Source organism: Salvia splendens, chromosome 12 (genome assembly GCF_004379255.2).
Source record: "Salvia splendens isolate huo1 chromosome 12, SspV2, whole genome shotgun sequence".
Classification (NCBI taxonomy): domain Eukaryota; kingdom Viridiplantae; phylum Streptophyta; class Magnoliopsida; order Lamiales; family Lamiaceae; genus Salvia; species Salvia splendens.
In genome coordinates, this window is record NC_056043.1 from 18,085,520 (window position 1) to 18,157,608 (window position 72,089).

The 72,089-nt window shown below is 38.5% G+C and overlaps 4 protein-coding genes, 2 long non-coding RNA genes and 1 pseudogene across 8 annotated transcripts; 5 read left to right on the top strand and 2 right to left on the bottom strand.

Moving 5' to 3' along the window:
* Nucleotides 1-4,381: 4,381 nt before the first annotated feature.
* On the bottom strand, nt 4,382-5,030 carry LOC121757940. Its single transcript, XR_006041264.1, has 2 exons — nt 4,535-5,030; nt 4,382-4,452 (listed from the first exon to the last, which is right to left on the bottom strand). It is a non-coding gene; the product is annotated as an uncharacterized LOC121757940 (long non-coding RNA).
* Nucleotides 5,031-17,059: 12,029 nt separating this feature from the next.
* Nucleotides 17,060-20,659, top strand: LOC121758434 (annotated as a pseudogene).
* A 177-nt stretch (nt 20,660-20,836) lies between these two features.
* On the top strand, nt 20,837-21,601 carry LOC121757649 (probable F-box protein At4g22030; the record flags this gene model as incomplete). Its single annotated transcript, XM_042153163.1, has 1 exon — nt 20,837-21,601. A coding segment is annotated over one exon (759 nt), but the record flags the coding sequence as incomplete, so codon positions are not given.
* A 2,529-nt stretch (nt 21,602-24,130) lies between these two features.
* LOC121758435 lies at nt 24,131-25,769 on the top strand. 2 transcript variants are annotated; one of them, XR_006041455.1, is made up of 5 exons: nt 24,131-24,326; nt 24,545-24,727; nt 24,800-24,984; nt 25,297-25,374; nt 25,600-25,769. It is a non-coding gene; the product is annotated as an uncharacterized LOC121758435 (long non-coding RNA). The 2 variants fall into 2 exon arrangements; XR_006041454.1 differs by lacking the exon at nt 25,600-25,769 and having other exon boundaries at nt 24,138-24,326; nt 25,297-25,554.
* A 123-nt stretch (nt 25,770-25,892) lies between these two features.
* On the bottom strand, nt 25,893-30,736 carry LOC121758432 (leucine-rich repeat receptor protein kinase HPCA1-like). Of its 2 annotated transcripts, none has more exons than XM_042153835.1 (19): nt 30,711-30,736; nt 30,539-30,637; nt 29,957-30,214; nt 29,810-29,884; nt 29,666-29,737; nt 29,431-29,592; nt 29,257-29,331; nt 29,117-29,188; nt 28,948-29,019; nt 28,804-28,872; nt 28,656-28,730; nt 28,506-28,577; nt 28,288-28,425; nt 27,716-28,197; nt 27,487-27,648; nt 27,094-27,230; nt 26,803-27,022; nt 26,492-26,733; nt 25,893-26,416 (listed from the first exon to the last, which is right to left on the bottom strand). In XM_042153835.1, exons 3-19 carry the CDS (start codon nt 30,049-30,051, stop codon nt 25,961-25,963), a joined length of 2,676 nt encoding a protein of 891 aa, XP_042009769.1. In that variant the 5' UTR covers nt 30,052-30,214; nt 30,539-30,637; nt 30,711-30,736; the 3' UTR covers nt 25,893-25,960. The 2 variants fall into 2 exon arrangements, with proteins under 2 accessions (XP_042009769.1, XP_042009768.1); XM_042153834.1 differs by having other exon boundaries at nt 29,957-30,028; nt 30,094-30,214; nt 30,539-30,728.
* A 2,411-nt stretch (nt 30,737-33,147) lies between these two features.
* On the top strand, nt 33,148-34,139 carry LOC121757650. The gene is made up of 2 exons (XM_042153164.1): nt 33,148-33,326; nt 33,911-34,139. The coding sequence occupies exons 1-2, from the start codon at nt 33,148-33,150 to the stop codon at nt 34,137-34,139; spliced, it is 408 nt and encodes a 135-aa protein (XP_042009098.1).
* A 63-nt stretch (nt 34,140-34,202) lies between these two features.
* On the top strand, nt 34,203-34,646 carry LOC121757651. The gene has a single exon (XM_042153165.1). The coding sequence runs from the start codon at nt 34,203-34,205 to the stop codon at nt 34,644-34,646; it is 444 nt and encodes a 147-aa protein (XP_042009099.1).
* The last annotated feature ends 37,443 nt before the right edge of the window (nt 34,647-72,089 follow it).

The window sequence follows — 72,089 nt, forward strand, 5'->3', positions numbered from 1 at the left end:
TGTGAGCTCTTGGTTCTTTCGAGTTTGCCACAGCACCAGAATTGCCACAATAAATGGTGATGCTCTTGGGCAGATTCGAAACCACACCTAAATCCATAAGGAAGTTCTTGAACCATACAACCTCTTTTGCAGCCTCCGAAGCGGCCACATACTCGGCTTTCATGGTAGAGTCCGCGATGCATTTCTGCTTCACACTCTTCCAAATTACGGCTCCACCTCCTAAGGTGAACACATATCCTGAAGTAGATTTTCTCGAGTCCTGATCAACTTGAAAGTCTGAGTCAGTATATCCCAAAGGGCAGAGCTCGGCTGCATTGTAAACTAGAGCATAGTCCTTAGTCCGTTTAAGGTACTTGAGTATGTTCTTTACGGCAGTCCAATGTCCTTGGCCCGGATTCGACTGATATCTTGCCACCATGCCAACAGCAAAGCAAATATCAGGTCTAGTACAAAGCATAGCATGCATGAGACTTCCAACTGTCGAAGCATATGGAATCCTTCTCATTGCTTGTATCTCAGACGGCATTTTATGGCACATCTCTTGAGATAAATGGATGCCGTGTCTAAAAGGTAAGAAACATTTCTTGGCGTCCTGCATGCTAAAACGACTAAGTATTGTGTTGATGTAAGGTTCTTGAGATAAGCACAACATTTTCTTTTCTCGATTCCGAATAACCTTGATCCCGAGGATGTGTCCCGCGTCTCCCATATCCTTCATCTCGAACTGGTTCGACAACCATGTGCGTACTGATGACAACATCTTTTTATTGTTTCCAATTAGAAGAATGTCATCTACATATAAAACTAAGAACACCACATTCCCCTTATCAACTTTCTTATACACGCAGCTTTCACTTGGGCACTTTTCGAATCCAAACTTGCGAACAGTTTGATCGAAACATTGGTTCCACGATCTAGATGCTTGCTTGAGGCCATAAATGGCATTCTTAAGCTTCCAAAGCATGTGTTCTTTACCCTTTATGGCATATCCTTCGGGTTGTTCCATGTAGATGGTCTACTCAAGACCGCCGTTTAGAAACGCAGTCTTAACGTCCATCTTACATACATCCCAATCCATATAAGCTGCAATAGACAATAGTATCCGGATCGATTTGAGCATGGCCACTGGGGAGAAGGTCTTCTCGTCATAATCGACGCCTTCCTTTTGGGTATACCCCTTGGCCACTAGTCTTGCCTTAAAGACTTTAACTCGTCCATCGGGTCTACGTTTACGTTTATATATCCACTTGCTCCCAATGGCAGTACAGCCTTCGGGTAGGATGGACAAATCGTAGACGTCTTTGTCTATCATAGATTGTAGTTCCAAATCCATTGCTTTTACCCATTCGCAATGGTCGACATCTGCTTGCGCCTCCGCAAAGTTCCAAGGATCTAATACATTGCTGTCCGAGGAGTGATCCATAGATTCTCCAAAACCAATGTATCTGTCGGGCTCATGCGAGACCCTCCCACTGAGGCGCGGCACTACAATATTTTGAGTAGAAGTTGAAGTTTCGGGAATTGTTTGTACACTTGGTACTCGTTCTTGGTTAATGGAACTTGTGACAGAAGTTAGCTCATTAAGAGCCACTTCACTGTTGGGTTTATGATTCATTACATAGTCTTCCTCTAAGAATGTCGCGTGAGTACTCACAATGACTTTCTTGTCTCGAAGACTAAAGAATTCATAGCCTTTCGTCCCTTTGGGGTATCCTATAAACAAACATACCTCCGTCCTTGATCCTAGCTTAGTTGGATCCTTTTCCAATACATGAGCCGGGCAACCCCAAATAAAGAAGGGAGCTACGTCTGAGTTAAACTTGGAGATGGGATGTGCTAGATTGGGCTTGCGCCCTGTCCACAACTCATACGGAGTAGTAGGTACGGATTTTGCGGCCCTACTCTGACCCGAATTCGTTTCACACATAGCCATATAGCCTAACGGAGCAAGCTCAAACGAACTAGGCATCAGACAACAATCTCAACATCAAAACAATCATGGCATGACATAACACTTTAAACCACCCTTATAACTCCAATATCATAATTTTGAAACGTAAAAGAGTTTAGTAAAAGAAAGTTCACCTCGCTTGCTTATACACAAATCACAACTTTAAGGCAATCCTTGCTCTCTGGACCCACGTACGCACAACAACCCTTGTCAACACCATCAGTCTTTCCATCAACATATTCATCATGCATGTCCTATCGTTCCTTTCATCGTTTTTCTCATATTGCCCATCCCAAACGTTCACCAACATATCGAAACGAACACTCTAGCATACAACGACATGCCACACATAACCACCTCATAGGATACGTTCCTTAATTACACATGTATCATGTAATTCACTCACAACTTAACATCCAAGGTTATTTCAACAAAATCAGAATCTGACAAAACATCGCAGTCTTTTTGTAAAAATCATTACAAATTCATCCGGCCTCCTATGAAGCTAAAATTTGGTCACCACACAGAAGACACATCAAGGCTCATCCAGTTAAAATTTAGCACCAAAATCATGTCTTTTGGTCAGTCAAAACAAAAACGAAACTCACTGGTCGGAACACAAAAATTCTGGAGGACTGCGCAGTCCAATTGAAAAATTCGTTATAAATTCATCTGATATCAAACGAGGCTGAAACTTTGACACACCACAGAAGACATCTCAAACTTCATCCAGTTGAAAATTCACGTCAAACTAAGATCATTTGATCGGTCAAAAGCTCGTCGGAACCTACTGCCCGAACACAGCAGTTCTCACGTTCAACATTCACAAACTATGGTTTGTCTATCATTCATCCACACATACCTATTCATACTTCCAACACATATTCATGCTTCAAAAACAACCTCGCAACCATGATCTCATATTTACACATAGCATTCACCAATGAATCATCCACAAACTCACACACACATACATAAACGCATATACACATACTTTCTCATGCAAACATCCTTCCCAACCGATTAATTTTTAGATCTACGATTTCTACACTCACTATATGCATGAGGGGATCAAGAAACATGGATTCAATGGTAAGAATGAGAAAGATGATTCAAGAATACCTTTCTCTTGCAAAAACAATCGGTAGGAATGACGAATGATGCAATTCTACGATGAATCTTGAGTTTCCAACTCCAAAATGATGCAAGAACAAGGAATTGGTGAAGGATTTGTGGAGAGGGAGAGAGAGACGTGTGGTATGGAGAGGGGAGGGAGGCGAAAAAATGAGGGCTAGGGTTAGGGTTCTTTTAATTTATAGTCTAGGATAAATCTCACGATTAAATAAAACAATTAAAATTGTGGAAGAATAAAATAGAGGTCAATGAATAAATCCCACAATTAAAAGGAAAATAGGCGTGTAGTATGTGGGAGAGTAATTTTTGAAAATTGCTATTTAATTAGCATATGTATTTATTTGGTATTTACTTGGAGAGAAAAATACTCACAAAATAGGTAAAAAGATATTGAGTATCCCATAATTAAGGTAACAAGATAAATCAAGAATTTCTCCAAGTATGGAAGGGGGAGGCGTGTAATCATAGGGATTAGGCAAAGGAAATATTTAAATCCTCAAATTAAATGGGAATAGGATCTAAATTTGGTAATTCCTTGTGGAAAAGACTCTCATAAAATAGGTAACAATTAAATTAATCCCACAACGTAATTGAAAGCAATAGGGGCGAAAATCTTGAGGTCTCCAAGAAGGAAAGAGTCAAATCCTAATTAAAATAGGATATGGAGAGATTTAATTGGAATTTAAAATCAATGAAGGAAATAAATAAGGTATCAATTAAATCTTCAAAATAATTTATTCTCCCAATTAATGGAAGATTTCGAAAATGCCAAGAAATGGGCAAGGGTCGAAATTTCTATGTAAAATAACATAGGGATAATTTGGTGTGGATTTGATTTCGATAAATATCCCAAAACAATTAATTAAATCCAAGAAAGGTAATAATATTTCAAATAATTAGGAATGGCCGAAAATTCCAATGAATTGACTAAAAAAAATATGCATGATCCTATTTAATTAAATTCTCACATTGGAAAACATATCATATTATTCCCCATAATTCTCAACCATAAATTTCACATCGTTAACTCAATCACATAGAAGTCAAATTCCACAATTGCATTTCCCCAAACAACATTCACATTAATAAGACGAATTAAGTCGAAATTTTTCGGGGTGCTACAGCTTTCGTTCCCCTCCCCACTTTTCGGACACCCAAGTTTCACATTATATCATAGGAAGAGAGCAGCAAGGGGGAGGAGCAAGGAGAGGAGTTGGCAGCAAGAAAACAACAAAGAATTTCCAACCGAGAGATAATCCCCCCAACACCCTCTTTGCATCATATAGAACAAATAGATAGCTCCAGAACTTAGAATTTCCAATAGGATCCTCACACCAATTATGGAACAGTAGCGAACCATCAAAATCCTTCCATAGAAATCATGTATAAGAGTAAGGAATCACTACAGTGAGCTAAATGCTCCTAAAGGAAAAGTCAGAACTTTAATACCATAGCCAAAGACCAATTCCAGTGAATAATACCACAATTGAGCCTATGCTAAATCGACAGCAGCAGCGCCGGCGGGAGCGTTGCTACCTCGTCGAGCGGCGGGAGACGGAAACGGCGACACAAGCAGCGAGCGGCGTGGTCGGCGACGGAGAACTCGTCGGAGGAAGCCGTAGATAACACAGGCAGCAGCGCTGCTTGCTGGAGGGAGAGCTCAGCAGAAGGCTCAACGGAGAAGATGGAGGCGCTGCCTTCTTCTGTAACAGTAGGGTTCTTCAATTAGGGGAAGATGAGACGAATAGAGAAGGGAGAGAGACGCCAGAGGAGGGCGTGAACGGCGGTGACTGATTCTCGGCGGAGTTGGCGACGAAATGAGGAAGAAGGAAGGGGAAATGCTGTTGTACGTTTCAATTAGGGATTCAGAAGAAAGAATAAAGAAAATGAAATTGGGGATTGGCAGTAGAGAGAGAAACCGATGGGTTTGGTGATGAGGAGTGTAGGCTTTATGCCTTTCTAATTAGTTTGAATTGGACCACTAAAATATTGAATTCATTTTAGTTTTTGGGCCAAGGAAATTCATCGAATGGGTCGATTCATGGAGTATAAGGATTATACTAATTTAATTGTTTTGGGGCGAGATTTAATTATATGAAGTTAGAATTAATTTAAGGAATTCAGCTTTGAGCTTAATTAATTAATTCTCAGATAAAATGTTAAATTTCCAAAGATGAAATATATTGAAGTTGGAGAAGTAAGGGCTGATCGGCGTCGCCCCGCGACGCCATGGGCGGCCTTAAGAATAATTCAAAGAAATGAAATAGAAGGGATATTCCAAGAATCCATATTTTATTAAATAAGAGCACAAATAATTGTGTTAGAGAAAATAGAATTTTCCGGAATTAGTAAAGAGAATAATTAAACTCTGCAGAGCAGTGAAGCTCGAGGTAGGATTAAGAAAAATCCTATAACCCGAGACTAAGATATAGGTGCTATCCTTTAGGATGCATGCATTCATTTCTCAGGAAAAATAGTTCAAGTACTAATTAGCGTGCTACACTATTTATTTTTAAAGGATAAATTATTCAAGGGCAAGTGAGGCCAGACGGGAGTTGTTATTTGGAGATAAGCGTATCAGGTGGGCTTTCTTTTAATATCCAGCACATTAGTGTGGATATAAATCACGTACTTGCGAAATTATGAAATATCATCTTTTCTCAAAATGAAGCTGTGATTATTTTTCAAGTTGTTGTCATGCCCTAAAATGTTTGTTTTTTAGGCCTATCTGTTGGGGCTATATGCCGAGGGTTTTGGCGATGCCAAAGCTATGTAACGAATTCGGTTCCCAATAGGACCGCAAATCCTATTCGGAATATTGTGCACAAGGGCCGTGAGCCATCCAAGAGGGTTGGTCGGCTATGGTGTCCGTGAAGGTGGCCACCTTCACGGTACACGATTCTCAGATATGACAAGAGTTATGGAGAACTTAGACTGATCAGTCGGACTTTTAAGATCACAAAAGAGTTTAGTAAGCCCGGGCCTTTTTAAGAAAACCCTCGTGTGTTACTGTTGATGGATGACAACTATATAATGTATGTTTTGCTTTTCGGCACGTGTCCATTGAGTACTCCTGTACTCAGCCCTGGATGTATTTCTAAATGTGCAGGTTGAACGTCAAGAGGAAGGAGTATTGATCGGAGTCGATGTTATTAATTAATCAAGTGGATCTTTTGACAATTCATGTCTTCATACACGAAGTCATTTAGTAAGGACTGATTCCGCTGTACTTTTGTTAAGTGAGAATTTCAAAGTCTCACCATCGAACTCTCATTTAGTTGATGAGATGATTATTCTATTTCTGAGACCATGTAATTGAATACTTGGCTTCTATTTTATGGTATCAATCGATTTGGCCTTTTCGGCAAGTTCCTTGAGTTCTACCCCTTTTCTTTCCCCTTTATCTTTAATCCCTCTTATTAGTCGCGGATTACCCGCTTTCGCTATCCTTAGCAAAATGCGGTCGTGACAGAGTGGTATCAGAGCCTCGGTTTCTTTCTTGCTCTGAGATAGAAACATTCTTTCAGTCAAGATCTAGACTTGTTCACTAGATCATCTCAAGTAATCGACTCGATCACCACTCCAAGACGTTCAACCAACCAATTTGAAGAAGTGGAAACTTTGAGAAAGCTAAGACAAAGCATGACAAGAATTTCTCCTAGTCAGGGGAAAAGAAGAACCTAGAGGAAATAAGAATTTTCTCTAAAGAATGTATCTCTAAAGAGTGTAGTTTAAAGATGAGGTTACAAAGGATGAACCATAAATCCTATGATTGCTTTCCTAAGCAACAATTTCGAGACGATATTATACAAAGTTAAACCTGAGAGCATGGTTCGTAGTGACACGACTTTTCACTCAAGAAGAGCCAACGCCCAATGCATAAGAGCACAAGAGGGGCAGATGTTGAAAAGAAAGACGAGGAACGATGCTATAAGGGAATAGCACAAGATAGATCCTCAGTGTGGCTAAACCACTCGTATAGATCCGAAAGAGATTGTTGATCCTATCACGTTTCACGAGACCTTATAAAAATGCTAGATTTGAGATGTGAACTTAGTCTGATGACGTTAGATCACGCAGTATAGTGGCTATAGTTGATGATTCTTTAGACTCTCATGCATCGCTCTTTACGCTTTACCTTCATGTTACGTTTTCTTATGAGTGGCGTCTTTGACTCGGGACCTGCCCTTGTATAGATGGAGGGACAGGACTCCTCCAGATCCCCGCTGAGTGCGTATGAGAGCTTAGCAGAGTATTTGTTCCGCATGTACCGATCCTATCGACCATACGAGGCAGAGGGCATACTACCAATTTTATGCAAATTCTACGAGTTGTGGGAGAGGACTCATCAGTACAGTACTTCTAAGCTCGATGGCATCCACCAACTGATCTCCGTACTCCCCGAGAAATGGGGGGCATGGGCCGCTTAGATGTCGGTTAACTACGTATATAGGAGGATCGACACCCAGGAGGTGGGGGGGATTTCCGTGGCTTCTTATCCTTCATCTTCCTGCAGTATGTACATTTTCAGGATACTCCGCCTATTGCGGAAGGTGACTTGTCGTCACCCCCACTTCAGTGGAGCGTGTCGATCTCTCCCGAGGGCGGTACACGAGGACACTATGACCACGAGGCTGGGTCGTCCCGGCAGCCAGGGATGCATAGGCCAGAGGGCGCGAGGCGCGACCCCGAGGGGCGAGGCAAGGCCCCCGATGGTTGTTGCAGACTTGGGAGGAGGGCCTAGGGGAGCCCCAGACGGACCACACAGTGGTAGCACGGGAGAGAGCCCCTGAGAGGGAGAGACGGATGCTAGAGGTACCCGAGCCACCGCAGGCCCACCTCTGGGTAGAGGACATTCGCGCTAGATTACGCCGGCAGTCGGAGGAGAGGGTGGCTTAGCTACAGGCCATCCGAGCCGAGATGGAGCTCGAGGAGGCTCTGTTTCCGATGGTTGAGGTGCCATTCCCGGTGCACGAGGATATGCCAGGGGCAGCAGCAGAGGACCCTATCCTGGTGGTAGACAGTGATGATGACTTTGAGAGGAGCTTTGGAGTGAGCTCACTAGGATCCGACGAGGAGTAGTAGGGATGTTGTACCATCAGAAACGTCCTAGTATGATGGCTTTCTGATGTAGTTATCGTTACTTTCTAGGATTTCCAGTAGATCACTTTTTGATTAGCACATAAGACCCGAGCTGTTAGAAAGGCAGTGACTAAGTACCATAGTGATGTTCCGCAATATCGAGACTTCACAACACGTACTTCGATGTACGTTCTAAGTTCCATCTTTTTGTAAAAATTCCTTTCGAGGCAGACTCTTTTATTCCTATGATGATGTACTTGAATTGCGATATTTATGAAACCTCCTTATCTTTGAAAAATTGTGGTCGTTTCTATCGTATGATCTAATTGTTTGTTTAGCTATCGTGTATGCTAAGTGCTTAATGAGAAAATGCATAACTATCAGGATGCCACCACGAAGAGCTGGCAGGCCGCGTGGCCGAGGACGTGGGAGGGGGTCGAGGACAAGCCCGAGATGAACTCCCAATCTATGATGGGGAAGTGCAAGAAGATTTAAATGAAATAACACCACCCCCATCACCAGTTCCACCACCTTCACCACCCTCGCCACCACTCCAACCGCAGGACCGTCAGGTCAAAGAGATGTTTCTAAGATAAACCCACCAATGTTTAACGGGTTAGGAGACCCAACTGTGGCTGAGACATGGATTTGCGCACTAGAGCGCATATTTGACTTCTTACACTGCACGAACCGAGAGCTTTTGTCCTGTGTGACCTTCCAACTGACTGGACCTGCAGATTTTTGGTGGGAAGCAAGGAAGAAGACCATGACTCCGGCGCAGCTCAGGGAAATGACTTGGGAAGAATTTAAAGCTGAGATCTATGAGAAGTACATCCCCAAGAGCTATCGGAAGAAAAAGGAGGTAGAGTTTTACGACCTAGAACAAGGACGGATGTCAGTAACGGACAATGATCGAATGTTCTGTGAGATGGCTCGGTACGCCCCAGACCAAGTGGACACCGACGAAAAGATGGTTGAGAAGTTATGTACCGGTCTGAGGTACAAGATACGTATGACTCTGGCTAGGCACGGAGGATTGGCTTACACTGAAGCTCTGGGACTAGCACTAGACATCGAGGCAGCTATGCCGGGAGAGAAGACTACGCCAGCTATGAACCCTACTCTGCCCCCGGCTCAGTCCCAAGGACCCAGGGACAAGAGGATGTGGGCAGGACCACGAGCCACCTGAGCCTAAGAGGGGAGGGTATGGACCAAGCAAGCCACAGAGTGGCGGATACCAAGCTACCCCTGGATCTTTCAAGGGGAATACATCGAGGTTCGGTCCATGCCCCAAATGCAACAGACTGCATAGCGGCATCTGTAAGTCATGGACTGGTGTCTGCTTCAACTACGGGAGGACTGGGTACTTTGCTAGACACTGCTCAAACAAGACTCCAGGGACGGGAGCAAAGCCTCACTCGTCAGCTCAACGCCCACAACTGCGCGCAATGCTTCTATTTGATACTGGTGCTTCGCATTCCTTTATTTCTGCTCATTGCGTGACTACCTTGAAACTCGCTACGAAAGAATCTGAGCATAGAATGGAGGTATCTTCCCCAGTAGGAGGACGTATAGAGATCTCTCGTACTTGCTCGAACTTAGAAATCACTCTGGGTGAACTTAAGATTGTAGCAAACAACCTGAGTGTTATGATCGTGTGGGATGTGGACATAATACTAGGAATGGACTGGATGGCTGGCTGAAAACCATGCCACGATCTTGTGCAAAGAGAGACAACAAACTGATGAAGAAAGGGTGTCCGGCATACCTTGTCTACCTGAACAAAGAAGGGAAGGAAGAAAGAAAATTGAAAGGGGCGCCATCGCTCGTGAATTTCCAGATGTGTTTCCCGACACACTACCTGGTCTGCCGCCAGACAGGCAATTGGAGTTCACCATAGACCTAGAACCAGGAACTGCCCCGGTATCAAAGGCACCATATCGAATAGCCCCAAAGGAACTAGACGAACTGAAGGTACAGCTGCAAGAACTCCTGGACCTAGGATTCATCAGACCCAGCGTCTCACCGTGGGGAGCACCTGTACTGTTCGTCAAGAAGAAAGACCGGCCTATGAGAATGTGTGTGGATTACCGAGAGCTTAACAAGCTGACCATCAAGAACAAGTACCCCTTACCAAGGATCGACGATCTGTTTGACCAGCTCAAAGGAGCTAGTGTATTTTCCAAGATGGACCTGAAGTTTGGATATCACCAATTGAAAATTAAACCAGAGGATGTGCCCAAGACGGCCTTCCGAACCAGATATGGTCACTATGAGTTTACAGTGGTGCCGTTTGGATTAACGAATGCACCGGTAGTGTTCACGGACTTGATGAACCGCGTTTTTCATCCCTACCTCAACAAGTTTGTCCTAGTCTTTATTGACGATGTGCTGATATACTCCAAGAATAGAAAGGAACACAATGAGCATTTGAGGATTGCCCTAGACGCTACGGGTAGAGAAGTTGTATGCCAAATTCAGCAAGTGCGAATTTTGGCTCAAGGAGGTGAATTTTCTTGGACATATTGTGATAGCAGAAGGAATCCGAGTGGATCCTGCAAAAGTAGAGGCAGTACAAAATTGGAAAGTGCCAACTACGCCCAACGAAATTTGAAGTTTCCTAGGACTAGCTGCCTACTATAGGAGATTCATTGAGGGATTCTCGAATATTGCAAGGCCAATGACTCAGCAACTCAAGAAGGGAACCAAGGTCTCATGATCTCCCGAGTGTGAAGCAAGTTTTCAGTTGTTAAAGGAGAAATTGACCAGCGCACCCGTACTAACAGTCCCAGAGCCGGGGACGGACTACGTTGTCTATACGGATGCCTCCAAGTGCGGGCTTGGATGTGTGTTGATGCAGAACGAGAATGTGATCGCTTATGCGTCATGACAACTCAGACCACACGAGCTCAACTATCCAACACACGATCTAGAACTAGCGGCAGTGGTCCACGCGTTGAAAATTTGGAGACACCACCTATATGGAGTTAGGTGTGAAATTTTCACGGACCATAAGAGTCTCAAATATTTCTTTGAGCAGAAGGACTTGAACATGCGACAAAGAGATGGCTTGAATTGGTAAAAGATTACGAATGCGGCATAAACTACCACCCGGGTAAGGCTAACGTTGTGACAGACACGTTGATGTAGGGGTTGGCAGCGGAAGCGTGCGTTCTAAGGGATCTCATAATAATTCTAATCTATTTAGCAGCTTATTTAGACAAATTCTATTCACGTAATTCTCACATGTATCATCCTCATAACTTGAATCTAAACATGCTTTAGCACAATTAACACCTAAAACATGTTTGCTACGGATTAAGCCAATTTACCTCGTTTATTCACTGAAGAATCGAAGATAGCTCGCACCTTTTCCACGTGAAGATCTTGAGTACTAAACCACGGATCTTTTGACTGGTTCTCGGACTGTAATCTGATATCAGTGTGGGCTGATCTCACCAAAATACTATGAATCAAATAAAGAAGACGAAACTGCTCACGGAGGAGAGCTGAAAATCGTCCCTCTTCTAGACGGAGAGGGGACGAAAATTTGATGGAAAATAATGAGTATTTTCTGTCTCCTTTATTCTCCTATTTATATTAAGTCACATATTGGGCCCAGTCAGGGATCTACGGAAGAATTTGGTTATGGCCTCCCCCAATTAGCTTCTTACTAATTATTGAACCCACAATTTAACAAAAGCTTATATTGGAATATTACGAGCAGCCACTACAGAAGTAATATTGCACTGCCCATCCAAATCCGAAATTACAAGTATTCCGGGATTCCATTTGTTTGTCATCAATTTCCCGCGCTTAAGATAGAAACGTCCATTAATTAATTAATGTCTGCTATGGACTTAATTAATTAACATATTATTAACTCCAAGAGTGGACTTAGCAAGAAACGTTTATTTATTATTCATAGAGTAATCAAACTCCAACTAGCTAGATTCCGAATAATAAAACATTGTTTCGAGCTCCTCTTGTGGACGTTATCAAACGAGACTCACCTCGCTCACGATTCAATATAATAGCAATCCTAGCACCGCTAGATATTAATCACCACTACCCAATATACTAGGATTCTTGGGTTGTGAAAAACCCGCACTTTTTGGTAAGTCAAAGTAGTGCATAATCAAATACCGTATGCTCAATGCTAACGTACATTGATTAAGAAATTAATTATCAAGACTTCGTCTTTCAGTAGATAGCATAAACACTTGTCTTGCTGTTAGATCCAATTTAGTGCTATACCACACCAATGTCATCTTATTTCAGTAAGGCTTAGAAATAAGCGGACTGACATTGCAAACTTTCACGATAGGCAGTCTAGGCCTATCTAGGTTGTGAAATTCTTATTTTTCTTTATTCAAAACTGACCGTGTTACCTTAAAGTGGACGACGCCCACAATCGGTCTACTAAAACAACGACGTAGACTTTGTTACGTTGCTTATACATTTAAATATGCAATAAACATCCATTAAATGTAAAACATAACAACATTATGACAAAAAATAATCTGTTTCATTCCTTTAGAAAATAACATATAGAGTTTTACAGTATTCAAAAACTTGAAATGTGATTTCTAGTATACAAACTCTAACAGTTGAGCCATAAGAGTCAGCACCAATTAGCAGTCCTATTCACCCAGGAGGAGGAACTGCTTAGAGAATTCGACAGAATGAGTTTAGAGATGGTGCGAGCACCCGAGACGGTAGAAAAGGCATAATTTCTACTCTAGTAGTTGTCCCCGATTTGAGAGGCAGGATCGTCGAGGCCTAGAGACGGGACGAGGCTGTAGAGAAGTTGCCCCTAAAATTGAGAACGGGCAAACGAGAGAATTATCAGGAGGAGGTAGAAAATGCACTCATGTTTGAAGGGAGATTGTGTGTGCCCAACCAGGAGGAGCTCAGAAATGAGATAATGAGCGAAGGACACGATACCCCATACACCACGCCCACCCGGGGAGTACAAAGATGTATCAGGACTTAAAAAAGAAGTTCTTGTGGGACGGCATGAAGAGAGATATAGCATCTTACGTTGAGAGGTGTCTTGCCTGTCAACAAGTGAAGGCACTGCACCAACGACCTTATGGGAAGTTGCAGTCATTAGAGATTCCCGAGTGTAAATGGGAACACATAGCCATGGATTTTGTAACGGGACTACCAAAATCTCTAAGAGGAAATACTGCAATTTGAGTGATAGTCGATCGTCTCACTAAGAGCGCCCATTTTATATCAATACCTATTACGTACGGGTCAGAGAACAAAATTTATTGCAACCAAACAAAAATTTATATACTCATCTCCAAAAGTAGAACAAAATTAATTTTGACATTCAATTAACACAAACACATCTGAGTTAAAAACTCAAACAGAAAATAACAACTTTACTTTTCTTAACATTAGATTGCATTTATAGCCAAAATACATTAATATCAAATGATTTTTCTTTATAAATCTCGATCTAATAGCACATTAAAAATGTAAAATAGAATTACAAAGTATGTAACGGATAGCAATTATAAACATTTATTTCTCATAAGAAAAAAAAAACTTACTACCACTATTTACTTAAAATAATGACTTTTAAAGCTATAAAAACAAACAATGTAAACTTATACTCAAAATTTAACTTCTAAAGCTATGTCAATCAGCAATAAATGCTCTACAACTCAATGCAAATCATTTCTGTTTTGTATCAATGGCCAGTAGACAATTTACGGAGAGTGGAATTAACACACTATCAATTTATGAAGAGAATTATCATATCGATTTTCACACAAAAAGTACGTCATCAGCACCTAAACACAAATCGTACGTCACAAACACCTAAAATATGCATACAAACATCTAAAATTCTCAATATTCTACTATCATAAATTTAAATTTAATCAACACATTAAAATAATCAATCAACAATAATAAAAAAGCAATACTAACACAATATATTAAAAATACAACCTTCAAAACATACAAATACATATTTCACAATTCACTCAATAATTATTTTGAATTACATGAGTAAACTTTAAAAATAAAACAATTTAACTGAATATATAATAAATATTCAATTTATATATAAAGGTCAAAAAATAATACTACTCTATAACAATTTATTAGAGGAAACATCATTTTTGGTCCACGAACTTTGCCAAAGTATCATTTTAGGTCCGTGAACTTTGAAAATATCATTTTAGATCCGTGAACTTTGAGTTAGTATCATTTGAGATACTTTTTACTATTTTCAAGTTTTTTTGGACGAAAATACCCTCAATACCTTAAAGTGTATATATTTTTAATAAATTTATCATATACTCATATTTTTTTATAAATATCTTTACAATATATTTTTGATAAATTTTCTAAATATAATTTGACCTTAAATATTATCACTTAATTTTGTGACATGCAAGTAAAATTGCTTCTTCAATTTTTTATATTAATTTTTTTAAAATTGAATAAAGAACTTTTCTTTAATAATAAAAAATTGAATAAAGATCTTTTCTTGCATGTCACAAAATTAAATGATAATATTGAAGGTCAAATTATATTTAGAAAATTTGTCAAAAATATATTGTAAAGATATTTATAAAAAGATCTTTATTCAATTTTTTATTATTAAAGAAAGTTCTTTATTCAATTTTAAAAAAAATATAATATAAAGAATTGAAGAAGCAATTTTACTTGCATGTCACAAAATTAAGTGATAATATTTAAGGTCAAATTATATTTAGAAAATTTGTCAAAAATATATTGTAAAGATATTTATAAAAAAATATGAGTATATGATAAATTTGTTAAAAATATATACACTTTAAGGTATTGAGGGTATTTTCATCCAAAAAAACTTGAAAATAGTAAAAAGTACCTCAAATGATACTAACTCAAAGTTCACGGACCTAAAATGATATTTTCAAAGTTCACGGACCTAAAATGATACTTTGACAAAGTTCGTGGACCAAAAATGATGTTCCCTCAATTTATTATAAGGTGAAGTCGATACATATTGATTGCAATTTCAACCTATATATACAAACAATGCAAACCTTTGTTACACAATTTAAATTTTCATTTATGTCAATCAGCATTAAATGCAATACAAATGACTGAAATTATTTCTGTTTTGTATCAATTGGCAATATCCAATTTATGCAAAAATATGATTATCACATAGTGAAATTATCTAATCAATTTGCAATTTTTACACAAATAATACGCCATCAGCATCCAAAACAAAGATTTAACCTATACATATAAACTAATACATACATACACACGTCTAAATATTCTATCATAAATTTTAAATTAATAAAAACTTTAAACAATTGACGTTACTCTATAACAATAAATAATGCTACTCTATAACAATTTATTATAAGTTGAAGCCAAAACATATTGGTTGCAATTTAAACTTATATATACAAACAATGTAAACCTATACTCACAATTTAACTTTTTAATTTATGTCAATCAACAATAAATGCAATACAAATCACTGCAAATGATTTCTGTTTTGCATTAATTGGCAATATCAAATTTCTGTAGAAAGATAATTATTACCAGATTTAACCTATACATATAAATTAATAACATACACACATATAAATTAATAACATACACACGTCTAAGTAGGAATTACACCCTAGTCGGACTACTAAACCCTAGAATTTTATGTGTGTTAAATTATTAATAGATACAAATACTTATAACACATTCACATTAACACTATGAAAATATCGATGCAGCAAACTAATAACTACACTCAAAATAACTTTTGACATTTTTACAATATTTTATGAAAGAGGAACAATCAAAAAATATACAACTGTCACAAACAAATGAAATATCTGATTGAACATCGCTTAAAAAATCAAATGTTCTTAACCCATCTATTTAATAATATTTTAAATCTATTAGTTAATGTAATATTTTATTCAGAATATTACATATAAAAAAGTATTGTATTAAATTGTAAATAATATTTGCTAAGTAGGGGCTACAACGTAGTCCTATGGATTACTCAACCCTTTGGAAATGGATTAAACTTCGATTAATTAGTGAACACTATTCTATGGATATAACTTAAATCAATAAGCATGTACTACACCCTAGCCTCATGGACTACTAAACCCTAGAGTTTTGTGTGTATTAATACACACAAATACGCATAACACATTCACACCATGAAAATATCGATGCATCAAACTAATACAATAAATTAATTAGTGAACACAATGCTAGGTATAAAACAATTACTTGCAACTAAACAAAAATTTATATACTTGATCGCCAAAAAAATTTTAAAATTTATTTTGCAGCAAACAAAATTTTATTCAACAAAATTTCATCAAATTGTCATATATTCTAATAAAAGTGAATCTCCAAAAACATTATATCAATCATATAGTTGGATAATCGATGAACAAACTTAGTACATACAAATACATTGTTATCAATGTTATTTCATTATTTGAACTTTCACTCATTGTTCAACATTCCACAAATTATACAACTGTTACACAATAAAGAAGAATCAAAAAGGCCGATATTCACTATTCAATACTAAAACCAAATAGTATAAATTTAGGGTTTGTATCTATTTGTTATATACATGGTAACAACTTTACACAGCTTTTCAATTGTCTCCACCGTCTTCCAAAAAATCAAACTACGTTTTTGCCTGTTCAACTCTCTCCACCTTCCATCTTCAAACTGAAACAACATTAGCTCATTCTCAGCTCTTCCTACAAAAAACATAATTCTGTGTAATTTATTCTTTAGTAATTTACATTTTTTCCTTTTCCTTTTAGATCCAGATCTATAAGGTAAAATCATTTAATATCGATGAATTTCCTCAGTTCTGTTGGTTTTCCTGGTGCAGTACTTGCAGTGAACAATGGCGAACATCTGCATAAAGGTTGAAGACGATTTCTGCAAACGGATTGAAGATATTGTTAAAATAATAAGTGAGTTTTTATTTTTTTATTGTTATTACCTTGCACCTTTGTAATAGATAGGCTAATAAAATAAAATGAGTACACAAACAAATGATTAAATAAATAAAATAAAAAAATGCGAAAAGGAAACAATACTAAAACCCAAAGAATTAAATAACAAAGATTTCACTTTTATAATCTGCAAAATAAGAAATCATTAACGTTTAATGAATTAATGAATAAAATTAAAAAAATTAAACACTAAACAAAACAATACTAAACACAAATAATAAATTATACAGATTTTACCTTTATTATCTGCAAAATAAGAAATGATTAACCAAAAGTGATTTATTCGAAATAAAAGAAAATAAGAAGATGAAGAGAGATATAAAAGTAACAGTAATACTAAAACACGAAGAATAAATTATACAGATTTTACCTTTATTATCTGCAAAATAAGAAATGGTTAATAATCAGTGATTTATTCGAAATAAAAGAAAATAAGAAGATGAAGAGAGATATCAAAGTAACAGGAAGAGTGTAGAGAGAGAAATAAGAACCTGGAGTTTATAATTGAGTGCAATTGCAACTGATATTTGTAGAGAAATTTCTCAGTATTTCAAATTCAAAATTTGTTTCCCCCTATTTTTTGGCTATAAGAAACGCTTCATGTAGAAGAGGAAAAACCCCCTCTCTTTTGGGGGGAAACCACTCTTTTATTTTTGGAAAAAACCCACTCTTTTATTGGGCCGAAAAACCTCACTATGCAATTGTTTGAGTTGTATATACAAACAGATGATGTGTATATATGCAAATGATGTGATGCAATCAGCTTTACAACTAATTAAAAGGCTTTTAACCATCGAATTTAATGTATAAAAGTGTGGTATCATTTAAACTATTGGTTAATAGTACATACGGAAGTGTGAGTTGGTAGATGACATTAGCATAGAAATTTGAAAACAGGGGAATCCCCTTAAAATTCCCAAATAACCGACCTGTTAATGATAGAATATATAGATCCTTTTGAAAATTTGAGTGAATCTCCCCCCAATTCTTATAACCCTAATTGTCTCATAACTGCAATCCTCTGAATCAGCCATGGCAAGCTCCAGAGAAGCCGACCCCAATCTGGGGTATTTGACGAAGAAAGAAACGGAGGTGAAGCTGCCCCGACCTATCCGCGTCAAGAACAAGACGCCTGCTTCGATTGAAATCACTGCCGAGCAAATCCTTCGTGAAGCTAGAGAACGTCAGGAGGTTGAAATCCGGCCCCCAAGAAGAAAATCACCGACTCCACCGAGCTCGGAGATTACCGCCTCTGCAAACGCAAGGAATTCGAAGATTTGATCGAATAGTGAGTTGGAATAAGAGCGTCTGCGTGAAGTATGCAAAATGGGAAGAATCTCAGAAGGATTTCAAGCGATCTCGCTCAGTGTGGGAGCGCGCGCTCAAGGTGGGTTACAGAGACCACACACTGTGGCTCAAGTATGCTGATTTTGAGATGAAGAATAAGTTTATCAATCACGCTAGGAATGTGTGGGATCGTGCAACCCAGTTGCTGCCGAGGGTGGATCAGCTTTGGTACAAGTACATCCACATGGAGGAGGTTTTGGGGAATGTGGCTGCTGCTAGGCAGATTTTTGAGAGGTGGATGAAGACATGAAGTGGATGCCTGATCAGCAAGGATGGCTCTCCTATATAAAGTTCGAGCTTAGGTATAATGAGGTCGAGAGGGCTAGAGAGATTTTTGAGCGCTTTGTGGACTGTCACCCCAAGGGATTCGATTTGCTAAGTTTGAGATGAAAAATGGGGAGATAGCTCGTGCGAGGAATTGTTGTTACGAGAGGCCTGTTAATAAGCTGGGAGATGACGAGGAGGCAGAGGAGTTGTTTGTGGCTTTTGCAGAGTTTGAAGAGAAATGTAAGGAGACAGAAAGAGCAAGATGCATTTATAAGTTTGCACTGGATCATATTCCAAAGGGGCGGGCAGAAGAGCTGTACAAGAAGTTTGTAGCCTTCGAGAAGCAATATGGTGACAGGGAAGGAATTGAGGATGCTATTGTTGGAAAGAGGAGGTTTCAGTATGAGGATGAGGTCGGGAAGAATCCTCTTAATTATGACGTATGGTTTGATTATATTCGTCTTGAAGAGAGCTGCGGGAATAGGCAGAGGATTGAGGATGTGTATGAGAGGGCAATAGGAAATCTGCCTCCTGCTCAGGAGAAGCGCTACTGGCAGCATGTGGTAAGAATGCTTTAACCTTACATGAGCATGCCAGTATTGTATGTTGATCAAAGGGCTTGGCTGAGATTCATATCTGTTTTGAATTTGTGATATTTTCAGGATTAATTATGTTTTGTATGAGGAGCTTGATGCCCAGGATGTTGACCGAACAAGAGACATATATAAGTAAGATCCCATTTTCTACTATCCAGTAGCTTATTGTGTCTGTGCTATTTATGAAATTGTTAATTGAGTGTATGATCCCATTTTCTGTTATCCATATAAGTTAAGTTCATTGAGTTTATTATCCCTTATATTTTCACCCAATCACCCTTTTGGATTGATGACAACAGTTAAAATACATGGACATGTTTGTTGTACATTCACTTTTAAGTTTACTGTCTATGCTGTCTTGGAAGCTTGATTAGTGGAAATACGATTAAGAATATACATGCATTTCACTTGACTATGTGACCAACTCCCCTGAAGCTATAGGACATGGTATATGAATTGTATGTAACCAATATTCTGGGAAAAGTCTGTTTGTATTGAATGTATTGTAAGCTTGATTAAGCTCGTTCTGAGAAATTCAGTAATAGAATTGCCAGTCTGTTTATAATATTTCTTTAACCGTGGTCATTGTATTATGTGGATAGCTTTTAATGATTCTGGTTTCTGATCCTGATACATTTTTGAACTGAGCAGCTTGTGCCTGAAGATGATTCCTCATGAGAAGTTTTCTTTTGCAAAGATTTGGCTGATGGCCGCACAATTTGAAATACGCCAATTAAATATTGACCGGGCTCGGGGTCAGCCAGTGTTGTTAAAATCGCGCCCCGAGCGCGCCTGGGTCGCGGGTCGCAAGGGTCGAGACCGACATCGCCCCAATGCGGCGGGGTCGTGCGAGATCCGTGGAGTGACGGTGGGGCGCGCCTGGGTCGTCTGGGTCGCCTGACTCCCGGCCGTCCTCCGACAGGTCTCCGCCCCAAGAGCCAGCGAATCCCGCCGCCTGATTTCTAAAATTGAAAATTTAATTAGGAAGGAGAACACAAGACTTGGGCGACGAAGTGGAGAAGAGGCAGAGAGAAATAGCTGTGAATGTGTATGCAAAGAGAGGAAGTATGGAAAGAAGAAAAGGGGATGCTGCGACGGCGCGTGGAGAAGAAAGATGAATAGGGAAGTAGATAAGATCTGTTTTTTTATTAGTACTATATCTCGATAGTAGTACTCCACATTGGAAGACGGTAAACATTTGACGTGTCAAATGGTAGAAAAAAGACTAAAGTCTCAAAATAATCCTCAACATATTGCTTTTTTTTTTTATTTTGGTCCAAAACATTATCTTTTGAATTATTCGGCCCCTCACATTTGAAATCGGATCACATTTGGTCCATTTTGGACGGTTCCGTCAAATTTTTGACGGTTTTAATTACCGGGGCACAAATCCGTCACTAATCCGTTACTAACTGGGAGAAACTGATCCGCCACTAATCCGTCACAAATCCGTCACAAATCCGTCGGTCGTTGCGATGCTCTACGCCATTATGGAAGCGGTTGCAGATAGAATTGAAATGCACAAAAACATTGGAGATCATAGAAACGAATGGAACTCTCTCTTTCTCAATTCGATCAACGCTCTCACTCTCGCTGCCGCCACCATGGCCGGCATCGCCTCCATGAGCAAGGGAGACGCCACCGCAGTGGCGTTGTCATCGACAGCGATGTACGTGGCAGCGACCGGGATGCTTTCCATCGTCAACAAAATCCAACCGCCGCAGCTAGCCGTAGAGCAGCGCAACGCAACGAGACTGTTCAAACAGCTTCACAATCAAATCCAAATCATTCTCTCAATTGGAAATCCAAATCTAATTCATGTGAAGGAATTCATGGACAAAGTGTTGGCGCTCGACAGGGCTTTTCCGCTGCCTCTCCTCGGCGCCATGCTCGATAAATTCCCGGCCACCGTGGAGCCCGCGTTGTGGTGGCCTCACAACGGAAGAAAGCAGCCTAAAACGAGCAAAGGCTACAACGGTTGGAATGGGAAATTGGAAGAGGAAATGAGAGAAATAGTAAATGTGATAAAGAGAAAAGACGAAGAAGAATACTTGAATTTGGGTGAAAAGGCACTCAAATTCAATAAGGTATTGGCGATGAGCGGTCATGTTTTGACGGGTGTGGTTCGCCGTTGGTTAGCCACGAAACCATACTGTGGAATTCCCTCAACCACAACGGCCGCACCGTGTTCTCGCGCGTATTAGTGACGGATTTTGTGACGGATTAGTGACGGATTAGTTTCTCCCAGTTAATGACGGATTGGTGACGGATTTGTGACACGGTAATTAAAACCGTCAAAAATTTGACGGAACCGTCCAAAATGGACCAAATGTGATCTGATTTCAAATGTGAGGGACCGAATAATTCAAAAGATAATGTTTTGGACCAAAATAAAAAAACGCAATATGCTAATGACTATTTTGGGACTTTTGTCTAAAAAAATATAGAGATAATTTTGATAGTCCGTCTAGTTGAACTAATCACAGGAGTATTTAATTTATTTTGTTCTCCCTAACATATTTGTAGTCCAATGGAGAAAGTACTCTATAATTTTCATTTGATCTCTAATAAATTTAATTTATTATCTAATAATGTATCTTTAATTTGTTTAAATTTTTATCTTACAGAATACTTTTATCATAATTTAATTACACCCTTAATAATTAAAATCAAATCATCACAAAATATTTACTTATTCCAAATTATGAAAACTAGCTTTAGTTCCAAACATTCTTAAATATACTAAGATGTAAAGTATTTGTGAAACTTATTAAAATAGGTTTGTCATTGGTTTGAGTATATGAAATTGATAGTGAAAATAAATTTCTACAATTTCAAGATATGACGATTCGTCTATAACAATTACTATCTAATGCTTTTTTAAATTGTAATGTTTGTTCTATGTAAAATTTAATAATCCACTATTATTAGTATTCCCACCCTCCAGACTAAGATGGCACATTTTTTGATCGGCACGATATTAGGAGTTGTTAGTTAATGTGTTTAATTGGAGAGAGAAAAAGGTAATTGTAAGTATTAAATGAAGAGAAAAAGAGTTGAATATTGAATTGAGGAGAGAAAAAAGTGGTCGAGTGTATTACTTTAAGAAATAAAGTTTTCAAAAATAGAAATGTGTCATTTCATTTGGGATAAACTAAAAAGAAAATTGTGTCATCTTAAGTGGGACGGCAGGAGTAAATTGTATCAGACGGTGTCGACTTATCGTTTTTTCAATTATCATTTTGTCTATGTATTTCAGACTGACTATCACATCATATCTTATTTCACCAGAAAATAGATGGGTGAGACAATTATAAATTTTCATCTTTCGTGATTTAATTTTTTTTCAATTTAAAAAATGAGTAATACCAAAATTTTACCATCTATGGCCGGAAGAGCCATATCATGGAAAAGTGTAAAGCAAAGGTCTAATTCAACATCCACCATTAAAGCTGAATTTATGGCTTGCTTTGAAGAATTAGTGATTGCAAAATTTTATTTCTGGCCTTGGTATTGTCTCCTCAATATCCACGTCCTTGAAATTGTATTGTGATAATAGTGCAATTGTATCTTTCTGTAAGAATGACAAGTATTCAAAGGAGTTAAACATATGGAATTAAAGTTTCTTGTCGTGAAAGATGGAGTTTTGGGAACAAAGAATATCTATAAAATATATAAGCACACAGCTTATAGTAGCTGATCCATTGACTAAGGCGTTACCGCCCAAAGACATTTATGGAATAAGTTAACAGAATGGGTCTTGGGTATGGAAACGTCTAATCTTTATGTTTCCATGTTGGTTCAGACAGTTAAATTATGGATATTTTGAATTCAATAAAGTTGTTTCTATTTTTCCTGCATAAACTTATTATTGATATGCATATATACGTTTTTAGTATTAATGCAGGAAGTCTTGAAATAAGACAATTATGGACGTTGTGTCACTTATAGATTATATTAGTGCGGTTATTGGTGATGTGGTACATGGAAGGAACTACGTCGATTAAATGATATACGCCCGCTATGACCCGCATTAGTAGTCTCTCTAATATACTCCCCCCGTCCCGTGTTACTTGCACTTATTTCCTTTCTGGGCGTCCCAAGTTATTTGCACTCTTTCCATTTTTAGTAAAAATTATCACCTACAGCCGCAATTGTTGACTTTGCTAATCACCCATTCCTTAATCTCCGTACCGAAAAGCAAACGTGCGAGTAGCACGGGACGGAGGGAGTAATACTTATGTTTGCAAATGATGAAAGTATTTATAAAGTCCAAGTGGGAGAATGTAAGTTTTATGTCTCAAATATGTGACATGTGATAAAATCCTAAATAGAATTTAATTTTTTAATATAATACATGAATTTGGTATAAGACACATTTTCCCTAACTAGCTATCAATTAATTATTTATTGGGACGGAAATGAAACGTTTTCAAATTGGTATTCAATCAATTTAACGTCTTAATTGGCCGAATGTTATTGCCTAATATACATAACCATTAATTGGCAAAAATCAAAAGGTATGTTGCCGTAAGTAAAAAGAATATTTTATTCCTATTACTATCAAGTTAAATGGGTGCGTATATATTATGTTTGATGTAGCCGTTCACAATAAGAGTGAATATATATGGCAATGATTGCAATAATTGAATGTGATCAAATTAGTAGTACCAATGAAACGCGTATATTGATTAATTGTGATCAATAGTATTCTTGATCAATAAGAAAGCAAGGGTGTTAAGGCTTGATAATTAGGGTTTGTCCTCTCTCTGCCTATAAATACAAGTGTGGTGATCCCATCAAATTACATACATTACAGAGAGGACATAAACGAGGGAAAGAGAGAGAAACAAATCCTTGGAGTTGCGCCAGTACACCAAAGTCCGAGGAAGTTCTCTCGGTCTTCCCCAATTGCTTCCGCTATGGATCATAAAGGTAAGTTTCCGATCCATTATGTTTATGGTTAATACGTGAAATACATGATGTTCAAAGATCTTGCTTTATTCATATTCAATTATGTGTTCTTGAATATATTATGATAAATAATTTCCTAACAATTTATTCATATGGAAAACATTGGTTGTGTTTGATATAAATCACTCTGTAGTGAGTTGACTGGGTATGTGTTTTGATCTTCTAACTATTTGAAACAGGCATATATTGATTTTGAGATTTCTGAATCCGAGTACGGAAGAACTAGAGGTCTTTACGAGAGGCTACTGAACAGGACTAAACACCTGAAGGTGTGGATAAGTTATGCCAAGTTTGAGGCTTCTGCTATGGAAGAGGTCCTTCTGACAGTGAATATAAGAAAAAGTGCCTTGAGCGAGCCAGAGGTAAGAAATTACAATGTTGTTGAGTAAGTTATCATTATCATGAATCTTATCTCACTTTCTCTCTTTCTTCAGGTTCAGGTGTATTTGAAAAAGCCCTTAGCTATTTTAGAACTTCTGCCCCTGAGGAAAGAGCAATGCTTTTGGAAGAGTGGTTGAACACGGAAAAAAGTTTTGGTGAGCTTGGTACTGTGGAGTAGGTTACTTCCAAAGAAACTGAAGAAGAGACGGCACATTGAAACTGAGGATGGTCCAGCTGGGTATGCATTTAATTTAATTTTTTAATTTCTGTACTTGGCCTTCTCTCTCTTTAAAAAAAATTGATATGGGGTTACCTATCCAATCCTTGTTCTGTGGCGTGCAAAATCATGTCACTGCAGCCGCACCTTTATTGGCTGCCTGGGTTTGTTAGCACTTGAGACCTATTGATTTCTTCACCTAAATTAGGTTTTGATTGTTACTTGTATGAATATTTCTCCTAATTGCAATGCTTTCTCCCTGATGAAATTTGGTAAAACATGTGCTACTGTGTTAAAGGTTTGATTTTATTCTGATGTTTTGATATGGTGCAGTTATGAGGAGTCCCAGAAGAAACACAGACCACCAATCTCAAAATTTTGGAAGCGGCGTACAAGTGGAAGAAGCAGAAGGTCTGTGGCCATTTGATCTTCTTGTTAATATTGTCTTTGACATTTCTGTATGTATGTATAGCAATTTGCCGATGTACTAAGCTGCAAAGACGAATTTTGAAATTAATCTGTTTCCACAATTTTTTGGATTGAGTTTTTATTGATATGGGATAATAGGAAAGTACCTCAACTTTATCTCTAGTTTCTTTAAGTATTCTTTTTCCTAATTCTCATAATTCTATGCAGTTGGGTTTTGTATTGTACTTCCTGCATACGCAAAATATCCAATGCGAGTGACACGAAATGTAGGTGATGACACTGCAAAATATCCTATGAGAGTATGACATGAATTTTAAGAAATGTAGGTGACTTTACTTGTAATGAGCCATACGTGGTAGTATATGGAGTATACAGAAAGTTGGATGTATTTCAGCTTTCAGGTGATATACTCATAAAATGAATCGTGATTATTTTGTGGATGGAGGAAGTAGGATTGTAGGAGTATTATTTAGTTGAAAATGATGATTTGGCAGGAAAAATGGAAAAAACACAAATCATAAATAAAAGTGGAAAGGTTTGAACAGTTTCAGATACACATTCATTTCTTCTATTTGGATTCTGACCCACTGTATGAAAGCAGGCTCTCAATAGCATAAGGATCCTTGGATCCTTTACTAGTTCCTTCATAGTTGTCTGATGTTGATGCAGATTCATTACTTGGATTCAGCCCTGCAAGACCCATGATCTTCTCTATCTCTTTCACCACCTCACTCATGTTCGGCCTACTACTACCCGACTCCTCGACACACCTCAGCGCCATCTCAACGAACCTCTCCACGCTCCCGGGCGCCATGTTGGACGCCACTATGGGGTCCAACATGGCCTCCAGGTTGTACAAGTTCTTGCTCTTGTCCAGCGCCTCCTTGACCTCCCTCACGACGTATTTCCCTTTCACGATGGGGGCCTTGGACGTCAGAAGCTCCAGCATCATCACTCCAAAGCTGTAGACGTCACTCTTCTCAGTCAGCTGCTGCGTCATGTAGTACTCAGGGTCCAAGTAACCCTAGAGAAAGAAATCAAATGGTCACAATCTTGAAGTTGGTCAAAATTTTTAAATGTACTAGTACATGATATTCACCATTGTGCCTTTGACATTAGTGGTGAGATGACTCTTGTCCTGTTCAGACATTGGCTTACACTTAGAGAGACCAAAATCTGCTACTTTGGCACTCAAACGATCATCCAATAAGATGTTGTTTGATTTGATATCTCTATGTATGATGGGAGGGTTTGCTTCCTCGTGCAAATAGTGCACACCTCTCCCTGCCCCGAGTGCTATTTTCAGCCTTCTACTCCAATCCAACCTGATCCCCGTTTTCCCTGCAACTCGAATAGAACCATCAGACCTCTTAACGTAAAGGAAAGAAAGCTACATCAATCATCATCTACCTGTGAGACTATCCTTCAACGTTCCGTTGGTGATGTATTCGTAGACCAACATCTGTTCTCCCTTGTCGAAGCAAAAACCGACCAAACCAACAACGTTTTTGTGATGAACCCTTGAGAGAAGCTCAATCTCAGTCTTGAACTCCAATGACCCCTGTGTTGACCCTTGCTGAGCTCTTTTTATTGCAACTAGCTGTCCATTCACAAGTGTTCCTCTATACACCTAACCAAAATTAATACACACATCAAATCTTCATTTTTGAGCAATGAAGTAAAATCATGAAACAAACATACCTTTCCATAGCCACCACTTCCAATCTCATTGCTTGTAGAGAAGTTGTTGGTGAATTTCTTGATTTCCTCGAACGTGAAGTTTGTGCCTCCTTTCAGCTGTGGGACTCCGCCACTGTCTGTTTTGGGGTCCCATGATCCTGCAAGAACCAACTCGCCAATATTGTCATATCCATACACATACCCTATGTATGGGGATGCTATATATTGTAAAAATTCCAAAATATGATCAGAATCGCTAGATTTCAAGATTTGATGTCAACAGATGACAAATAACGTCAACAGAAGTGTAACACAACATCAACATTTTCTGTTTTTTCATCTGTTGACATCAAATCTTAAAATCTAACGGTTCAGATCATAGTTTGATGTATGTGTGGACATATGTTAACATACCAAATGGATCACTCCTTTTGGAAGCTGATTTGGCTATTTTCTTCTGACGGAATGCATAGACTCCGGCCACCACCAGCAACAGAAGTAGAATGAATGCACCAAGTGCGGCTCCAATAATGACACCCATGCTTATACTTGATTTACGCGAAGCTGCAATGTATCCTGCCATCCCAAACAACGCATTCTTAGCATGCATGTATGCCATGATCAATTTTGTGTTACTGTTTACCTGCAAAGTATTGGTATGCGTTTCCGTGGAAAACAAAGGGTCCAAACTCATGCGGGGGCTTGAAAGTTTGATTACTTAGCATGAAGCCTATTCTTTCAATCCCTGTCCAGTTGAAGTAAATCTGACTGTAGGGGAAGATCTCAAGATGCAACTGAAGATAGCCAACGGAATCCTTCACTGGACTAGACAGTGAAACTGAGTCCACTGGTTGGTTGTGAGACTTGAATGAGTTCATCAGTGCTTGCTCAAGTGATTCATAGACACTCTTGTTCCCGTAGTTGGAGAAGGAGGGCGCCCGGAAGGTCAAGGTGCCCGAGTAAGGATATGCACATTGGCAGGTTGGGCTCAGAATCTGATACTTGCTGCATTGAAGAGGTGTGCAGTTTTGCTGTGGCGATGTGTATGTGTCATTAGACCGGTCGTTAGAGATGGTGCAGTAGACCTCTGTGATCCCTTCTTCACATATCGGATTTCCAACAAGTCTGAGTTCAATTTTTTTTAAAAATCTTATCAGTCAAAATTATTGGTAAAAACAAGAACAAGATAGCAGTCACAAGTAGAGAGATGCTTACATAATTTCAACAGTACTATAATCATCACTTGCAGGGAATGCATCAATGAAGTTGTTCTGCAGATCGATCAGCTTCAGCTGGTTGTTGCGGTTGGAGCCAATATTCAACGTGCCGCTTATTTGATTTTTCCTTAATACGCTAATACAATACAAAAGAAAAGTTACATAAATTTCCCATACAAGGCGATGCCTAAATTATGCAAAAAGTATGATACCCACACAGTTTGCAGCTGAGAAAGGCTAAACAAAGAATGAGGGAGTTCCCCTCTAATGTGTGTATTCTCCATTATCCTGCAAAATTTACCATACTGTCATCGTATCATCACGCAAGGAAAGAAATGCTCGACATCAAAATTCAGAGAAACCTACAGTGAAGTCAAGTACTGCAGAGATGAGAACCACGGTGGAACATCTGTTGCTTCGAAAGAGTTATTGCTCAAGTCCCTGCATTACCATATACATTGTCACAACACTGGTACATTGATCATTGAGAACATAATTTAACAGGGAGACGTACACGTAGTTGAGGGAATCCATGGAAGTGAGGTTGGGAAGAGGTCCTGTCAGCTTGTTGTTTTCCAAGTGCCTGCAAAGGCTCGTTCCAATGGATATTTTCGATGCTAATACACACACGAACCATGGAAAGAAAATATGTACATACAATGTTTGGACACTACTGAGGTTGTTGAGGTTTCCCGGAACAGCTCCACTCAACAAGTTCCTATCAAGCCGTCTGTTCACCACCAAGATTTACTTTTTACTAATTTTCATCAGAGACTATATATTATGTCTGCTATATAAAATGGGATATTATTGTTAGTTTTACTTACATAACCTCCAAACTTCGTACTAGCCCCAACATGGTAGGAATTCCACCAGTAAACTGGTTGTTTTCGAGAAGTCTGCTCGAGATAAACAAAGTTACATAAAGCTCCACAAGAATTAGAACCTTTTTATTTCAAGTACTTACAAATGCTTAAGAGTTAACTTTGAGGTAAATAGCTGAGGTGGTATTTCACCAGACAATAGATTCCCTCCAAAATGGCTGCATTGTTTTTGGTTGAGTTAAAAGGCTCTTTCAAGCTAACCAAAATCTTACAACATAAAAAAAAGTTTCAACAGCAGAAGATGACGATGGACATACAAATGCTTAGTAGTGACAAGCATATCAAGACCTGGCGTGCTTCCCTTGGAGACGGGGATGCTCCCGGTGAGCTTGTTATCAGCTAAATCAAGCCAAAAAAGATTCGGTATATTACCAATGGAAGCTGGTATTTCACCAATGAAGTTGTTCAAGTTGAGAGACCTACAAGGATGAGGATTGTCAGTTTTCATCTAATCCTAGAGTTGTAAACATCATGACATATATATATGCTCACAAGTAAACCAGCTTTTGTAGGGATCCGATTGAGGGTGGTATCTGACCGCTAAATCCACAACCTACGACGATCCTGCAATATGTATAGATAAAGAATAGTGAGATGTCATAAAATATATGCATAAGTCTAATGGCATTTTCTTACAAGCTGGTCAAGTTATTCAAATTTCCTATTGATGAAGGAAGCTCTCCTGTGATGTCTTTGTTATAGGAAAGATCCCTATATATGCAAAGAAATTGATGATCAGAAAATGAATTAGTATGTAGAACAAATCTGGACAAGAAAACTTACAAAATCTGCAACTCAGATAGTTTTTCAATGTCTGATGCTAGCTGACCACTTAGATTTAAGCTTGCTAAAGTTCTGAAACAGAATAGTATGAGCATGTTAGGTATTTTTCAATGGTTATTAAAGAAGCTAGTAATTACATGGATTGAACTCGATCATTTGTGCAGGTGATCCCGTCCCAACCACTCCCGCATGGATCGGCGCCATCCCAATTAGGTGGGTGGTTATCCCAGTTAGACATCAAGGCCTTCAGAGCAACAACTGCATACCATATAATATATATGGAAGTTTATAATTACTCCTACTATTTTGTTGAAGAAGCAATGTTTATAATCATCAAAAAGTAATATGCATAGACTTAGTGTTTTTGTTATCAAAACAGATGAGAACTGAATAATAACTCCACAAAGTGCTATAGTTAAAGCTCACCATTGCAACACCACAAAGTTATTCCAAACAAGGTAACATAAGATGATAAACAGAAAGTACAAAGAACATTTAGAATAATAAATTTGGTTTAATACAAAAACCACTATTTTTGCAATCTCCACACTAAAAATGGAGATAAAAAAATATAGAACTTACAATCGTTTGTATTCGTCAAAGCTACTACACCAAGAAGTGGAAGGAAAGCAAGGAGACAAGAGAGATGAATTGGCCCAAACATGATTGGTAATCAACAAACTGCAAAAGTGGAGGACAAAAGCTTCAACTGTTTGCTACAAAAATTTCTACAGAATGAGATTGAGTTTAGTACTTGTAGTAACTAAGCTGTGCTGCTATGATAAGATTGAAGCCAAATTTATGATGTGTAAAATGGGGCACTGCATTCATTAACTTGTCACAATACTAAATGCCAACTTGTCAAAAATTAGTTGAGCCCCTTTAATACGAAATGGGATATTTTGAAGAAAATAATCAATTCATTTTTAGAGGGAGACTTTGAAAAGTACTTTTATCAAGTGGGACACTCTCAGCTATCTCCTCTTCTTCATTCTAAGACTTAGACCACTGCGCATGCTTTCTTTTTCTCCCTTTTTCTTCAACAAATAATTAGTTGCATGCTGTGCACGCACAAAATAGTTAATCTAGCAGAGAAAGTCTTTGTACGGGAATGCTTTGCCTTCATTTATAGGATGTGGTTTGCTCATTGTTTTTCTACTTCAAGGATGTTGTTATAATCTAGAGATATCAATCAGGCCAATCCATTCTGAGTTGTCAACTATTTGGGTACATGTTATTCGGGCCGAGAAATTTTTTATTATAAATTTTCAATTCTAATCTTTTAACTTTCGTGCTAACTAGTCGAGATTGAAATTTTTTGAAATATATTTTAACTAATATATTTCTAATTATGATTTTATATGTATATGATAAATGAATACACGCAGAAATGGGGATTATTTCAACCCGAAACGAATATATAACACTTATTGTGACAAGAATAACTTTTTTTCCTAAATAATGATCATATATTTTTTAGATAAATGTAAAAGTAAAATAAAAAAATAAAACAATAAGTATAATTTTCAATAATGAATCAAAAAATAGTTTTATGCACATTTAAAAAATTAACAAACTTTTAAAAGTTTGAAAAAAGTAATGAAAACTGAAAATATAATATGAGAATTACCTTATTTCGGGAAAAATTGTATGAGACCCGGTTTAATTTTGGATCAACCTTATTGAGTTGCGAGCTATTCAATTTATAGTTGTTTGGATTATAATTTTTCAGCCTATAAATTTTAAGCCCCCCGGATTGAAGTACGCTTATCTGGGAGACGAAGAGTCATTTCCAGTAATCATCAATAGCCAGTTGACTGAGAAACAAGAAGAGGAATTGTTAGAAGCGTTGAGAAGAAATCAGAAGGCTATAGCGTGGACTTTATCGGAACTGGTAGGCATCAGTCCTGATCTTTGCATGCACTACATCTGTCTTGAAGAGGGTGCGAAGGTCCACCGTGAGCAACAGAGGAAGTTGAATCCCAATATGAGAGAAGAAGTTCTGAAGGAGGTTCTAAAGCTGCTGGCCTTTGGAATCATCTACTCCATCCCAAATAGAAAGTGGGTCAGTCCAGTGCATATGGTGCCAAAGAAGTCTGGAATTCAGGTAGTGAAGAACGATAAGAATGAACTAGTTCCCACAAGGCTAGTCACAGGCTGGAGAATGTCTATAGATTATCGGAAATTGAATGAGGCCACCCGGAAGGATCATTTCCCTCTGCCATTTATTGATCAAATGCTTGAAAGATTGGCAGGGAAGCAGTACTTTTTCTTCCTATGTGGCTACAGTGGGTATTTCCAAATATATGTGAACAACTTTAACCTGCCCATTCGGAACATACGCTTACAAAAGAATGCCCTTTGGCCTTTGCAACGCACTGGGAACTTTTCAAAGGTGTATGATGAGTATCTTTTCTGATTTATTAGAACAATGCATTGAGATTTTTATGGATGACTTCACAGTCTATGGAAATTCCTTCAAATCTTGCCTTGGCAATCTAGACTTGGTGTTGAAGAGATGTCAGGAGAAAATTTTGGTGTTGAATTTTGAGAAGTGCCACTTTATGGTCCTCGAAGGGATTGTCTTAGGCCATGTCGTATCACAGAAAGGTATACAAGTGGACAATGCTAAGGTGGAGGTGATTAACAAACTGTCGTTTCCCACCAATCAAAAATAAATACGAGCTTTTCTGGGACATGCTGGGTTCTATAGGAGGTTTATCAGAGACTTTGCAAAGATAGCTCAGCCATTAACCCATCTCCTCAATAATGATGTGGAATTCATTTTTGACGAAACATGCCAGAAAGCTTTCCAACTTCTGAAGGATCGACTTGTTTCAGTCTCAATCATCAGAGCCCCTGATTATAATCACTCGTTTGAGGTGATGTGTGATGCCAGTGATTTCGCGGTAGGGGCGGTTCTGGGCCAGAGAATTGATGAGAAGAGCTACGTCATTTTCTACGCTTCAAAAACTCTGAACCAAGCCCAAAAGAACTAAGATACAACAGAAAAGGAAATGTTGGCCATTATGTATTCTTTCAAGAAATTTCGACCTTATTTGCACAGTTCCAAGGTTATTGTGTATACAGATCATGCCACAATCAAATACTTGTTGGCGAAGAAAGAATCCAAACCCAGATTGATCCGCTGAGTACTACAGCTGTAAGAATTCAATTGGGATGCAAAAGACATGGCAGGAACAGAGAATAAGGTGGCGGATGATTTGAGCAGAATAACTCAAGGGAAAGATAATGAGGATATTCCCGATGCTTTTCCAGAAGAACATTTGTACTATGCTAAGGGATCAAGTGTCTTGATCAAACTGGAAGACGTTTCGCCTCAACTGACCCAGAGGCCTTTTTTAATGAAGTAAGCAAAAGACAAGCCAAACCATGGTTCACCTACTTGGCAAATTATTTGGTGTCTGGAGAACAGCCCTCTACACCAGAAGTGACGAGAGCTCAGAGGCTTAAAATCAAGAGTGAAGCCAAGTATTACTTTTAGGATGACCCTTATTTGTGGAAGAAGGGAGTTGATCAAGTCATTAGGCGATGCATCCCTGAGTGGGATCAGGAAGACATACTGGTTCATTGCCACTCTCTTGCCTGTGGAGGTCATTACAGCCGAAAGAAAACAGCCAGGAATGTTCTAGACAACGGCTTCTATTGGCCAAATTTGCATAAGGATGCCTATGAATTCTGTAGGAAACGTAGTCGTTGTCAATTGACATGGGGAATCTCTGCTAAAGACGAAATGCCATAGATACCCATCGTGGTTTACGAGATCTTGGATGTCTGTGGGATGGATTTTATGGGCCATTTTCCTTCCTCATATGGGAATTCTTATATTCTGGTCGCAGTAGATTATGTGTCCAAGTGGGTGGAGGCTAAGGCAACCGTAACCTGCGATGCGATAGAATTCACAAGATTTTTTAAATCAACCATTTTCAGCAGGTATGGGATTCCTAGAGCCATAATCTCTGACCAAGGTACCCATTTCTGCAATCGCGCCGTAGAAGCGCTCATGAGGAAATACAGGGTTAACCACTGTTTGTCAACCCCATATCATCCGCAAAGTAATGGTGAGGCAGAGATTTTGAACAGAGAGATCAAGAGTATTCTAGAGATAACGGTGAGCCCTTCGAGGAAGGACTGGAGCAAGAGGTTAGACGATGCCTTGTGAGCCTATCGTACCGCTTACAAAACTCCGATCGACATGTCACCGTACTGATTGGTTTTCGGGAAAATGTGCCACCTTCTTGAGCGTATTGAACACAAGGCTTGCTGGGCAGTCAAAGAAATGAACATGCAACCTCAACTTTGTGCTGAGGAAAGGAAACTCCAACTGCAGGAGTTGGAAGAAATCAGACTGGAATTGTACGATGCAGCCACGTGGTATAAGGAAAAAACTAAGTTGTGGCATGACAAGAACCTGCGGGTGAAGGAGTTGCAAGACAAACAAAGAGTTCTGTTGTTCCAATCAAGACTGAAATTGATACCTGGGAAGTTGAAATCGAAGGTGCGCACCATCATTGCCCTAAGAGTGAATGGAGCAGTGGAGCTTCACGGAAGTGGCCCAAACTCTGATCCTTTTCTGGTAAATGGTCACCGTGTGAAACCTTTTAGGGATAACGCGGAGGTGCGCATAGTGGAAGAAATTCCAATGCGCACACCTGGTGTTCTCGCCTAAACTGATCAATTGGTAAACATCCTAAGTGATTCACTTGAACAGTTGAACGAAGCATGTCGAATCATGAACGGATCAAGTAAACCTTTTGTGAATATTGTTTTTTCTCAACTTTAAAAATGAAAATCCAAACAAGGTAAAATTTTTCTAAAACCAGAAAAATATTTTCAGGAATTCAGACTGAGTGGATCAAGCTACACAACGCAGCTATTTTCAAGACTTCAATTCTTACGTGATCCAATTGGTCTGGATTCCCAAATTTTAGATAATTTTTTTTTTAATTTAGCTAAGTTCCAAGAGGGAGGTGACCGACACGTGTCGGGAAAAAGGGAGGAAAGTAGAGTTTTTGGGGGGAACCGAAAGGTCGCGAATAGAATAGTATTATTTTGAACCACCCATACTCCACTGTCCCAACTACTCCCCAAATTTCTCTTTGCAGATTCTGGTGAAAGCAAACCCTATCGCTGCAATCAACCCTAATCTACCGATTAGAATGCACGGAAAGTCACAGAAAGCTTCAGGAAATGCCACCGCTCCCAAATCCACTGGTAGTTCGAGACTTGTCCACCTAAAAGTTGAAAGGTTTAGAGCAGTTCCGACAAATATGCTGGGGTTTGGAGCCCCTTGCACAGCGGAAGTCATGCATTCACAAATAAATCAGATCCACGGATCTATTTGACCGATTATGGGATTAATTATCTACATGTTAAACATAGAATTCTATCCAAGAACGCACGTAATTCATGCTTAAGGAATTAAAATCCTAATTCATGATATTCTACGGTTTAGGATTACCGATCTGATTCTCCAAAGAATCGACGATTGCTTGCGCCTTCTCCACATGAAGATCTTCATACTCAACCACGAATCTTTTAATCTGTATCCCGAACTCAGAATCTGACCTTTGGGTGGGCAAAGCTTATCAGAATCGAAAAGGGCTTGATTAGAAAGGAGACAGAATATCAGTTTTCTCAAAAACTGATTTTTCGTCCACTCCCACAGGGGAGCATGAAAATTAACACTTAATTATCATTGAATCTCCTTTCTAATCTCCTTTTATATAGAGTTATGATGGGCCAGATTAGGGATCCATGGAGGTTGGACTTGGGCCAAACCTGTTGGACTTTTACTAATTAAATTGAGCCCCAATTTAATACAAGTCCAATAGAATATTATTATCATCCACTATAGTATAATAATATTGACTGCCAGTCCAATCCCAAATTATGAGTAATCCGGGCTTTACCTCTTTAATTTATTATTTCCCGTGTTTAAGATATAAATATCCATTAATTAATTTAAGTCTGCTATTTGACTTTAATTAATTACTATTTTTTTCCAAGAGTTGTCTAGTTCAAAATCTTTATTTATTATTCTGGAATAAATTCCAACCGGCCGGGTTTTTGAATAATAAAACCTTTTTCGATCACCTCTTGAGGATATTATCAAACTGGACTCACCCAGCACACGATTCATTGCAATAACAATACTAGCACCTCTAGACATTGATCACCACTACCCAAGATACCAGGATTCTTGGATGGCGAAAAATTCGCACCATTTGATAAATCAAAGTAGTGCATAATCAATATCGTATGCTCAATGTTATGTCAACAATGATTAAGAAATAACAATCACCGAGACCTCGTCTTTCAGTAAATAGCAGGAAAGACTTATCTCAACTGTTAGATCCTTCAGTGCTATACCACACCAGTGTCGTTTATTTCCTAAGGTAATGAAACATGCGGACTGACACTGCAACCTTTCACGATAGGTAGCCAAAGCCTATCTGGGTTGTGAAATTCTATTTCTCTTCTACAAAGGACCGACTACGTCACCTTCTGTGAACGTCGTTCACGACCAGTCTACTATGTAGAAGAATTAGACTTATTTGCTTCTTATACATTTAAATGTTTGAGATACATCTTATAAATGCACAAGCAAACATCAATGCAGTAAAATTAATTCTTCTCGCCTTGAGTTAAAAGTGGATTGTAGAGTTTATTGTATACAAGCAATTCTATCCGTGCAACATGCTCGAAATATGCTTTTCAGTATACCAATCCTAACAATCTCCCACTTATACTCAAAATCATGCTTTCGAGTATACCCACTGCCAAAACTCTCCCACTTATACTCTAAGCAGGTCTCGGGCCATGATACATCGAACTACCATACTTTCCACCTCATGTGTAAAACATGTTGCCATATAGGCATTTTGTGAAAAATTCTGCCAGGTTGTTCTCTGATGATATCTTGGAAACCATAACGTCTTGCTGCGCACTTAATCCTTAATTAATTTCATACTTCATCTCTATGTGATTGCTTACCTTTATCAGATCGTGTTTCCCTCGAGTTAGACACTTGGCTAGAGTAATCATAACAAAATATAATACTCATATGCATACTCGGATTCACGGTCAAAGCTATTAGGAAGTTACTGAGACTAACAACTACCTTAGTAGTTTCTGATGAAACCACACTTGTAATTTTCATGATAGAGTCTGTGATGTAATCACACTCCTTCATGACTCAGTTTTCAACTCCTAACGTTAACACATAGTCAAAGGATAACTCGATCATCAATCAATTATAAAATTGAGTCGATGTAACCTAAAGGACATAACATGGATATTTGGTATCATGCTTCTATGCCAACGGCAAAGCTAATATCTAACTTAATACACTTCATATCATATATGAGACTTCCAATCATGGAACTTGTCTCATTCTTCTTGATCTCATTCAATGTCGAAAAACACTTGACTAGAGACAAAATAATTCCGTCTAGAAAAAGAAAAACCTTTTCTTGGAATTTTCAATGCTAAAGTGTCTAAGTATTATGTAGATGTAGGATTCTTTAAGAAAACATACATTCTTTGTCTAGCAATCTAATGACACAGATGCTTAGAATGTAACTAGATTATCTTAAATCCATCATCCTTAAACTGGGTAGACGACCAGTTTCCTACGCTAGATAACCCTCTTAGTTGTTTATCAACTTTTATAGATGTCATCATCGTATAGTACCAAGAATACCAAATATAGTGCACTTTCAACTTTCTTGCCCTGTATTACATAACCATTAAGATGTTCCATGCATATGATCTCATCAAGACTTCTCCTTAAAGAAAACTGTCTTGACAATCATAGTACATACATCCTAATTTATGTAGGCTACAACAGACAATATACAGATCGACTTAGGAAAAAATGGCAGGCGAGAATATAATTCTCTCTGGGTATAACCCTTTGCCATTATTCTAGCCTTTTGAGATCCATGCTTACACTTGCAGGTCCACTAGCTCCCACTGACTGAAATAATGTATGGGTAGAATCTATCATCTTATCAAGAATGATTATCTGAATAAGTCATTGCGTCCTTGTAGTTACAGGGATTATGTTCAAGTTGATCTAAGACTGAGTCTTAAGACTCTTTTAGACCCATGAACTTATTATGTTCGCAAAGAACGCTCCCACTACGACACAACTCTTACAATCTTAGGTACAAACGTTGATTTTCTTAGTGCATAAGTTTCTAATGATATGACTTCTTGGTTAAGATGGAAAATAGATATTCTCATTATCTTGAGAATTATCATGTTTGTTAGGCTTGTAGTTCTCCTCATAATCTTCATCAAAGAATCTAGTATTCGTGTAAACAAACACATATCTTGCCGTGAAGATTATAGAACCTGTACCTTTTCTATCATTTGGGACAGCCTTAAAACATACCTCAGTACACAACTCCAATTACTTGGATACCTTTTTCCAAAACATGTGTTGGAATAACTCCACACCTTGAGATGTGCTGGACTAAACTTGCCTCTAGTCCACAACTCGTGTGTTATAGAAGGTACTGATGTTATGATAGTTTCTTTAAGGTATAACTCGTTGTTTCCAACGTATATCCCATCAATGATAAGATGTTATTGAGTAAAACTGTTCACTTATCGAACTTGTCTTCGAGAGACTTCGATATCTTCTTATATGACTATCCCATTCTTTAGAAGAATGCTTGGAGTAGTCAACTAGGATTTAACTCCCACTACTGATCTTAACTCATTTGCTCGTCTCCTATGGTGTAAACCATTGAGACTTACTAGTCTTTCTATGTTGCATCTCTATATGTATTATGAATCCCTTGAACCACCAAAGGATTCTAACTTATAGTGCATCAACCAGACTTACTTGACCTTTAAGCTATTTAACAAACAAGTTGTTAAAATCTTGATAGTCACTTGAGTTAGACAAAATTAGTTTGAACAATTACTAAGTATTTTCTTGGCCTTATGTTTAAGTACCATAAATATTTTATCATTCATTGTTTAAGAAGTTGAACTGTCGTGTTAAACACAATCTTTTTGCAATTATATTGTTTAGATACCATGATGTATAATTTGTTTTTCTATGGTACTATGACAGATATTCGATCCACATTTCTCAATAATGCACGCATTATCAAATGACATCGAACATCATTTAATCATTAACAAGTTTAGAAACTGAAACTGAATTCTTTCCAAACTAAACTGTACCAAGAAAACAAAGTCTTAAACATCAAAACAAAACAATAAAGTGAGCATAAAAAAATAGTTCCCACTGCAACAACTGCCCAACTGGATCTAGATCTCTCTTTTAGAAGTTGCGTTGTTATCTAAGTCATTGTCCTTCTTTAGAAGAGGTCAATCCGACTTACAATACATCTTCTCTTTGCCTTTTCACCAAATTTTTCTTGTCTTTCTTGCTTTCAGCAGACATTGACGACAATTCAGCTCTTTCCTCTTTCCATTGCTAGTCTTCTGTTCGACTGAACAAAGACATAGGAAAGATGCAGCCTTAATGAATTCGTCAACTATCATGTTATCTTCCTCCAAAAGTAATAAAGTGAATACAATGCTGAAGGTTTCCAACTTTTCAGTAACAACCTTCTTGTACTCACTTCTTGTTACATTTGGCGATGAACTGAGTATAGAAACTATTTGAGTAACTGAATCAGAAGATTCTTCAAAATATTCTAACTCTCTTGGATGTTTCAACAGAATCTGGACAACGTCCTCATTGGATATTCCTTTATCATCGATATAAACCAAGACTTGTCTCACTACTTAAAATAAAGTAGTTTGACCTTCTTCCTCAAAGAACTTATCGAGTACATACATAAAATGCATTCTCAAACTTTCTTTGTAGAATTTTGTCGAGGAAATGGAGGACATGAATTAGTGAGTACAAACTTTAAGTTTTCAGCAATGAGAATCTGATCCATTTAATATTTCCAGTCTACATAATTTTGGCCTTCGAGTTTGATTTCTTTAAGGTTCGCAGACATTATTAAGAATTTGGCTGAGAAGAAATAAAACTATTTATCACATACTATGCTTAATACATAATCGCAAACAACCACAAAACAATTTATGTATCTCGCAACCGTGACAACCAAAATAAGTACGCCTCTAGGGAGGTCATACAAATTTGGATTCCAACAATTTCCTGGTCACAATACCGACGGATAGTCCAGAGACCACTAAGGTGGCATGGCCGCCAAATATTGCCTAAGCATTTACCATAAATATTTGCATCTAGGAATTTCATTTCTGTTTTGATACTCCTTCTAGGGAAGGTCGTACGCCACTAACAAAATTCCATAGCTATCTTATAAATATGTTTAAACACATGAACTTGCAATTTCGTAGGATTCTGGCTCCCACTAGGGTGGGTCGCGATAATATTAGAAACATGCTTCCAGTTTAAACAATTTACCATTAAGAAGTCTAATCTTATGAACTTGCTATTTCGTAGGATTATTGCTCCCACTAAGGTGGGTCGCGATAATATTAGAAATTGCTTCATATATAGACCAATTTATGGAGACCATATACAACGCACTGTTGTAATTATCGCTTAGTCATTTTAAACATGGTTTTTGCATAATTATCACATAAGTAGATGAGGCAGACAATCCACTTAAAACAGATAATCACCAAATAAACAGATAAATCCATTTAATAATATGATAATTAATCTTACTGGATAATTATTGAAATTATTTAATTAATCTAGGGAGATTTAATTAAATAATTAATTCATTATCTTATCCAAAATAGGAATTTCGGATTTGATACGATTTATTTGGATAATGACTATCCAAATTAATTTAGGATTTATCTAGATAGACTGGAATCTATCTAAATCCTCTTAGGATTATTCTAGATTTTACATAGATAAAATCAAATCCTAAATTTCAAGATAAAACTGACCTTGGATTATCATTATCTAAATCTTACCAGGATATTTGAGGATAAAAAAATATCTCCAAATCCATAAGATGAAGATAAAATCCAATCATTCTAAGATTTAAACAATCTTAGATTATTTAGAATAAGAAACTAGAATGCATCATATCTATTAGGATTTATTCTAGATAAAATTAACTTTATCAAAATCCAATTAGATTAGGATTATCTTGTATTATCTTTATCCAAATTTATCTAGGATATTTTCTAAATAGAAATAAATCTATTTATATCCATAAAATTAGGATAAACTAGAGTTAATATTAATTAATTCAACTAGGATTTAACTAGATAGAACTAAATCTATCTTAAATCCAAAAGATAATTACAATACTGGATTAACAATTATCTAAATCTTCTAAGATATATTCTAGATAGATATAGATCTATCAATATCTACAAGATATGGATAAACTTAATTAATATTTATCTTAGTCAATCAAGGATTCAACAAGATAGAATAAAATCTATCTAAATCCATATGACAGAAATAAATTTAATTATTCATCCAAATTTATCTAGGATTTATCTAGATAGAATCAAATCTATCCAAATCCATAAAATAAAGATAAAATCCAAACATAATTAATTATTTATCTAGTCTATCTTGGATTTATTCACATAGAATTAAATCCTACAAAAATCCATAAGACACAATAAAATAAAATAAATTATTATTATCCTAATTTATCTAGGATTTATCTAGATAGAATTTAATCTATCCAAATCCATAAATTCATAAAATAAGGTTAAAATTCAACTAATCCATAATTTAATTAAAATTAAACTTTAGATAATCCACTTAAGATATATTCAATATTTATTCTAAAACTAATCTTGAATTTATCCAATCCAAAATTAGTTTCAAGGATTTAGGAAACTCTAACTAATTTTGAATTTTTCTCCAAATTAGTTCCTAGGATTTAGGAAACCCTAACTAAATTTGGAAATCTGCGCCGCCACACGAGCCTGGGAAACGCCACCAACGAGCTCCCACTCGTTCTGTAACAGCTGATCGGACCGCCTAGGCAGTCTCTTGGGCAACTCTGGGCTGAAATGAAACTGTCCAGCCTAAACCTAAACTGCCCTAGTCCAAAGACGTTGCTAAATCTCTGCAGTCGCCAACGATGCATCATCATCGCGACATCGCAGCGATTCAACTCCCATATTGCCGACTCAGAATTTACATTCATGTAAGGCAAACATTAATCAAGTAATGATTCCATGCAATAATTATATATAAACATAATGATTACATGTTGGGAAATTATTTCATCTCATAAGAGAAATCACGTTGCCAGACTCCAAATCGTGAACATTCATTATATACCAACATGAACTAATTCAATCACCGACCATGTAATGATTGAATCACCGTCCGTGAATAAAAAATTGCGTGGTGATTTCACAGTCAAGCAATTAGATTCGCGATATGTAAACATGTATACAAACAATTACTCGCAACATGTAATTCTCCAAAGTTTTCTTTGTTCTTCGTGTTTTTCAATTTCGACGAAAAAAACCGACAAAACAATAACACAGACCAAACGAAGAAAATTATGGGCTCAAGCAATTCACATAACATGAAATTAATCCACACAATCAGAGCCAAAAGTTGGCTCTGATACCAATTGCTGGGGTTTGGAGCCCCTTGCACAGCGGAAGTCATGCATTCACAAATAAATCAGATCTACGGATCTATTTGACCGATTATGGGATTAATTATCTACATGTTAAACATAGAATTCCATCCAAGAACGCACATAATTCATGCTTAAGGAATTAAAATCCTAATTCATGATATTCTACGGTTTAGGATTACCGATCTGATTCTCCAAAGAATCGACGATTGCTTGCGCCTTCTCCACATGAAGATCTTCGTACTCAACCACGAATCTTCTAATCTGTATCCCGAACTCAGAATCTGACCTTTGGGTGGGCAAAGCTTATCAGAATCGAAAAGGGCTTGATTAGAAAGGAGACAGAATATCAGTTTTCTCAAAAACCGATTTTTCGTCCACTCCCACAGGGGAGCACGAAAATTAACACTTAATTATCATTGAATCTCCTTTCTAATCTCCTTTTATATAGAGTTATGATGGGCCAGATTAGGGATCCATGGAGGTTAGACTTGAGCCAAACCTGTTGGACTTTTACTAATTAAATTGAGCCCCAATTTAATACAAGTCCAATAGAATATTATTATCATCCACTATAGTATAATAATATTGACTGCCAGTCCAATCCCAAATTATGAGTAATCCGGGCTTTACCTCTTTAATTTATTATTTCCCGTGTTTAAGATATAAATATCCATTAATTAATTTAAGTCTGCTATTTGACTTTAATTAATTACTATCTTTTTCCAAGAGTTGTCTAGTTCAAAATCTTTATTTATTATTCTGGAATAAATTCCAACCGGCCGGGTTTCTGAATAATAAAACCTTTTTCGATCACCTCTTGAGGATATTATCAAACTGGACTCACCCAGCACACGATTCATTGCAATAACAATACTAGCACCTCTAGACATTGATCACCACTACCCAAGATACCAGGATTCTTGGATTGCGAAAAATCCGCACCATTTGATAAATCAAAGTAGTGCATAATCAATATCGTATGCTCAATGTTATGTCAACAATTATTAAGAAATAACAATCACCGAGACCTCGTCTTTCAGTAAATAGCAAGAAAGACTTATCTCAACTGTTAGATCCTTCAGTGCTATACCACACCAGTGTCGTTTATTTCCTAAGGTAATGAAACATGCGGACTGACACTGCAACCTTTCACGATAGGTAGCCAAAGCCTATCTGGGTTGTGAAATTCTATTTCTCTTCTACAAAGGACCGACTACGTCACCTTCTGTGAACGTCGTTCACGACCAGTCTACTATGTAGAAGAATTAGACTTATTTGCTTCTTATACATTTAAATGTTTGAGATACATCTTATAAATGCACAAGCAAACATCAATGCAGTAAAATTAATTCTTCTCGCCTTGAGTTAAAAGTGGATTGTAGAGTTTATTGTATACAAGCAATTCTATCCGTGCAACATGCTCGAAATATGCTTTTCAGTATACCAATCCTAACACAATACAGCACACCAAGTCTCTGAAAGCAACTGGCAATCCACTGTCACAGTTTCCATGGAGATGTTTGAAAGGATGATCTTGTCGCTGAAACCCGATGCAGATCCGACTCTGTTCTTAGCTAAAATTGGAGTCGTATCTACTCTACCACCGACCGACAACGCTGAAATCCCAGAAACGCATAGTGGGGGGACCGTAGAGTTGGGCGAGGATGAAAGACAGGGAAAGAAAGAATGGTTGAAGTGGTGGAGCAAGGAGAAGAAGTCGAGCAGCAGTTGCACGATGCTAGCCCGATTGAAGGAAGCGAGGTGGAAGAAATACCCGAGGAAATAATAATTCCTACTGACAGGAAGGCGGAGGAGGCTTTTGTGAACACTGAGAAGTCGGGAGTTGAGGGAACTGGTATTGCGGAAGCGGGGCAGCCGTTGCTTACCGCGGAAGAGGTTGAAAGGAATTTCGCTGCAACCATGTCTGAAGCCGAAAGAATGGAATTGGATGTTGCTGTGCAGGAAATTAATAAAGGCACGACGCGGAACGTAGAAGCGAACCCTTCTGAGAGGGTGGAAACAAGCCCTGTTGAGGGCGTTGAAACAAGAACAACTGTGTCGGAGAAAGAGGAAACTGTCATACTAATTGTTGATGAAGAGGAGGCTGAGAGAGTCCCTCCTAGTGCTGAAGTCATTGAGCCAGAGGCTGCTGCCGTATGTACATATCAGAGGCGACCATCCAAAGAAGAGTCCTCCGAGAAGAAATCTAGAGAGGAACGTCCGAGGAAAGCCCCTAGACAGAGAACAGGGAGAATGTGGAAAGCCCAGCAAGGAGCGCGGTTGGAGTCCCTTCCCGCAGAAGGAGACTCCTCATAGATGAGGAACCAGAAGAAGAAGGTGATGTCTTCTTCACACCCATGGACGCGTAGCCTAGTCCCAGGCAACCAGATGCCCTAGTTGAGGCGGATGGTAGTGAACGGGAAAGTAGGGAACGCAAGAGGAAGGGGAAGGCAATCGCGACCCCAGCGAAGAAGAAGCCAAGGCAGGTATCCTCAACCTTTGTCATTCGAGAAAGGAACCCTACTGTGGAGGAAGAAGAAACAGAGTCCGAGGAAGACGAGGCACTGAGAAGTATGTTGGAACAGAGGCCAGAGGTGGCCAGGATACGGTTTGAAAAGATAAACATCTGTGTGGATGAACAGTTGTTGGAACGAAAGACCATGTTCAGAGACCCAAAAATGAACATCGATTGTAGTGGTAGAGTGTCAACAAGTAAGAAGGCGCGATCTGGGAAATAGCTATATCAACCCGCCCTGGACAATGTGCGATGTGAGGCGGAGTTCTTGGAGTACATCACAGGAATAGGATTCGTTTGGCTCTTAGAGATACCGATGCCAAGCATGCCAGTTGAATTGGCTAAGGAATTTTTCACTTTCTTCAGCTTTTCTAGTACCACGGATATGGAGGAGATGTCGATCAGTTTTAGAATGTTCACAAGAGAGATGAGGATGAGCATTCGTGAATGGTCTGTGAAGCTTGGTCTGTACACTGCTGACCAGAAGGGCGAGTAGTTTGGGAGAGACATTAGTCAGCCCAGGGAGAACCTAGGATTCAACCACCAAGCCGCTTGGGAACTACTCATTCCAGAAGGCACTGAGGATTACCAACCCACAACGTCCGGAGCAGATTGCATTAAATTTCCCATCCTTCGGCTCGCTCAGGTTTTTCTGGGCTACAATTTGTTAGGCTAAGCCAACAGCGCCAGCACTGTCACGGAAGCGGAGTTATACTTCATGTGGTGCATGAAGTAGCAGAGGAAAGTACACTTAGGGTAATGGATTGCTAGGACCTGCCACAAGATAGCATAACGCATCTCCCGCCATCTGAACATCTACCACATACTGGGTGCCTTATGCAGAAACTGTTTCGACATAACTATAGAGAGAAATATACTAAGGCTGACTTACTGTCCAGAACCGGATCTATTCAATACTGATTTCTTCATCAGTGTGGGTATTATGATACGGAAAGGCGGGAGGCTCTGTTTCTACAGGGTGACCAAACCCACGGTGCCAAAGCCTACTATTGTTGAAAGGGAGAACAGAGCACAAATTGAAGTTGCCACGTCCACTCCGCGGGCCTTGATCTAGGCTGCTGCGCCTGATACACATGCTCGGCCAGCAGATCAGGATGATGGATGGAGAGCAAGAATAGAGGGCCGCAGGAGAGACTAGCCCAAAATTTCGATGCCCGAAAAAATGTGCAGGTTGGAGCTGCAAATTAAACATCAGAAAGATGTTAGAGCAGCGGTCTACTCGGTGCGGGAGATGGTGTCCCTGATGGCCAGGCACATAGTCCCGCAATGGCAAGGTTCTTCCCCATCAACAGCACAAGGCGCGGGCAGTAGAAAACCTCTTGGAGGAAACGAATCACACCCCAAAACCGCTGACTCTAGGAGGGATCAGCCAAGGAAATGACCACCCCCATGACCAAGTACTTTAAGTTTTTGTGTTTAGATTTCTGTACATATGTGTCTGTTTTTCTTGCTTATCTTCACCACACTTAGCGAGTGCCCAGTCTAAGTGTGAGAAGTTTGTCTGTGTTTGAGTGTTTTCTTTGGTTAGTGTTGATATCTTCTCCCACTTAGCCTGATGCTAGGTCTAAGTGTGAGAAGTTTGTGTTTGTCAATATGGTTTTATGTTTTGTGATTGGCAACACTTACTCCTTTTTTCCACTTTATCAAGCTAGCTTGAGGGCAAGCTATGACAAAGTGAGAGGGGGGGAGTAGTGTGGAGTGTATGCACAGAAACAAGATGATAGGATAGATTGCCTTGGATATGTTTATAAACTTGATTTAATTATCTCGATCAAATTGAACGAAGCATGTAAAATCTTAAATTGATTAGTTGATAGGTCAGTTGACAGGATAGTGAAGTCAGCCAAGTATGTCTGATAAGCATGCGTGTCTAGTGTTTAATGGTGATTAAGAAAACATGTATGAACTGGCAGTAATGAAAAGCAGAAACCCCTTAGCAAGAGCAAATGAAGAACACATTGCATGTTGATCTATGAGACCCCTTTTCCTAGACAAGTTGAAGTCAGTTTGAATGAAGTAAGGACGATGGAAAAACCCAAACTTTAGACCAACTGTGAAGCCCTCTAAAAAGTGAGTTAAAAGCCTATAGTAGAATACTTTCTACTAAACACAGAACAGAGTGGCTGCCACTTGATGCTTAGAGGGAGATGACATAGGGAAGTAAGGACTAAAGGCAGTAGGAATAACCAGTTGAGCCTAATTCTTTCGAACCAACTGAACCTGCCTCATTGTAAGGGCACCCCTTAGTTAAAAAATTGAGCCTATACAGAATTGTCCTTCATTTTGAACCCTTAGCCTTCATGCCATGTAAATAAAGGGAGAGGAGTGGGGGCAACTCACCAACTGGGGTAAAGTGTAGGTAATGAACAAGGGTATAGAAAGAAAAGAAAGAAGATAAGAGAAAACAGGGCAGGAGATATATGTAATCTGACCCCAAAAAAATAAAAATAAAAACGGGCAGGAGAAAAGTTGTAACCTGACCCAGAAAAAAGAAAAGAATGAAGAAAAGTCTAGAAAATTAGAACAGGGCATCTTGTAACCTTACCCATTATGAGGAAAAGCTAATTGAATAAGGCCAAAATGGCCATGGGATAGTTTTAGATAAAGGAAAATAATTGTAAAGGGAGGCAGCTCCTAATTTTTGTCCCTAAGTTCACATGTCCGTCGCAGATTTTTGCTTATACTTCTTGAATTTAGAACCCTTGGGATTCTCACCTATGCATATTACGAGCCCTTATCCCTATTACAACCGAATGAAAAGACCCTAAGAACTTCTCTTTGTCAGCAGAACTCAAGGCATTAGTGGTAAGGCAAAATGAATGAGAGAATGGTCCTAACATTGCTGGTGAGGAATGAGTGACCGAGTGAACCCAACAGTTGGCGAGAGTATGGGCTATCTTGAAAAACTGACAGACTGATCAAACTACCCAAATAAGAGGGGGGAATTTGAGACTGCAAAATAATTGGACTGGCCTTGAGCTTGTGGGGAATGTTGCTAGAAGTTCAACCAGTTTCAGACATAAAAATGTGAATGTTTTATGTATGTTTGTGTATGTTCTGTGTCGAGTCTAATAGAGTCAGTATAGTTTGTTTCTTGATTCTAAAGGTCGGTCAAGGGAACCATGCATGTAACTTGCCCTTTTGTTTTTCTTTTCTTGTTCCTTCATACTTGAGGATAGGCATGATTTAAGCGTGAGCAGTTTGATAAGGCTCGTTTCAAGCATGGTTTATTGGTGGTTATTACACTAATCAGGGTACTAAGTTCGAAAAAAAAGCAATCGTTTGAGTGTGCAGGAACTAAAAAGTGTTGAAGCAACTGAGTGTAGAAGCAACTTGATCAATTCAGAAAAGAAATGAGAAACTGGCTAAAACTGAAGGCAAACTGATTAGTTGGAAACAAACGGAGCAACGGAGCCTGGCCAGCTAAGCGAGTTGATCAAGAGGAGCTCACCACATGAAGACATGAGATGATGAGTCAGATGAGAGAGAAAGAAAAGATGCTTTTTAACAAGGGGCATTAACGCCAAATCAGGAGGACTTTGCCCTAGGGATTGGTGCCCAAGTCGTCCTATAAATAGGGGACGAAATGAAGCAATGACTCATCACTCAACACTCTACATTCTCTTATACACTTGGTTAGTAGATAGCATGGAGCAAGGAAGTTAGCAGCCACTGGAGTTGACGTTCTACCACCACATCCCTCTCTTCTTCCTCATCTAGGAAGGAGGGAGCTGAATCTTCAAAGAATCCTTCATCATTTGTGTTTTTTCTTAAACCCCGAGGGGTCGAAACTTTGTTACTCTGTTTCAGTTTCTCTTTTCCGGATAATTTCTTAATCCTAGTTGTTTTGATGTTTTTCTCTTAGTTAAACTCTTGTTGCATTCTGTTTGTTGATCGATCTTTGAATCTGAGTTTGGAATTTTGGGTTTAAGTTGAGATTGTTGAAGATCGTTTATGAAATGGAGTTTTTAACGGATGCTGGTTGGATCTGAAGTTTTCTGAGTTTAAGCTTTCTTGTTCAGCTTTAATTATGTTTAGTTCTCGCAAATCGATAGTGTTCCGTTTTGTGTTAGATGTTAGATATGCATGATTTAGTTGGTTTATGTTTAGATCCGAGTCTGAGATGTCTGTTTGCATGATGCAGCAGTAGTTTACTTTTGGTCTGTTTGCATGGATCTGATCTCGATTAGTCGTATTTCTTGTTTTATGCTAGGTACTCTGTTAGATCTATAGTCGTAGCTTAGTTAATTTACTTTTGGTTGATTGTAGAAGAAGAAGGTCGTAGTTCGTTAGCAGAACCATCTCAGTCACCTTTTAGAGTGTTTCAGCTTTATTATACTGCGCATGTCTTGAGTCAGTGGTCCCATTTTACTTTTGCAGAAATACCTTTAGTGTGTCAGTCCAGTTGATAGTTAAGATGTTTTCACTTTATCTTAGTTTAGTTTTGATCCTTTAGTTCAGTGACTTGATCAGTTCAGTTTCTTAGTCTTAAACTTAACCCACTGTGAAGTGTGACAGCAGCCAAACCTTCCCAATGTCCCTAACACAATTCAACCCACCTCTGTCCCTGAGGGATTCGACCCTTACTTCCCTTTACTAGTCTACAGTATTGTGGGTTAAGGTCTTGAAAGCCCTTAAGTCTCTCAGTTTGCACACCAAACAACTAGTTAGTAGCTTACTTGATCCGCCGACGGTTTTATCTTGATCAAGTGCGTGAACCCAATATGTTTTATTCTGCATGTGAGCTAGAGATACACACTTAGAGTCATATCTTAAGGATAGAAGCTTTCAGTCGTCAAACTCCTCAAGATGCGGATCGCTTGTTCCCAAGATCGTATGTCCGAATTTACTAACAGGCACCGTCGTGACATTGAAATCGAGGTTGGTGATAAAATTTTACTTCTATTATGGTCGAACCGTTGCAAAGCCTCTTTTTTCAAAATTGGGGTGTCGGTATTACGGGCCATTTGACGTCGTATAACATATTGGGAAGGTTGCTTACCGTTTAAAGTTGTCCTTGGACAGCTGTGCGCACAATGTTTTTTATATGTCGCTTTTAAAGTCGTGCATGCCACCACTTTCTTTTGGGCCGGTTGCGCCTTGGCCTCGGAATTTTTTATGAAGCCGGCCGGTGGATTCTCCAATCAAAGCAGTCGCTGCTCGCATAGTGCTAGTGGAGGGGATTATGCAAGAAGTCTTGGTCCTCGGGTAGTACTACACCATCAACGTGGGAACCGGTCGAGTCACTCCGCAAGCATTTTTCCAATCTCCACCTTGAGATAAGGCGACTGTTATGGAGGGGGAGTTGAAAGGGGCTCTGACCAAATCGTCTCTATCAGACGCTACAGAGGTAGATTGAAGTGGTGCTGGTCGAGGAGGTTACACGCGCGGAAGAAGCCAACCCAAAGGAAAGTCGCGAGGACAAAGATGACGTTGACAGGCCGCGTAAGTAGGGTCGGCCAAAACGGACGTCGCAAAGGCCCGCGAAGTACAAGGACTACGTGACACTACATGCCACAAACTTTTTCAACCCACTTTCTACTATATTTGTATAATATTCCCTTCGTCCCACAATAAAAATCACATTTTTCCATTTCAGTCCATCCTATAATAAATGGTAAGTAGATTTCACGTTCCACTAACTCACTTCACTTATATTTTATAATAAAATCAATATAAAAAAGTGGGTATCATATTCCGCTAACTTTTCCAACCCACTATTCTATATAATTCTTAAAACTCGTGCGCACATCAAATGTGACTTCTATTGTGGGACGGATGGAGTTTAATTTTAAAATAATATCAATGAAATTTATATAATTACATCCAAAACTTTCCCTTAGATATTGATTAATACTCCTACACGGTTACACCTTCAATTTTCCTTCGATTTTAATTCCGACCAAATTTAAGATGATTTCATTTGGAAAAATTGATTTACTAAAATTAATAATTCTACACGGCTACACCTTGAATTTCCCTTCAATTCAATTCTTACCAAATTTAAGTGATTTCATTTTGAAAAATTGATTTAGTAAAATTATTACTCACTGCTACACTTAAATTCTACTCAATTATTTCTAGGGTTCTACTCCTCGTATCTTCTCAACGGTGCCTCTCTTTTTTGAGTTATTCCAGCCTATTTCACGCCACAAATTTTAGCCCAGATTCCTCGAAATCAATACGTTTGTTTTGTACGTTTGTTGATTTCCCACTGCTTTGTTTCTTTGTTTGTTCTTTCTTGTTTTCTAAATTTTGTTAATTTATGTTTATTTCTAATGCATGTTTGAATTACATTTTTAATAGAGGTTTCAGAAAAAGTGATTAAATTCGTTGATCTTTAGAAATTTGATATTAAATTCGCTGATCTTTAGAAATTTGAGATTAAATTCGCTGACCTTTCGAAATATTGGATCAAAGCATGCGGATTTTTCAGAATAAGGGATTTTCAATTTTTTCTTTCTTTTCATTCTTCTTGTTATTTACTTTACAACATTAATGAATTGACCAAAGTACCCGATAAAATATTCACCTTAATTCAAATATTTTTCACAAATATATTGGGGTGAAAAATATTAGAATTAGGGTGAAAATTTTATAGGGTAGTTTGGTCAATTCATTAATGTTGTAAAGGAAATAACAAGGAAAATGAAAAGAAAATAGAGAAAAAATTGAAAATCTCTTATTCTGAAAAATTTGCATGCCTTGACCCCAATATTTTGAAAAGTCAGCGAATTTAATCACAAATTTCAAAAGGTCGCGAACTTAGATCCAAAATTTTTGAAATCTCTCCATTCAAAGTGGATTAATTGTTGTTCTCTCAATCCAATACAACATTGCCTTTCGAGAGACGTTTAACTGTGGCCCTTTGTTCCATTGCCGGCATACACCGATACCCCAACTATATAATGCATTTTCTGTAAATCATGGAAACTATTCTTCTTTATTTAAATTTCACGTAGATCTATCCAATAATTGTTGATTTACACCCGATAATCATAAATCTATATTCCAAAATATTTGTAGATCCATACCCTTGCACGTAGATCATGTATCTCACTTTTAATTTTTTATTGTTTGAACGGAAATTAATAACTTTGTCTATTATACCATTTTTGATAAAGATTTGTACATGCAAAGAAAAATCTTCATTATCAACGAATCGCCTAATTAGTTGATTCTTTTTGGCATTCTTTGTGTTTGATCGGAGTGTTCAAAATCGTATAACTTAGTGCCTATAAAAGAATAGTCTCCGAAGCAACCTTTTCATTTCTGGTAACTCGTGATATCCAAATTGCATTCATTATATAAGTTTCTTGCTGTTGAATAGAGTAATATGTGAAGTGATGATATATTTCTTGTTGTGAGCATGAATCGGAGAACCTCTATGTAACTACTCCACGGTGGTGGATTCTATTAGAACCTATTAGAAATGGGTCACTCACCCCTTAAAAGGCCTTATAAGGGAGAGGGTTATCTATAATTATATAGAGGAGCTAGGATCATCACCAAGTCGATGTTGGACAAGATTTAAGAGTTTTAACAGGTCCCCTCACGTGTGAGCCGGAATGACATATCGTACTTCCATTTTAGTGATGATCCTAGCTCATCTATATAAGTATAGATAACTCACCCCCCTTGCCTTTTAAGGGGTGGGTGGCTCATTTCTAATATGGTACCAGAGCGGACCCTCAAGTCGATGATGAATTTTATCTCTTTATCTCTTCTCTTCTCTTTTCTACCCACGTGATGGAAGTCCGATGTGTCATTCTAGCCCATACGTGAATGGCGTGTTAAAACTCTTAAATCTTGTCTCACGTCGACTTGGTGATGATCCTAGCTCATCTATATAATTATGGATAACTCTCCCCCTTATAAGGTCTTTTAAGGGATGAGTGACTCATTCTAATTGAACCATTTCTAATAGAACCATTACAGTTTTTCCTTTCAAACAGCCTCCCAATAAAATGGGAGAAACTCAACATCCCTCAAAACTTTAAGCTCCCTGCGAACAATGTGCAAATCTCTCTCTCATCTTTGTCAAATCTCACTCTCATCTTTGTTTCTTATTTTCTTCTGTGATGCAACTTCTTTTACTTAATCATTATTGATATGTATGTGATTGCTTTTTGCATTGCTGTTTCAGATTTATGTATAGCATAGAATATCGTGCATGAGAGTTTTATGCAGCTCATATGCAATAGATAAAGCATTTCTCATTAATTTATGTAGCACATGGTACTATCTAATTGATACAGAGAAGATGTAGATTAGGCTCAGCGCCTATTATACGCTATCCGACTCCTCATTTTTTTTTTTTTTTTTTTATATTTCACCTATAGAATACCCTATTCCCATTCCATTTTTTTCATCCATTTTTCTCACTTCACTCTTCCACACATAATTTCACACTTTTCGCTAAAATGGCTTTTGGTGGTGATGAGGATCCAATGGATAAGCTCATCTCGGACGTTTTGTGGGAGCAGACGTCCGCGGGGTAAGACCGCTGGAACAAGAATGACGCATTCAAGCAGAGCTGGAGTCAGTAGTCCCTCGACCGATCCAGCATTGACTTACAATCATCCGCGACCACGTCGGTGCCCAAGATCAGCTTTTTGCGGACTACTTTGCCGAGGAGCCGCGGTGGGGGCCGACGATTTTCTATCAACGTTTTAGAATGCAACTGGATCTTTTCCTGCACATTGTGTTAGCGTTGGAAGCGCGATCTATGTACCTCCGGATGTGATGGGATTCCAGCGGCAGGCCTGGACCATCACTGCTACAGAAGTGGATCGATGCAATTAGGCAGTTGGTTTATGGAGGACCGGCCGACATGTTCGACAAGTATCTTCATATCATCGATACATACACACACACACGTTCCTCCACCGTCGAAGTCGTGCCCAGCCACCATTTTTCTCCGACCACCGTTGTCTTTGTCTCAACCTCTCTCCCGCTGCACGAACACAAATAGGATACCCTCCATCTCTTCCCTCTCTGCGCTGCTACCCTCCATCTCTTCCATCTCTGCGCTGCTTCTGCCCAACAGTTTTCGACGACATCACCACCGTTTTCTGGCAGCTTTAGACAAATCTTGACTCCACTTTGGGTAAGAAACTCCTTGTATCTTAATTTTAGACAAGTCTTGACTCCATCGGTTTATTCTTAGGCCCTACTTGGTACGATAGAATGAAATAACATTCCTCCATTCCATTCCTTTGCTTGGTAAATTTTTTTCTTAGGAATCACCATTCCATTTGTAACGATCATTCCATTCCACATGGGAATAGTCATTCCATCCATTTAGCTAAGGAATGGCTATTCCATTCCATTCCATCTATTTAGCTAAGAAATGTGTACAGTGCGTGTAGTGTATGAAGTGTGTGTTGTGGATGTAATTATTCATATTCCAATTCCAAGACCTCAATTCCATAGTACCGAACGCAACCTTAAATATTTTTTTTGTAGAATCAACATATTAATTATTCATATTTCATTCCATTCCATTTCAATATTAATTTGTAGTTATCAAACATAGGAATTGAATCAATCAAGGAATAACAATTTCATTCTTTGTGCTTACCAAGCACAAGAATGGAATGGAATCCCCATTCCATTCCCACTTTCATTCCATTCCCACCTTCATTCCACTGCCATCTCCATTCCATTTCCTCCTCATTCCATTCCATCATACCAAGAAGCCTCTTAAGTGTTTCCCATTTTGAAATTAAGCAATTAGAAGAAATTCTAAAGTTCTGATGGAAGATTGTTTCCTCATACATCATTTGAAGAAAACATGTGATTTTGATAAGGGAAATTTGGGACAACCCTTGGTTGGGAAAATTATTTGAGGAGCTTCGCATATTTCAGTTAAGTTGTGGTTTTTGATGAATTTGATTTTGAAAATAAGCTTTTGAATATTTATAATGAAATGAACATAGAATCCTAAAGAAATTAATGGGATGATTAAAGTATAGAATAGTAGTTGGATTATCTTAGATAGTATGTACTTGGAGCATACAAGTAGAAATCATGTTGTAGTGAACTAAAACGACAACCATTGTGCCATGTTTTAGCATCATGTTTCAAACCTAGTTCAACCAAGGAAATGACCTCATTTTCTTACCAAATTTTAGTTGAACATAGTTTTCTGTGTCTTCTTCCATGTGACCAAAATTCAACTTCAACCGAGTTCATATGAATTTATAATGATTTTTGTAAGGAGACTGACCTTGCTCTGCCAGAAGATGGGAAAAGTATAAAGTGATTTGTGTGTTAAAGGCACTTTGGATTTTGAGGTAGTATATTCTACATTAAGTCCTAATTTCTGAATTAAGTCTATGGGATTGTATATAATATTTTGTTCTATTCTGTGATACAATATATGATATGTATATGTTGCTTGTGACGTGAAATATGTGAATTCTGAATTTAATCTGATAATTTGATATGGCCTAGTGTGAAAAGAAGTTGTTGATGTGTCATGATTGATATTATCAGAAATAAGTATGAATATAGAAATAAGTATACATGACTGTGTTTATTCCCCGTGCTTTAGTGTTTCTGTGGGTACAATTGGCATGTCATATGACAACAGCGCTGAAAATTTAATTTCATAAACAAACCATAATAAAATCTTACTTTCATCAACCGTTGATCTCATGGAATTTACCAGATTCATATTTACATATCAATTCATGAAACATATAGGATAGAATACAAAATAAATTGCATATTGCAAATTATCGAGTGAAACACAAAGAATATATGACAATCTCATCCAGTCACCAACACGCATACGTAGATCACCAACAATTTCATATATTCAAACACATATAACTGTGCTTAGTGACAAACTAGGGTACGTGGACCAGATCAGAAACAAAATCAAATTCAGACGCGGATCTAGTCCTTAAGAGGACTCCGCACAGACCACCCATTTAAGGTGCAGACAGATAACAGATATCAGAGGGATAGGATCATGTTGGTATTGGAGTGCTTTCATAATTAATAAAAATGAAAATGTACAGGTCGCATATCGTTTACTTAACGCTGAAAATTAGGCTCTAATGTTGAGTACACTACTGAGCTTGTCGAAGCTCACTCCTTTCTTTTCCCCCTGCAAATTAGGTGATCAAACTAGCCCTTTTGCTTTTATGGTATAGCTGCTCAAGTCAGGTCACTAGGGTAGGCTTTTGCGCTTAGGTAATTCTTTTGAATTTACTAGTCGTGGCATGTATAGGAAGTGTAATGTAATTGGAATATTTTCGTCATTTCATACACTTTTATCAAATATGTACATTTTATGAATCGTTATCAAGGTTGTTTAAATATATATATTGACATTATATAGCAGTTTTTCTTTTTGCCAAGTAAAGGAAATTAATAATCTTTATATAAATAGAAGAGAAATCAAGGATTTTATACTAGTTCGAGTTTGTACCAAAAGGTGACATCACTTATTCAAATATTAAATTAATCTGGTAAGGGGTGTTACAGTGTCCGGCTATCACTTTCGTAGCCAACGACAACTAGCATAATATGGACTACTATTTGGATGATGGAATATACCCCCAGTGGCCCGTATTTGTTAAGACGATCCGATACTCAACAAATCCAAACAAAGTTTATTTGGGGCAGTGGCAAGAGGGTGCGCGGAAGGATGTAGAGCGGACATATTGTCTGCTCCAAGCGCTATGGATAGTGGTGAAGGGCCAGACACGAATGTTTAATGGCAACTGCATCGCTGATATCATGTATGCTTGTATCATCATGCATAACATGATAGTCTATAATGAAGGTCCAAAATTCACCAATTGGGCCAACGAAGATGCTACTAGATCAAGCCACGCTGCGGCCACCGCCCCTGTACAGATTGGTGTACCGCATGGCGAAGCTGAGAGGCTCCAAGCATTTGTTAGTATGCGTCAGCAAGAAGCTCATATTCAACTCCAACACAATATAATCGAAGAGATATGGGCACGTAGGGTTACGCGTAGCCGTTGATATCGTTTGTATTTTATTTGAAAGTTTGTTTATCGTTGTATTGCTTTCCAAAATTCTAATACAACGAAGATTTTTCGTATTAATAGTAACTAGTGTGAAATCATAATTCTGTTTATCTTTTTCCTCAATCCAATATTTTCGAATAAGTGGTCATATAGTGTTACAAAAACTCTTATTAATGTCAACTCAATGGACAAGAAATTTAACTAGTGAGTATAGGGTTTTATTTCAGTATATTTACGTGTTTTCTATGTTTATTTTTTCCAATTAATTTTGTTTCTGTTGTTCTAATTTCTGATAAAAACACCAAAAATTAAAATGAATTAAATACAAGGGGTTGTTGGGAGGGTTACCAGTATTTTTGGGAGGGCTGATGATGTGGCAGAAGGTATTTTTGGGAGGGTTGTATCTATTGTGAATGCCCTTACTCAATTAATGTGATTTATTATTTGATATTATTATTTGATATCAATTTATATAACTTTTTAGTAAATAATTATCCTGTCCATAATAGGAGTTCACATTTAATTGGGCACGAGGTTCTAAGAAATGTAAATGAAAGTGAGTTGAAACAGTTAGTGGGGTATGAGTCTCACTTTTATACACTCCCTCCGTCCCCTAACAAGAATCCTATTTAGTTTCGGCATGGGTTTTCAGAAATAATAAAGAAAAGTGGATTGAATAAATTAGTGGAATATATGTCTCGCTTATATCATACTACATTTGTCCCAACTAAGATGACACATTTCTTTTTTGCACTTATTTGGGAAAAAAGTGATACTCCCTTCGTCCCGTTACAATTGACACATTTCTTTTTTTCACGTATTTTAGGAAAATTATAAATAAATAGTTAAAGTGGAGAGAAAGTCAAGTAAAAGAGAGAATAATGTAAATGAGATACTCGTCTACATTATTCTCTTTCTTACTTTATTTTCTTCTTACTTTAATTATTTACTATGATATTTTCAAAACACGTGCGAAAAAAGAAATATGACAGTTGTAATAGGACAAAGGGAGTAATAAATAGGTAAAATGAAGAGAATGTATAGTAAAGTAGAGAATAAGTCGGTGGAATGTGGAGTCGATTTACCATTTATAGTATAAGTGAAATAAGACTTTTAATGGGACACGGACGGAAATAGCAAAATAAGACTCCTAATGGGGGACGAGGGGAATAATTGTTTTATAATAAAATGTGAATGAAATCAATTAGTGGAATGTGAGGCCTATTTACCATTTATAATAAAAGTAAAAGTAGACTCTTATTGTGGGATGGACTAAAATGACAATAGTTAACTCTTATTGTAAGAGCGTATGTAGTACTTAGTTATAGAATTGATACACCAATGAAAAAGAGAAATTAATATGGAAAAGTCAATTAACGCAATAGGCAGAAGCTTCAAAAATGCAACTATACATTACTATTTACAAACAACTTTTTACTCCCTACGACTCATTCTAAGTGAAATATTTTTATTTTTGGGATGTCTCGCTCTAAATTACACATTTTTAAAAGGAAATATCATTCTCTCTAGTTTTCCATGTATCTTACTTTATTCTCTTTACTTAACTCACAAAATAACACTGCATAAATGTCGTGTGAGAAAAAGAAATGCTCCATGTAAATGGCATGGAGATAGTATATTATAATAATTCTATATCACTTATTCTGCTATAGTTGTCATTTTTTTCTTCATTCACTTTTTTAAATTTTATATTTCTAGATTGTTGATTTAGTCTTTAATGGTACTATCTTGGTGAGTGTTTGAAGCTTGCTTTTTAAATTTTCAAGAAAGTTGAAGCAGATAAGAGAATCCATATCCATGCTCTTTCGCCAGAGCATGGAAGTGGGCCCACATTCTCGCTGGCAATAGCACAACACCCACATTCATGCTCTTTCACAAGAGCATGCTCAAGGGTCCCACTTTTCTATTATTCAATTTAAATAAAATTATTTTCACAATATTAAAATGCACTAAAAATACCCGAAATACTATTACAAATTACTAAAAATTAAAAATTACAAAATTAAAATCCTAAAAAAATAAAAATTACATAATTAAAATCATGGAAATTAAAAATTACATAATTTAAAATCCTACAAATTAAAAATTACATAATTAAATCCTAAAAAGAAGACTAGCTCGATGGCGGTATCCCCAATTGTTGTCGGAGAGCTCGTATCATTGCGTGATGTGAATCAAGTTGCTCGGGATTCATCCGAGACGTATCGGCCATATTGATTTGACCCGAAGGACCCACAACCAGTTGATAGGGGTGGAGGCGGCACAAAGGGATCGGGAGCGGGAGGTCGCGGTGCGGCAGGGGTCGTGGTGCGACGGCGGTTGGTCGTCGCCTGTTTCCTTCCATGCGGCTGGCATCGGGGTTACCCAAGTGAGCTCCGGAAATCTGGCTAGCCACCTCATCCTCGTCGGCGTCGGATAGGATACTGACCTCGACCGTTTGCTGGAGGAGATGGAGGACGATGCGATGCTTCCCTTATACTTCGGATGAATATGCACCTACTGCCAAGCATTGAGATGCTTGAATGGTTTGTACTGAATTGATTGGTAGGTCGACATGGCGGCCGTGATGATGTCCACCTCGCTCGTGTCGCTCCCTGCCGACCGCTATTCCTAGAGGTATTACCCCTAGAACTTTTGGATTTCATCGTTGGCTCTTCCGATAGCGTTGCGTACCATACTCTCATTACACTCAATGGTGTCATCCAGTCGGGTGGCATTGTACTAGCGAGAGACGCACCACCAAAACTTGTCCTCGGATTGGTTCGTGCTGGTTTCCACATCTTCGGAGACTGCCAAACAGGCTTTGAATAAATTCCTCTCGAGCCTTGTTTGGGAGCCCACCTGTATTGCCCTTCAGTGGCATCTTGCTCGTCCACCGGGTAAGGCCGGTAGCCACCCAAAATATGCGAACCTTGGGTTTGAGGAGGGGGCGAGAAATCCGTATCCGGATTAGATAATGGCGATGAGCCGAACCATTCATGGTTTCATCCGCGGGAGTCGGAGGGGTGATCACCGGAGCCGAACATTTTATACAAGAGTGAAGGAGTGAGAATTTGATGAGGCTCGTTTCATGCATGTGTTCTATCATAAAACTACATCAAATTATGTGAACTAACATCTAATTTTGAGTCAGGTGTGTACGAAAGTCCGTCATTTTCAGAAAATAAGTTGATCAACTGGGCGGACGACTGGATCTGGAGGAGTTAAAATTGCTGCGCAAACGGATCAAGTTGCAGCAAACCACAACGATAAACGAAAAAAAGAGAATAAAGGAGAGCGCAAGATGCAGCACTTTTTAAATGGCGTCGTTGCCGAGGATGATGGCGCTTATCCTACATTTGTTGTAAAACACTTTGGTATAAATATTGTTGATATTTTCTGTTTCTTTCTTTTGATCACAGCTTAGAGATAGCTCAAGGAAACAACAGTGATGAATCAATGACCTCTTTTATGTGGATCGACTGCTTAACCCGCCGGTGCAAACTAAGGGGGCAAATGGAGCTAGGGAACACATAGATGGGCGGAGCGTCTCAGGTTTTGTTAAAGAATTTTGGTTTAAATTTTGTAAATAAACTTTTTGTTGTTTTCTGTTTACCCCAGTTCGAAAGCACTGCGTTTAGGAAGCAAACAGAAGAAGAAGGAATGGGGCCAAACATTGTCCAGGATGAATTACCTCCCACTCCTCCAATCAACTCGGATGCCAACTGTGAAGAAAATGAGGACATCACCTTTGTGAGTCCACTTGAATCAATAGCCACCCCAGATAAGAAGGAAACCCAGGAGGAACCTACCATGGTTTGTAATCGGGTAGATGATCTGGAGATAGGTTCACTCTATGCCCACTCGGTGAATAAACCAACATGTGCCATATCTATCACTCACGGGCAGGAAGTTGTGTATGTGAACCCAGAAGTACTTGCCATCTTACCTACCTTTTTGGGAACTAGTGCTGAGTGCCCGATTGAATTCGTTCATGAGTTCAGCAAAATCTGCAGAGTGCAGAAAAGGTCAAAGGGGTCAAGTGAGGAGGATTTCAAGCTAAGAGCTATTCCCCTCTCTTTGAATGCGGATGCAGAGATTGGTTTAGAGGATTGTGACCAAACATTATCAAGACATGGTTAGACTTTAAGGGGGAGTTCCTGAACCAATTCGTCTCAGCGGCAAAAACAAATGCACTTCGAAGGAAATTAGAAAGGCTACCCAAGAGTATGGTGAGACCTTGAGCAAATATTAGCATGGGTACAGAGGTCTTCTGGACGCGTGCCTAAACCACAACAAGTCGGAAGTGGAGGTCTACTCAAGGTTCTACGAAGGGATGGACGCAAAGAGCAAGGACCTAGTGAACTCATCAAGCGGAGGAAGTTTCTACAAACTCAGGTTGAGTAAGGCCAAGATTGTCATGGAAAGGCTTCTAAATGCAAAAAGAGAGTATGGTGATACATCAGTCACCCCATTGCAAGAGAAAGTGAAGAGTACTCCCACAGGAGACAATGACAATCTGCTGAAGAGCCGGATTGACAAGTTAGAGGAAACACTCCAATCAGTGATTGAGTCAAGCCAACCTCAAGTCTTTCCTATCCAAACCCACGTCCAGACTGATCAAGTGAGTCTCTGCCAGAATACAGGGGAGATCTGGAGTTCAAATAAGAGTTGGAACCATGGAGGTCAAGCAGAGGTGTACCAACAGGAATACCCACACTGTGGAGAATAGAGCTGGTCGGAAGAGTACCCACCTTTCCATACCATACAAAGCCCTATCCGATTTCCACCTAAACTCCCACTTGGTAAATAGGATATCCACACTACCAACATGAATCTCAAAGCTCTGAATTCAGCCCACCGACATACCCACCTGACTATTCCAGGCATTACCCTTCATTCGCCAGACATCCTTGTCAGACCTACCCTCCCGATGCAGAGGCTCACCTTCCGACATGGTCAAATGAGGATTGGAAAACTTAGAATCCCCAGTATTACCAAAACCAAACTTGTCTTGATAAACATTAATACCATCCTCAGCCTCAACAGTGTGTTGAACCACCCTTGGACGAGAATCATTATGCAAATTCTACAGAGGGGAAGGTTGAGGGATTGATCGTATCCCAGCAGAGCATGAGGTACCACTTGAGATCAAATGATGAGCTGACGATGGAAATGCAGCACACTTAGAAATCCAACATGGACAAAATGATCAAGCAGGTCGCATTACTAACTGATATGATGAAGGGGATACAAGAGGACAGAGCAAGGTCTGAGGTGAATGAGAAGAGGGGAGAGGAAGAAGGTGTGACTGAAGCCAAGGAAAAAAAGCCATCAGATGCGGAGCAAAAGTCAGGGGATCACTGGAGAAACAAGAAGAGATGGAATTTGTTGGAGTGGAACTAGCAGATGAGGAGTCCCAAGCGGAAGAAGGGTCAGTCGCCGTACTTCTTGAGGACGAAGTGTCACAGAGCATTCTAGAGGAACCAAAGGATGAACCTTAAGGGACGGAAGGAGAAGTCATCAAGAGTTGTGAGGGACTAGAAGTTGTGTTGTTCTACTTCCAAACACAAACAGTGCATGCACTCAATGAGAATGTGGAAGGATTTACACCTGGAGAGGAAAGAGAGACTGCATCAACAGAGAGACCGCCTCCAGTGGTTGACAAGTCTGATGGATGCTATGAAGAGGAAGAACCAGAGCTGAAGAAATGAAGGACCAAAAGAAAGGCTGCAAGATTCACCTACTGGGTGTAGCTACAACCATGGCCGGAACCACTCAAGATGAAAGAACCTCCTGACCGTGGACTACGTCCTAACGAGAAGAAAAAGATTCAGGGGATGTACAAGAATCACAAGAAAAAGTGGGCAGACACGATGGTGATCAAACCTCAAAAAAATCAGTGGATACAGAGAAGAAGTGTTAATTCAGGATCCCCAGTTGATGACTATTCCCATAAAGATTTGTTTGCTTCTGAGCTGATCAAGTTGGAAAGCAACTCAAAACCAATTGATCCAGTCAATTGCAAGATTGGCAACGGAGATCAGAGGATGAATGACTATGAGAAGGAAAGGAAGCTGTCAGAACAAAAGCACAGAGTTGCAGAGATGATCAACTAAGCAGAAAGTACTACTTCTCAAATCTCAGTGGACATTGAAGTAAGCCAAGTTCAAACTGGGATGAAGCAATTAGGAACTCAATTGATCCAACACATCCTGGGAATTACGAAGTTTCAGGGAGTATCCTACCATATAACTTTTTCTTTGTCAATCAATCTAAAAACGAAAAAAGTAATAAATCAGCGGTATGTGTAGCGGTAGAAATCCTACTATGCACGTTCAGCTTGATCAAATGAATAAATGGCCGCTAGGAAATTCTTGAAAATTTACTTATTCAGCCCAATACACATGTGTGGGAAAAGTACTTGATCAAGCGAGTTTCGAAAGTTGCCTATAACCCAAAATAAAGTTTTTACTTGTCTCTTATTTTATTTTAAGAAAATTTTCAAAACAAAAAGCTAATTTCAGAAAATGGTAAAAATATTTTCCAAATCTTTGGACGTATCTGGAAGGAAATTTTAATTTCAACTCAATTCTCTTTTAAATCTTGAAAACCGTCTGCCAATACTCCAGAGAATCTTATTTTGTTTCCGGTACATTATTTTCAAATAAGGATTTGATTGAATAGGTAAGAGAGAGAGAGAGAATTACTGCAAAAATTTATTTTTAACCGGAAGAGGTAAAAAGAGGGAGAAATATGGAGAATTTCAAAATTCAAAATCTAGCGCAGAAGTCGAACGGTCGCTGACATCATGGTGACCATTCCCTCTTCTCCTTCTACCTCTATTTATCAAACTTCCTCCTCTCTCTAACCTTTTCACATTTCAGCCCCTTAGTTTTCTCCAACCTCCGAAAATTCCTAATTTGTGTCCCCCTGTTTCAGGCGCATGCATCCCACACTAACACCCATGGAAAAATCATTTGCGTCCGGCCAGACTCGGAAACCATTCACAGGACGGCGAGCAAGGTTGATTCCGTCAACTCCAGTTCCAGAAATCATGACACCACCAACTCCCCAATCGAGGGTATCCCCAACTTGAGGTACTCCTCAGCCAACGGAGACATCCATGAGCAGTACGTACCTTAAAATATTTGGAGACGTAATGGGAAAGTTCATTCCGAGCGACAAGATGAGTGAGGTTTTCTCCAAATTGGCCTAGAGATTTAAGGAAGAATAAGGTCAAGTCACTCCAATTCCGTTCGGAACTCCAATCAGAGAACTAATCCCGACAGAATTAGCGGCACAACCCCTGAGCACATCGACTGCTTTTCAGCCTCAAACCCTCTTGTCAGAAACAACCAGATCTGCAGACAATCTTGAACAAAAAGTGGAGATCGAAGGAGGGGTGGAGTCCGGCGAAGAAGGAAACAGCCGAGGGAAAAATGGAATCGGGGGAGAAAGGAAAGAAGGGACTCTAAAGCCAGTTGGGGGAGGATCAACAGAAAAAGCACTAGAAGTGGTGAATGTGGAAGAAGAAGAATAAGAAGAAGAGTCGGGTGATGACAGGGAAACCCTAAGTGAGAGAGCAACTAGGAGGAGTCTCCGTACACAGAGGGGGCTGGATAGAGAGGAACTCAGAAGCATGCGGGAAGAGGTTGCAGTCTTGGTGGCTGCAAAAAGAGAAGCAGCGGAAAGAAAAAGAAAGGGGAAGCGGGTGGCAACCCCAAGTCAGAGTACGAATTCAAGACCGGCATCACTGGGGATAGTGATCCGGGAAGCTATTGCCAACCCTACCCAACCAAGTCACTACCCAGAGGAGCAGCATATCGGAGCATTTGAAAGGATTGAGATCGACCTGGATCAAAAGCTGTTGGAGGCTATGATCCATTTCGAAGACCAAAAGTTGAGAGGGAATTGCGCGGGGAGAGTATCAGAGTCAAGGCCAGCGCAATCCGGAAGATAAATCCACTATCCTTCGTTGCGAATGATCGGCGTCAAAGAGCAGTTAGTTGGCCACATTAGAGGAATCGGTTTTGGATGGTTGCTGGAACACGCACCTTGTGAGGTGCCGCTGAATCTGGCGAAGGAATTCTTCACATCCTTCAATTTTGAGTACACCACCGATTTGGATGAAGAGTTCATCCATTTCAGAATATTCAATCAAGAAATGGTGATGAACCTTAGGGAATGGTCGTTGAGATTGGGACTACTGAGCACCGAAGAAGACCGAATAGGAGATTGGTCTCTGCGAGAGATTGGCCAACCAAAATGCACGGAGGAGTTCAATGCTGAGGAAGTGTGGAATTTAATAGGGGCCAAGGGTGCGAATCTTTTTAAGACAAGTGAATCAACAGGAGATGAGATTGCAGACCCTGTTCTAAGGATTGCGTATTCCTTTCTAGCCAACAACCTCTGGGGCCATAACAACACCACAGTCACCACAATCGAATTGTATTTCATGTGGTGCATGGTCAAGAAGGTTAAAATAACTCATCACCTCGTTCGCCACTTATACGCTTGCCATTTGGTGGGAGCATATTTGATAAGGAATGTTATGCCAAGGATGACAATCCCAAGATCCTCTATTGTGATGTGTGAGGATCCAGAGTGGTTGATACTACTTATCTCATCAGCATCGGATTATGAAGAGGAAAAAGGGTGTAGTGGTGTTTCATGAGCATGAGCAATCGGAGGAAGAAAGTGAGGAGACCCCAAGCAAAGGAGATAATGAGCCCGAGGAGGCTGCAGAAGTGAAGACTCCTTCAGAGAGACTATCTCTTACCAAGGCAAAGCCAGCAACGCCTGAGGTGAGGCCACGCTAGACCAAGAAGAAACCGGAGGGTATGAAGGAAAAATGGCAGCGGATCATTGAGTTCATGATGAATAAATTCAGCGAGGCCAATGAGAAAAAACAAGCGTTTATGGAGCTCCAGAACGAAAATATGACCCAAGCACTCTCTCTGATCGAGAGGATGAAAAATCTGGCGGAGCAGAACAATCAATTAGCCCTCCAACTTTTATCTGCTACCTCTACCTCAAAAGGAAGCCAACCCCAGGAAACCACTCTAGATACAACCTCTACCAGGACACTAAGGAAAAGGAAACCAACCACCACCACCAGCCAACCACCCAAGGAGATGCCCACCTCGTCGTCAGCAGAGAGAGTCAAGTTGGAGAGGCAGTCTGGCTCCCAAGGGAGTCAGAAAAGGAACTAAACTAGCAGAATCAAGTAAACTTTAGTTTCCGGTTCATATTTACTTCTTTTTAGCTTGAGCATGCTCCCTTATTCCTGTATATATATGTTGGTTCATGATTTTTGTGTTCTTCTCCCACTTAGCCTATAGTCTGATCTAAGTGTGAGAAGTTTATCTGTTTTCCTTGTTAATATGTTTGTGTATGTTCTGTGTTCTTCCCACACCTAGCCCATTGCATGGTCTAAGTATGAGAAGTTTTTGTTAAAAGTATGTTTTGTGTAATTTTGGTTTTCTGTCTGTTCTTCTCACACTTAGCCCACTTCTTGGTCTAAATGTGAGAAGTTTCTCTGTTTTTCTGTTTCAGTTGTTCATGTTTCAGGTTTGATATGTTTTCATCTTCTCCCACTTAGCCCACTGTTTGGTCTAAGTGAGAAAAGTTTGTTTCTCTGCTTTTGACACTAACAACCTTGTTTTCCACATCATCAAGTCACTTGAGGACAAGCTGTAATGAAGTGGGAGGGGGGAACAATGATGTAGTTAGTGTCAAAATTATGTGTTGGTCAGTTAGGAATCTTCTGTTAAGTTGCTTTGCTTTATGTGTTTTTATGTAAGAACTGGTTTAAGAAAATAAAGGCAAGTTTCCCTTAGTAAGAGTGATTGAAGAAAGGATACATGTTGATTTGTGAGATTCCCTTCGTGAGAAAGATAGAAGTAGCTTTAATCTAATCCCTCTGTGAAGCCCTCTAAATGTGAGTTAGAAGCCAGAGTAGAACACTTTCTACTGAAATAAAAAAAATATAGGGAGGTTGCCATTGATGCTTAGAGGAAAATGACATAAGCTAGTAAGGACTAAAGGCAATAAGAACAGCCAGTTGAGCTTAATTCTTTCGAATCATATGAACCCGCTTTATTGAAAGGGCACTCCCTAGTTACACCTTTTGAGCCTGAAATATGATCATCCCTTATTTGAAAACCCTAAGCCTTCATCTCATGTGAACAAGGGGATAGGCTGGGGCAACTTACCATTCGGGATAGGAGATAGGTTGTGAAACAGGGGAGTATGAAACAGAAAGATAGAAAGAAAACGGGCAGGAAACATTGTAACCTGACCCAAAAAAAAGAGAGATAGAAAAAGAAAATTAGAAAATGGGCAGGAAGAATGTATAACCCGACCCACAAAAAAAGAGAAGAAAGGAAAATAGAAAAAAAAAAAAGAGGGCATGAAATGATGTAACCTGAACCTATGAAAAAAGTTAGAAAAATAAGGCTAAAATGGCCAAGGGTAACTCTAAGGATGGGAAAGTTTCAGATTGTATAAAGGGAGGTTATCCTAGTTTTGTCCCTAAGTTCACAAGTCCTTCACACTTGTTCATACATTATGAACTTAGAACCCATAGGACCATTACCTTTATACACTTCAACCCTTGCCCCATTACAACCTAAATAAAGACCTTAAGGAGTTAGCTTCTGTCAACAGAACTCGAGCATCAATGGTATAGAAAAATGAATGAGAGAATGGTCCTAACAATTCTGGTGCGGATTGAGTGACTGGGTGAATCCAACAGTTGGATAGATAGAAGATATCTTGACAAACAGACAAGCATGATTAGGTAGAAGAGGGGGGGAGGAATCTAAGATTGTAGACGATTGGATTGACCTTAAGCTTGTGGGGACGATTGCCAAACAACATAAACCAGTTCTGCCTTTTCTGTCTTTTCTCTTTACTTATCAATGTGTTTAGTTTACTTATGTGTTCTACCTTTTCTAGGTCTTTTACATAGTTGCGTCTGTTTATTTTGTTTTAAAGAGGAACCATGCTTTCAAACTTGCCTCTTTTCTTTTTTTCTTTTCTTTCATACTTGAGGACAAATATGGGTTAAGTGTGAGCAGTTTGATGAGGCTCGTTTCATGCATGTGTTCTATCATAATACTACATCAAATTTGTGAACTAACGTCCAATTTTGAGCCAGGTGTATATGAAAGTCCGCCAATTTTAGAAAACAAGTTGATCAACTAGGTGAACGACTGGATCAGGAGAAGGAGTTAAAATTGTTGTGCAAACGAATCAAGTTGAATCAAATGGCATGCAGCGAGAGCACCTAACTTGAACACTGATGCGTCACACCAGAAAGATCCCTAAGGCAAAGGGTAAAGCAGACTTTTAAGAGAACAAATGCCCTAAGAATTCACGTCTTCCTATAAATGGAGATAGAGAAGGAGGAAGGAGGCAGCTCCCAACCCTTGACGCTCAGTAGTTTTCAGCTCTCTTCAAGAGCTGGAATTGGGGGCTCCCAACACTCAACACTCTACAATTCCATGGATTACACAGTTGGTTCCTGTTTTAGTTTAGTTTAGTCATAGTTTTGTGTTGGTTTTCTGCATTTTAATCGTCCTGGTCTGCTATTCCGCTTCGAAAAGAGGCGATGAAACAATCTCTGTTTTCGTTTGTTTATTTTCAGTTTGCTTTTGATGTCATCGACTCTTGATACTTTTGATTTAGTAAAAGTAGAGTTATGGCTTCGTTTCCAACTGATATGTTCTGTGTTCATGCATGGTGTTTCTGATCTACTTTGATTTCCGTTTTATGTTGCATGTCTTAGCTCAAAATGTTTTGTTTCATGTTGATTTGGTCAGATCTGAGTTTTAAACTTATGATTTGTCTAATTGCGAAGAAAATTATGGATTAAATTTGTTAGGATGTTTAGATCTGGTATTTGATGCTTTATTTTGCATGAAAATGGTTTAGTTTCTTGTTTACGTAGTCGTAGTTTAGATTTAGGAGTAGATTCAAGTTTATAAGTTGTTATGATATTTCGTCTTTCGTGATTATTCAGATCTGTTCTTTTTGCTCTGTTTTTCATGTTGATTCTATGAAGAATATGAAGTTGTTAGAAAAGTTTTACTTTACCGTACGTTTTGTAGGAGACTGACAATCGTTCACTTTATGTTGTTTGTCCATTTCAGGAAAATTTCTATATGAGTTGATCAAGTAGATTTAGTTAAGCCTTAGCAAGTTGATCAGTTTAGTTAGTTTATTCTCTCAAGACAAGTAGTTTATCTTAACTCACCCCTCTAAAGCGCGGCCGCAGCCATTCCCATTTCGTGTCCAACAACAAATGTAAAACACATCAGCTCTGTGGGATCGATCATTACTTCCCTATACTAGTTAATAGTATTGTGGGTTAAGGTTTTGAAAACATACTTTTGAACTCTTCTTTTTATCTCACTCAAGTCGGACTAAGTCGAGTTGATCAGTCTTAATCTCCACCGGATCCACTCACCTGTGTTCACAGGTAGAAGGCGTACAATTGGCCAGCCGGATCAGTTTGATAATCCAACTTGAGCAAACCACAACGATTAACGAAAAAAAAGAGAGTGAGGGAGAGCGCAAGATGCAGCACTTTTCAGAATTGATGAGAGAAGTATCTTGTGTAGTGTGGTGTAAAATAATTTGTGTGGAAATGGGGGTATTTATAGATGAAAATGTGAATTTTGGGATGAAAATAATGAAAAATAAATTAAAAGTTGAGAAAAAATGGATATATTTTATTGGGAAGTGGGAAAATAATTTTTTTTTAATTTAAAATCAAATTTTTAATATTTTTCAAATTTTTAAAAAAAAAGAATATGCCAACGGCATTGCCATTGGCCAATCAGAACGCGACACTTCAGCCTGCTCAGCGGCACGGCGGTGCTCGATGCATTGAGTAGGGCCGTGCCGTCGGCAAAAGCACATCGGCGAGCAGCTGATGCAGGTGCTCTAAAAAATGAAAACAATTGGTTGGTGAGGGATTAAGTCCTCCTCTTCCTTTTAATGTTCCTATCACGTAAGATTATTTATATTATTATGTGACTTATGTATCTATTGGTTTAATATTAAAGTACAAGTCCATAATATTAAAAGTTAAAAGGGATTTTATTATTAAAGACGATACCGTGATAGATCAATTTCGATAAAAAGATTAGGATCGGGTGTATTGATCCTCTCTTGCCTCTAATTAAAATAATATAATGTGTTTTTATATATCTATATATAGTACTACTATATTATGATCAATGTCAAACCAGTCTTAAACATTAAACTCCGAACAACATCATTATGAGACAACCTGGAGTTCATTATAATGAACTAATAACAAACTTATAATGAACTTCAGATTTTTAAATTATGCTACATGATGTCATTGTATTTAAATCTTTGAATTCCCTATAATAAACTATAAATAAAGTTGTAATGAAGTCCGTATTGTTTTATAATTATGTGTTTGGGCTTTAGCGTTTAAAACTAGTTTGGTATATAAACAACAGTACTACTATAAATATAGGAAAGGTATTTCAATCTATGTATACTCTTTCTATTTCATGTTAATAGAGTCATTTTTCTATTTTGGGATGTTCTAATATAATTGAGTCATTTTTTTTTGGCAAAAAGTAATACCCTCTCTTACTTTAATCTCTCTTCATTTTTCTTACTTTATTCTCTCTTGAGTTATTCATCATCCACTTAACATATTATTTTTAAACTTCGTGCCAAAAGAAATGTTTCTTAACATGAAACAGAGGGAGTATAAAGTAACGATGATATACATATATATAAAATATTAATGTGCATATATGTGACGTGTGGAACTGTTGTACACACATATATTAATTGCATGTACATTACGGTGGAGTTATGAGACAGTAGCTAATTAGTTTATTAGTAAACTAATTCATAATTCACAACCAACACATCGATTAGAGGAAATTGGTTGACGTACATGTGTGCCATGCATCAAGTTTAACTGCTTGGTGGTTATTTGTGGTTAGAGCGAATCCAAGATCCTAAAATGAAAGGAGCGAAATAAAATTTATCGGAAGTTAACAGAGAAAGGAGGGGCGATGTCGGAAGCTATCGGAGGGGGCATCTAAGGAAAATTTACGTCCGGGTCCATGGTAGCGGGTCGTCGGGAGGGATGGTCGCCCCCTCCTGCCCCTCCCTACCCTCCCTGGATCTGCCACTGTTCGTGGATAATATAATATGGTTATTTATCAATCCAAAAAATATTATCAAATGACAATCGACATATCAGAGTAGTTGGTTGGTGCATGGCATTTTAGATGCGAAGAGACACAACACGATAACAGTTACTACAAAATGCTAAACATCATTGTTGAGGTAGTTGATACCTGCTGCATGGAGAATAGGTAAAAAAAAATTGATTTGTGCACTTGAGAGAGTTTGAATGTACAAAAACTGCCCTCCAAGATCTGGAGGTCATTTTAGTCCAAAAAAGTCATAAAGGTGAAAAATGACCTCATTCGTGAATAAATTTAATGTTTGGAGTTAACGGTGCTATTTCTTTTTGCTAGGAACATGTGGTGATAGATTCAAAAACACTAGGAGCTAAATATGAAGTCACTTAGCGGAGCCAATTAAGAACTAGGGGATACAATTATAACTCCAAAACCTTGACTAGCCTAGTGATAAAAAGCTCACATGCCAATACATTAAAGTTACACCCAGATTCTAATCCTGTCGGGAACAATTTTTGCTATTTTGCTTGCATTTTGGTTTTAATTTGTTAATTGATTCACTTTTGTTACATATGAACGTATGATTGGCTTAGTAATGCTTCTAACTACCGTATCATTAAATATAATGATTTATTATTTGTCTTCTCATTTGTTTTCTACACAATAAAATATATTAATATGATTGAATATAATCTTTATTATTTATACTTCCTAATTATGCAAATATTTGATTATATATAGAAAATATGGTGT

Excerpts from the sequence above, each read along its gene's own strand:
- LOC121758432 (XM_042153834.1), bottom strand. The coding sequence starts at position 30,620 with ATGTTTGGGCCAATTCATCTCTCTTGTCTCCTTGCTTTCCTTCCACTT. Across the intron at positions 29,332-29,430 it reads CTTGTCACTACTAAGCATTT|CCATTTTGGAGGGAATCTAT; the intron begins GTATGTCCATCG and ends AAAACAATGCAG. Across the intron at positions 28,578-28,655 it reads CTGCAGTACTTGACTTCACT|GATAATGGAGAATACACACA; the intron begins GTAGGTTTCTCT and ends TAAATTTTGCAG.
- LOC121757650 (XM_042153164.1), top strand. The coding sequence starts at position 33,148 with ATGGCAGGAACAGAGAATAAGGTGGCGGATGATTTGAGCAGAATAACT. Across the intron at positions 33,327-33,910 it reads CAGAGGCCTTTTTTAATGAA|GTATGGGATTCCTAGAGCCA; the intron begins GTAAGCAAAAGA and ends CATTTTCAGCAG.
- LOC121757651 (XM_042153165.1), top strand. The coding sequence starts at position 34,203 with ATGTGCCACCTTCTTGAGCGTATTGAACACAAGGCTTGCTGGGCAGTC.